Below are 72,089 nucleotides of genomic sequence, written 5' to 3' on the forward strand. Positions count from 1 at the left end.
TCATCTGGAATGTGTCAAGTTCCAATGGAAAAAATGTTTTTTAAACTTAAGAAAATGAACTAACCCTTACTCTTTGTTTCAGATTTTCAGCTGACATACATGACTTCCTGGCTGTTAGAAAACAGCTAATGGGAATTCTTAGCATTCTTCCCAGTAACTTCTAAAAAATCAGATCACAGCTTTTTCCTCAGAAGAAGTGAGAAGGAAAGCTAATAAATTACATGAAGTTTCTTACATTTAGTGACAAACATGAAAAAACTCACAGCCTCTTTTAAGTGATGATTTCTCCTCACCTGCCATCTACATTTATACTGTACATGTTTTTGCAAACCCAAGTCCTTGAACTGCTGCAGAAAGAAATAAGAAGTGTCTAACGTGTTTTATAGCTGAACAGTGAGACTCTTTCTTTAACCTTTCAATAAATAAAGGGGGAGAGGACTGGACATTTCCTGAAGATGAGAGGAAAAGATGCTCAATTGGGGATGACAAGTCTGCTATAAACTATGGGTACAGAAAAGTCACCCCACAGGTAACATGCAGGCAGCTTTGCTAACAGCCCAATTCACATAAAAAAGGGCATCCTTCAAGCCAGCTCTTCAAATAGGAAGAGATGATGCCTAAGTGTTACAGGCATCCTAAAGAGCCCAGCCAGAGAATGGAAAACACACTTTCAGAGATGACTACAATTACCCACAACTATTAGTAAAAAAATTAATCTGAATGACAATAAAGTTGTCAGCATTATGGTAGAAGATGCAAGTAAGGGCAGCAGATCGGGTATGAGCACAGTTGTGGCAATAGCCACTGCTATTCCCACTGGGCTGCCATGTGCTTCTGAGTGAATAAGCCACATGAAGGAGCTTGATCTCTCTTGCTTTATTCCTGCAGGTTGTGCTGCGCTGCTGACTGTCTCCATGGGGACACCACCTGTATCTGCTATTTGTCTGCATCTAGGCTGCTGCTAACCCACATCTTCCATTTATTTATCTGGAAGCAGAGTCTGCCTTTGTGCTGTGTTCTCATTTTGGAAAAGCTGTTATTGTTTATAAATCATAGAATCATAGAATCACTCAGATTGGAAAAGACCTTAAAGATCATCAAGTCCAACCACAGCCTAACTCCCTATCACATCATTTTTACCCAAGGAGGTTGTGGATGCCCCATCCCTGGAGGCATTCAAGGCCAGGATGGATGTAGCTCTGGGCAGACTGGGCTAGTGGTTGGTGACCCTGCATAGAAGGGGGGTTGAAAATAAATTATCATTGTGGCCCTTTTCAACCCAGGCCATTCTATGATTCTATGATTCTTTTTATTTCATTTTTACCAATCCCTCTAAGCAGTTCTAAGGTCAGTCAGCTCTTCTATAGCTTACAATCCTATTACTTCTTCAGTGATTCCTGCTGCTACATCTTTTTATTTTCTTCTTTAGGGAATTAGTGATGCTGTTTGCTAAAGATCTTGCTTTTTTACACTGCTCTAGAACCAGAGTTTGCACTGGGAGAAACTCTTTGTGATGCTGAATGAAAGCAGAGCACTGAGGAAAGTGAAAAGTTAGAGCATACATTTACTCTTTATAGACAGTGTGCTCACTTTACCCTCTTTTCTCATTAAAGCACCTCCATGTATTCAGTATTACAGTTTCTTGTTACAGCCTTACAGCTCAGAATGTTTAAAAATAGATTTGCACCCTAATCCAAATACAGAGTGCTAATCTATCTCCTGTGAGAAAGTCTTCAGGTTAACTGTCCTACAAAACAATTCTCTTCTAAAGCTCTAAGAACCTTTAAATACTCATAAATAAGTAGACCTTTATTAATCTCAGTATTAATGAAACCAGGTCCTTTAGTTATTACTGCCAAAGCCAGACTACCATTCTTTACCCCTGTGCAGAGTTGAGTCCAACTAAGTCAAAGAATACAGGGAAGCAGCAATCTGTCCAGAGCCTACCAAGCCATATTTCTGACTCATGTAAAACCACCAATGCCTATAAATAAATAGATAAACAAAAAGTAGTTCTAGAAAAGTGCTTGAATCATCTTTTAATTTTCTACCTAATTTCACCTTGCACGGTCTGACTGTGGTGCAAGATCCATGCTCCTGTGTGCTGCCACAGGATAAACAATGATTCCTTTAACAGTTAGAAAATGCAACTGAATCCAGAAGCACAACCTGCTGCTTCATAACTTAAATATATACATTTTATTACCACATATACAAGCATATATGCACACACAACTTGAGCTTCCTGACTTCAGATATTCTTTTATTACTGTCTATACTATTAATTATATAATTGCTTCTTATTTCTCTTCTATCTCCAAGAACATCACCACTTTTTTTTGTTATTCCTTATCAGTTTGATATATCAGTTTGATATTCAAATAGGAGAGAAAAAAAGTAACAACCACAAGCAACAGAGGTTTTGTGTACTTGTAAAGTTCTATTCTAGAGGGAAATTGAGGGAAATTAAACTTTTTCATGAATATTTCCACCTCTTCAAATGGAAAAATGCATTGTCAGGAAAAAAATGCTGACAAATGTTATAAAAAGTACTTTAAGCATGTCTCAGACATATTTATGACTCTGGAATATATGGTATCTCACTACTCCCTACACTATTACATAACTCAGCTGCCAACTACACTGAATTTCATATCCTTTATAGGCATTTAACATAAAGCATACTTTGCTCCGACTTTGAATTTTACTTTTTACCTTCAGATTGCCATATCATCTCTGTTCCTTCTATATTCATCTAGGCATTTGACTAATGTAAGTTACTATAACTTTTAGGAATGGAGCTCTATATGTCTGCCTTTTATCACCCTTCATTGCATTCACTGCTCACCAAGGTTTTGCTACACATTTTACACAGAAAGGCCCTCCCAGGCATTAGGAAGAATCAGTAGATATTCCAACTAACACTTCTCATTGACTGTTTGATATTTTTATTATTATCTGATTTTATTCTCTTTCTTTTTCCTCTGTTGTTTTCAAACCTCCTCCTACCATTTCCATCTCTACCTATCATGGCACTCACAGTCCTCATACCAACACACTAGTTTGGCAGGGCCAACATGCACATCCTAAGAGCTGTCATACACTTCTATAGGTAGCTAAAGCCAAGTAGGACGCAATCAAGAAAGCTATACTGGTCTATCTCAACATCCTAGAATCACTTACTGCTCTTTCATCTTCTCTTTCCTTATGCTTCAAGTCAGAAAGAAACCTTGTTACAGAATATTCAGAAATACTGTCACTTAAATTACACAAGAACACTGTCTAGCAATCTAGACAAATACTGTTTTCTGTACCAGACTTTGTTTATGGCATAAACACAGAGTGTCAAATCTGCAATTTTTATGGGGAAAGCCATTTTACATAGCACACAGATATACAGAAACTTACGGTATGAAATAAGTGGTGTAGCCATATGCAGCTATTTTCTTGAAGCAGAAAAATCTCCCAAAAGATTACATTCTCAAGTAGTGGTGATCTGAAATAAAAAAGTGTATATATTATTGAACAGAAGCATGGTAACATTCACTTCAGAAGTAACCAGTGTTAGAACAATAATAATTTCCAAGGTTGTTATTCAGAACTGTCCTGAAAGTGTTGAAACTGATTGACTGAATAACCTAAAAAATTACTCCTTTCTGTAGCCTTTTCTCTCTGCAAAAATCAAAGAATACACAGTATGGCTCATTCCTGCCTTTCTACTTTATGTCATAAAATCTACTTTATGTCTAAAAATTTAGTACAAATTTTACCAGAGGCTCACTTCAGAAATTCCTGAATGCTTATTTAAATAAATGCCAATTTATATGAGTTGCACTCAAGTCTTCCCCAGTTAAAGACTCTGTTATCGTTACTGGCACTGATAAAGGTAGAAAAATACCAACATGGAGAAATGGTGGGCTACAAATGTAGCAAAACAACTACAAGATCCTCCAGGAAAAAAGATGCAGAATTTAATTGTGAAAGAAATATCCAACCTAGTTATGCGAAAACTTCCAGTTAATTTCTACATAATTAGGAACATTGGTGTTTTACTGAAATTCAGGCTTAATGCTGGTATCAGATTCAGATTCCAGCCTGGGTACATGCAAAATCATTTATGATTTCTCCAGAAATTTGAAGTATACAGAACCTTGTTGTCAGTTGTATTTCTCATTGATACAAAATAAATTATTGGACCTGATGACTGTGACTTGATTATCTTTTCTTCATCATCTTCAACATTTTAGGAAAATTATGTTGTTGAATCCTATACTATTGTCCTTTTAAATGGATGCACTGAAAGAAAACTTTTAAGAGATCAGGCTGAATAACTTGGATTTCATAAATGGACCAAAATAAACCTCGTATTTAATCTGATTAGGATACAAGTATTGGGTTAGCTGCTCCTGAGATAGTGAGAAACAGCAATCTCAAACCTATCAGCAATGTAGTTCTAAAACCTGTAAGAAGGGGGAAAAAAAATTGAAATGAATCACATCTACAAAACCTACTTGGAACGAATATACTTGTTATTTTCAAGAATGTGAATTTTCAAGAACGCGCTTCTATTTTCCAAATAACGTATCTACAGTAGAGCCAGTTTCCACCTTCTGCCAGCAATTTACTTATTTTAACCTAGGAGGCAGCATTTGGGAAAAATACTGACATTTTACTGGAGAACTAAGATTCTAAAACTGTAATTAAGTTCATACTATTTCTGTTATTTTCAGTCCTAACTGGATGACAGCCCTAGCTAAAAGAAGAAAGCTGCTAGAACACTAAATTGTAGGATGTAAAAATGTGTAAAAATTCTATGATTCTATGATTCTAACACTACTAGCTTGGGCTGTAAGTTCAGCATTACTTCATATATCAAAATAAAGCTGCTATAAATAAGGAAATACTATACTGTTTAAGTGAAATATTTTCAAAATACATATATAGGAGATAACTTATCAACATTAAGTTCCTACTTTTTAACCAAGGTGTTCTTCCCTTAAATCTGTGCACAACTGTTTAGGAGAGTTCTTCAGACAATAGTAGTAGATCAAACAGTGACTTTGTTCCATTTGGCTCAAGTATCCTTATGAGTACTCATGTTTAAAACTGACCTACCAAGCCCTGCTCAGCAGCCATTTCTGTGAGCAACACTTGGGCTCATGAGATGTCCCCAGTGATACCACAAGGATCTTATTTCTCTCTACACCTTAAAGAGATTCAACAGATTCAAAAGGACTTAAATGATTTGGCTTTTAAAAAAATATTTTTTTTTTGTCCTTTTTTCCCTCTTTTTTTTGTTTTTAATCTTCAATCTACCTTTTTTTTTTTTTTTTTTTTTTTCCATAAGAAAACAGAAAGAGACCATGGTTACGGAACTGAAGTTTTTGTAACCTATGGCTTAGGATAACTTTGTTTTGTTTTCATACACCTAGAGTTTTCTCAGTTCAATGCTGGCTTTAATCATACCAACCTCAGTTTGAAAACATTAATAAATTATCAAGTTATTTAAATAGATTATTTATTCTGCAAGCTATCATAGGTATCTACATATTCAGATGATGCAACTTGTAGTTATATTATACGTATATTAAAATCAGTAATAACTGCATCCTGGAATGAGAGGTGGTGTTATTTATCCTAGAGAAGAGGTGGCTCTGGGGAGCCCTTATTGCAGCTTTCAATATTTAAAGGATCCTAAATAAAGATGAAGAGAGACTTTTTAGAAAGGCATGTAGTAATAGGACAAGGGGCTTTAAACTAAAATAAGGAAGATTTAAATTAAACACTAAGAAGATATTCTTGGCTTCAGTGGTGGTGAGATACTGAAATAGGCTGCCCAGAGAAGCTGTGGATGCTCCGTCCCTGGAGGTGTTCAGGGCCAGGCTGGATGGGGCTTTGGACATCTGGTCTAGTGGGATTTGTCCCTGCCCATGATAGAGGGGTCAGAACTAATTTGACTTTTAGGCCCGTTCTAACCCAGATCGTTCCAAGCAGCTCTTTTTCCACCAAATCAGAATCTAAGCTTCTACATCTTTGTTTTATTTCCTGACCCTAAATTCTTCCATTTCAAATTGAGAAAGACTAAAAGGAAAATCAAAAACCTCAGACTGTATTAGAGATAGAGTAAAATTAAGTATTTCCACCACAGCTGCTGAAAGCCTGGCAAGCAGCACATGGTTTAGGAGAAATAAAGGCAAAATTAGGCAGTCACAATAAGAATTTGTGAATTACATAGGATATCCTCACTGCCATCAGAGCAGTAGATTTTAGTAAACTGCACATTCAAACAGAGCAACTAAGAGTTTAATGGTATATCCCAAAGAAAACAAGATATAGCCCATTTTTACAGCTCCTTGCAATTCAGAGTCCTGAGCCCCACTTTATTCCCATTCTAACTGAAGTTTGTAACAGCTCTGAAGATGGATTTTGTTAACCTGATCTTTATTGCTTCTCTTCTTTCTAGGTCCTCCCCCCTCATTAGCTCCAAAAAGAGCAAGTGCAGGTTAATGGCAGAACAGTCATATGATAGATCAATAACTTAATTAAGGACAAAACTTTAAGTCGCAGAGGTGAAGGGAAGAAAAAAGAAAGAAAAAAAATCACCATTCTCTTTTTGATACCAGAATGGCAATTTACATATCTTGCTGCCCTGCTAACAGACATGAATCGAAGTCTGGTAGTATGAACTGAGATATTAGACAGTTCCTAAAGCCTACCCAAAAATCCAGCTGGATTATTTAGTTACTTCAGTTCTGAACCCTAATGCTCATTTTAACCCTGCTTGGCATCTGGTAGCAGTATTGGTATTTTCTATACTTGGATAAATTCAAGTTTCAGCAAAAATTTATTTCAAGGCTCTGGTCAATCACAAAGGATAACAGAGTACAATATCCTACTTTACTACTGACTGCTTTCACAAAGAAGCAACTCTGACAGATCCTGCTTTTCTTTTTTTTTTTTTTTTTTTTTTTCTTTCTTTCTTATTGCTCTTCAGTTCAGTGGGAATCACAGAATCAGAGAATTGTAGGGGTTGGAAGGGACCTCCAGAGATCATCAACTCCAACCCCCCTGCCAAAACAGGTTCCCTACAGCAGGTCGCACAAGTAGGTGTCCAGGCGGGTCTGGAATATCTCTAGAGAAGGAGACTCCACAACCTCCCTGGGCAGCCTGTTCCACTGCTCCGTCACCGTAAAGAAGTTCTTGTGCACATTTGTGTGGAACTTCCTATGCTGCAGTTTCTGGCTGTTTCCCCTTGTCCTGTTTCCTCACACTGCTGAAAACAGTCTGACCTCACCACTCTGCCCCCCATACCTCAGATATTTATAGAGCTGGTTCAGGTCCCCTCTCAGTCTTCTTTTCTCAAGGCTGAACAGACCCAGTTCACTCAGCCTTTCTTCATAGGGGAGATGCTCCAGGCCCTTCACCATCTTTGTGGCCCTCTGCTGGACTCTTTCCAAGAGATCCCTGTCTTTTTTGTACTGAGGAGCCCAGAACTGGACGCAGTACTCTAGATGAGGCCTTACCAGGGCAGAGTAGAGGATCACCTCCCTTGACCTACTGGCCACGCTCTTTTTAATGCACCCCAGAATGCCATTGGCCTTTTTGGCCACAAGGGCACACTGCTGACTGACTTATGGCCAACCTGTCGTCCACCAGGACACCCAGGTCCCTCTCTGCAGAGCTCCTCTCCAGCAGGTCATCCCCCAACCTGTACCGTTGCATGCAATTATTCCTCCCCAGATGCAAAACTCTACACTTGCTTTTGTTAAACCTCATCCGGTTTTTTTCTGCCCAGCTCTCCAGCCTGTTCAGGTCACACTGAATGGCAGCACAGACTTCAGGCATGTCAGCCAATTCTCCCAACTTCATATCATCAGCAAACTTGCTGAAGGTGGCCACTATCCCCTCATCAAGACCATTGATGAAGATGTTGAACAAGACTGGACCCAGCACTGACCCCTGAGGAACACCGCTAGTTACAGGCCTCCAACCGGACTCTGCACTAGCAATGACAACCCTCTGTGCTCTTCCAGTCAGCCAGTTCTCAACCCACCTCACTGTCCACTCATTTATCCCAGACTTCCTCAGTTTTGTTATAAGGATGTCATGGGAGACGGTACCAAATGCCTTACTGAAATCAAGATAGACTACATCCGTTGCTCTCTCCCCATCCACCCAGCCAGTGACAACATCATAGAAGGCTACCAGGTTGGTCAAGCATGACCTCCCCCTGGTGAACCCATGCTGACTACTCCTCCAGTTGTCTGGAGATGACATCCAGCACAAGCTGTTGCATCACCTTTCCAGAGGTGAGGCTGACTGGCCTGTAATTACCTGGATCTTCCTTCTTGCCCTTTTTGAAGACTGGAGTGACATTGGCTAACCTCCAGTCTTCAGGCACCTCCCCCATTCTCCAAGACCTCTCAAAGATGACAGAGTGGTTCAGCTATCACCTCAGCCAGCTCCCTCAGCACCCCTGGATGCCTCCCCTTGGGTCCCACGGGTTAATGAATATTGGTGTTGCCTAGGCACTCTTGGACCACCCTGACTAAAGGGAAGTCTTCCATTCCCCAGACTCTCTCACTAACCTCCAGGGTCCGGGATTTCCAAAGGAGAGCTTTTTCACTGAAGACAGAAGCAAAGAAGGCATTCAACATCTCCGCCTTCTCAGCATCCCCCGTTACCAGAACACCCCCTTCACTTAGTAGATGAGCCACATTCTCCCTAGTCTTCCTTTTACTGTTAGCATACTTTAAAAAGCCTTTTTTATTATCCTTTATCACCTTTGGCAGATTCAATTCCAGGTGGGCTTTAGCCTTCCTCATTGCATCCCTGCAGGCCCTGACAACATTCCTAAATTCTTCCCAAGTGGTCAGACCCTTTTTCCACATTTCATGGATCTTCTTCTTTCCATTGAGTTTGTGCACGAGCTCCTTGCTCATCCACGCAGGTTTCCCGCCACCCTTTCCTGATTTTTTTCTCACAGGGATGCACTGATCCTGAGCTTGGAAGAAGAGCTGCTTAAATGCCGACCAGATCTCACAGGCCCCATTAGATGTCCCAAATGATCTTACAGAGCCTGCATCATGATGCCTGCTAAGCTGCATGGTAATACTATGATTATAATGGTCTTGGATTATAATAGCAAACATCCGAATATTTTTCTGCTCTGATAGGCACATAGCAAGTAGCTATCATTCAGAAAAATCCTCAAATATCTATTAGATCAAGAAATTGTGTTCTTCCTACAATGCAAAAAGCTTCTGGTGGATGCAATTTTCAACTCACTGAGTTAGGTAATATACATGTGATTTGGGCACATTTGTTAAATTTGTCGTCCCTTACAGCCAAAAAATTAGAACCTGTATGAGAAGAAAGTCCAAGAGTTTCCAAGTAAATCTGTAAAAGCCTGCTGTAACAAGGTATCATAACACCAACCAACACATTTAAAATGCAAAAAATACCAATGGTTTTCTCAAAAACAACACATCCTCGCCAGTGCTAGTCTAACATGCATCAATGGGCTTTTATCTTTCTGTGGAAGGATACAGATTGACCTAAGCCACTGGAGATAAATTATTATGTGATCTAACAGTCACATTTGCTAAAAGCTTTGCCTATGCAGTCAATTTCACACCCACAGCAAACCCTTCCTGTATTCTCCTAAATACTAATCTTTCCAGGTATTGCATACATTCTCCCTGTTGTTTTTGACCTTTCTGTAAGAAAGATGCAATTTCAAAAAAATAAATACAGAATAAAATAATTAGAGATAAGCCATCCTGTTAGTGCAGGATTCTTCCCTGTTGCACAGTTAATTTCAGTTCAAATCCCTCACCCAGGCTAGGGAAATATCATTGATCCCTGTATAGAGGGACTGTTCCAGGTAAAGAGAACATTCTTTTATAACACACAGTAATTATACCCTCTTCAGATTCCTTCTCTTAACTTTGTGTTATTGTACTTACACATTGACCTGAGACCAGTAGCTTATACTCTGCTCGGGTCATTTTTTTGTCTTTTAATGGCCCTAAATTTGAATGGAATTTTTAAAGACAGTTGGATTTTGATCAGGAATAGTTAACAACAAATACTGTACTGTTTTGTTTTTGTTTTTTTTTTTGTTTGTTTGTTTGTTTTAATTTCATCTACTGAGTACTTAAACCACATCCAATTAAAAATATTTCTATTTTAAATACACACCAATGTTTTATCTTTCTTTTATTTCTGGAAGAAATTAATTCATAATTTTAAAATAAAACTGAGATCATTTTCCTACAAGTATCTTTACAAATAAATTCTGGGTACCTGTTTATCAAATATAACTTCAGTATTTTATTCACTTCCTTGGCTTGGTGGCAGTGAAATGTATGCAAATGATAAACATGTATTTTAATATCCACATAATTTTTCACTTTAAATTTATTACATATTTATGAACCCAAGTATATAAAACAAATAAAGCTTTTCATAAAACAAGATAAAATCTAATTGCACAGGCAAGGGAGTGATATTATTAGCCAATATGAAATCATTCAAATCTTACTCTTTCTACAAATTATTACATTTTAAAAATGAATTACCATGAGGCCTTTTCTATCCAACATGATTTTTTTCAGTGAAATTACATGCCACAGAACAGAGTAACACTGCAATGAATGGACACCTCTGTGTTTTGGGAGAAATAAAACTGACTTCTTGCTTTGTTTTGAGAGTCTTCAGGAATCTACCGTTTAAAATTCATATCCTATGCAATTCAGGTTCAGGCATGCAAAAAAAAAAAAAAAAAAAAAAAAAGGAAAAAAAGAAAAGAAAAAATATCCCTCTTGGAAGCACTTAACTTCAATTTGCTTTGCTTTTCTCCTCTCACTGTATGTCAGAGCAGAGCAGTTGCACATCACGTGCATAGGACTGTTTCAAAATAAAGTCACACTTTCTTTTGGACTGACAGTGCTCCAAGACCCCTTCCACACATAACTCTGCCTGTCTCCAAAACAGATATGCCAAAGTATAAAATTCTGAAACCTAGGATAAGTAAATACCTGTAAATTGGCAAATAGAATTGTCTTGCAAAGCAGATAAGGCCATTTATTGTCTTTCTGCCACAGTTGACCTATCCACAAAGTGAGGACACCAACAGCACTGCAAAGCTTTCAATTCATAGGCTTTCCCAAGGTCCCTAAATATACTTGTGAAAAACAGCACTCTTAACCCTTATTAAAGGTCAGTCTCCGAACATACAAAGAAATAACGGAGCAGTTGTGAATACCACTGTGTTTCTTAATAAAGAAAGCAAGCATTTTTCAAAATGCAACTTGTTATAATTTATCATTAATTGTCAAAAAAATGCCAGTGTGTTCCACAACTGCACTTATAATGCAATACTTTAAAAGCTAGCTGTGAGAAAGGAAGGTGGATTTAAATAGAAAAAATATTTATTTTCTTGGAAGTCACTGAAATCAACACACCATCTTTTCATGTGTCTGCTTGACAGTTCCTTTTGTTGTTTTTCCAATAAGCTTTGCCCAGCTACCATTTTTCTTAAAAAATTAAACTATAAGGGCAGGTGTGGAATTGCAGAATAGGTTCTGGTATCATGGGAAAGAAAGTGTTACAGGCTGTTGAACAGGGTTCTTCTTGGAGGAGAGAGGAGATGAAGCATGAATGGTGGGATCAGCTTGTTCAGGACTACTCTTTCAATGCATTTTTCTCAGCAAGAGAAGCAATTTGAAAAGCTAAAGAACATCCAGCAGTGACTCAGGTGGCCAACAAAATTTATGTTTTGTCCAAAAATTTAATTGAGGAGCTATTAATTATTAAGGAGCTTTTCATCACTCTTTGACCTCTAAATCTGGCCTCTGTTTCAAGTTACATGCATTTAACTTTCCTCCTCTCCTAAAGACACCTCATAAGTATTTTAATAAGTCTCAGCAAAATCTTGGAAGACACAACCTTCAGGAGAGAATCTGCAGTTTTCCAGTGAGCTACAGCCATACGCTTCTCTAAGCACTGCAAAACAGAAGCAGCAGGGAGTAAGGATAAAGAAGCAGAATTAGATTTGCACTATCTTTACCCATCTTGCTCTGCTCAAATGAAAATTGGAAGAATGAGACTTTGTCCAGATCAACTATAAAAATACCTTACCTCCATCCCAGCAGAATATTCTCATCTCTGTACAAACAAAGCATTTATGTTCACTATAAAAACATATAGATTCTCAGTATAAAAATTAGAAAATATCTCCACTAAATATAAATCAGCAGTTTAATCGTGGAGATAGAGAGAGATTAAAGGCAAAACAAAGGGGGAAGGAAAATATGAGAGACAAGCTAACATTCATTAAAATCATGAACAAAATATCATGTTTAGAATTTGCTATTTTTGCCCTTACTTGCGGGCAGCAGAGTTATGCCTGCACTCCATGAAGCCTCAGAAGATCATTTTGCTTAATAAGCTCAAAGATCCAGAGAAACAATTGGTGGGAAAAGTACCATAGGAGCTTGGCTTTCAAAGTGATTCAAACACATCTTTTTACTACAAAGTGTCTTTTCAATTAGGATGCTAGGAATCAGACGAGGCTAAGAAGTAAGGTAATGAGGGCAGGCATGACAAGGAGCCTCAGGGCTCCGTGGGATTTTCCTTCAGCATTTGATTCAGCCCCTTGGAGGAACTTAAGGTGAATGTAATAGCTAAGGCTTAATTCTCTTCCTTATTTCTCTGCTTCCAAGTTTCCTGTGCTGTCACATTCACATCTGTCATGTACATACAATAACAATTATAGAGCTTTTGTTTTCAGGAATTCACTAGTTTATTCTTTAGGAAATAAAATAACTTTAATAACAGAAGATGAGACTTGTTTCTTGCCACTGAGAGATTAAAAGGAGGAGGGAGGGATCATCTGAAAGTCTCAGTGTGCTGGAAACATCAAGTAACGACCTTTATTACTAATGACCTAGGCCCTCCAGCAATGAACCTAGACAACACTGATTAGGAGAGAAGCCTGCTGCTTTTTGCAGGCATATAAAATAAAAGAAGTCTTTGTGTTAATAGAGAGGGGTATGACACTGTAGGATATGTAAGAATGAATGAGCTGTACAAAGAAGGGATTTTTCCTCCCCTTGGAAGACAGTGAAAAATTAATCCATCAATACAAAAACCTGAATCATAGTTTGACACTGCTGTAGATCTGTACAAGATAACACTAACCAAACCTTGTACTGCATATTTGCAAAGCAATTTTAGCCTGGACGTTCTGCTTAGATCACCTCAAATTAACAGGAAGTAAAGTCTGAGATTCAGGGCTTAGAAGCATTTATGTATTAAGGAAGAATCAGAAGGAAGCTAGTAAAGATAGGCAGGATATATATTTTAAACAGAGAGAGGCTTATTACTTATGCTGCCTTAAATTTGAGGAGTAGCAGAAAAAAAACCCGAGATGGATAGATGAACAAATGCAAACCTTAGTTAAAAAGGCCACATATTTCTTTCGACTTCCTGCTTCAGTTCTACATTTGTACAGTTATTGTTCTCCTGGCCTTTTAGTCTTGGTCACACCATAATTCTAAAGCTGCTTTACACCTGGAAGTTAAATTGAATACCTCTCTCTTTGTGATATGTCCTGGGGCACTCAGGACAAGGCACTACTTCCAGCAAATCTCAAAGCAGTACAACAATAAAGACACCCATTTGTTGGCACACAAGGGTGATCGCATGCAGTTTTTTATCCATCTTCAGCATCCACAAGCTCATCAGATGCTTGTTACATCATTCTGTGATGTTGCCCAGCCACTTTCTCCTCAGATCACATCTTGGCCTGCTGTATTTCCCCAGCTGACCAAGTGCAGTCTGCAAGCAGGTGACTCATCCTCCTAAGGAAAGCACACCCCAACAGCTAAAGCTCCTTTTTCACTGATTCTTTTCACAGCGCTCTCATTCTCAGTGTTGGTTTGCCAGATGACCCCAGAGCAATGCATCAAAACTTCACAGATTCCTGTAGCTTCATCTCAACTGCCAGCAGAATTCACGGATCACCCTTCCTGAGGGTCCACAATTTTGTTACAAGATTGAACACTGTGTCAGAAGTTTGCACAACATCTGTAAGTCTTTCTACAAAGTATTTGTGCATGGCATGAAGATGAGTACCATTAACCTCCATGAATTTCATACTACATTTTTCAGAGCTAGTTCTGAACTTTCAGTTTTGAGCTGTGATTTCAATTACTCTCTGAGATTTTGATCCTCAAGAATAGCAGCTTTCATACATGACTAATGAATCCTATACAGAACATGGCACCGCGTTAAATTTATTTTCCAGATCACACAGATTACAACTATCTTTATGTTCTCCTCATTATCTCTCCAATTTTTTTGAAGTTTTTTTTAAGCCAGATTTGTCAAGAAATCAGCATTTGTGGAAATATCCTGACTAAGTCTTCCTGTTTGTCTAAATGACTGATGGTCCTTTTAAAAATTAATTTCTACTATATGTGTACCACTGAGCTCTGAGAATTATGTTCCATGTTTTCACTAATCTTCCTTAGCTCTTTCTTAAAGAACTACTTTTCTCCTTTCCAGCTCCTGGATCTACAGTGACTCAGAGACCTGTCATGGATGAGTTTTTTCACTATTGAATTGCTATTCACGAAAACTAAACAAGTTCAGAGGAATGGGATGACTTATGTTATATTCTTGGCTTAAAAGGCTCCTTTTTTATCAGATCTATTTACAGCAAATTACAACAAATTTGTATTTGCTTATTTAAGCTATCAACAGGTTGTAAATGGTCACGAAACAACATGTAGAGCAGTCAAGTGCCAGCCTGCACGCAGAACTCAGATAAAAGGGGCCAGGAAATCTTCAGCAGCTCCTGGCAACTAAAGGAAAAATCACCAAAGGGACAAAGGGAAGAATGAAAACAAGTACAAAGTGCCTGCAAGTTTAAATTCTCCAGAGAGAGGACAAAGTGGTAAGGGTACAAGCAAGCTGCCTGCTAAATTACTGGGAACAGAGCTCCAGTTCTCCCTGGCATACTACTGCTCTGAATGAGTACCACTGAGGTTAGAAAACATTATCATTGCCCAGCTCTCATTATCAGACAGAAACTGTTTGTGCCTCTCCATGTTCTAAATGGGACTGTCTCCACTGAATACAGTTATGTTACTTGGCAGCTGAGCAGTATGCCTGCCTTCTTGCAGAAATAAAAAGTTGGTTTACAAACAGAACCTCTCAAGCTTTCTCTCCATTAGATATCAGCCTAGACTGTCATGCTGCTGCAGGTAGCCAGCTCCCATTAACCACTTTGTCATGCAGAAACATTTGCTGAACTCAGCAATCACCTGAGCATGGGCTGCCTGGTCCAACCAAAAAAGTAGAATGGAGCTTGTGGCCAAGTTCATCCAGTTGATTACCTGCTCACTTCTGTTATTCACAGCAGGGACAGGCCTCTGTTACTCCTAAATATCCAGGGTAGACAGTTTTGAAAAATGCACAGCTTTTTGCAAAACAAAGGCTAAGATGCACCCAAGTAACTGCACCAGTGGAAGCAACACCAGTAGAGGTAATCCAGAGTAGCTGTATGACTTAGGACTGTCCTAATTGTTGTGCTCTGACTGCTTTGCTTTTCACCTGGGATAACTTCAACAAGCTGGAGAATAACTTTTAGGGATAAAAATAGATCATTTAGAGCACTTAAATGTGAATTCCTTAGAAATAAAATATTTGAATGGATGGCTTATTGAAGTCAACGCCACTTGCTGATAATCACTAGCACCCATTATTGTAAAAGTCTAATTGCATGGTTATTTTGAAGGATTGATTTTCAAATAATTAAGCCAGACTGACAATTGTGAAGCACAAATTTGACTTTAAAAGCATTTATTCCAAAATATAGCATCCAAGGCTGGATTAAGGAGTATAAATTTCTGGAGCAATAAAATACTATAGCTCAATGTATATAATATTTCTCCTCAGCTTTTATCCATGCCCACAAAATGCTGAGGTGGAGCAAATTTTCTTCTTTATTTTGCAGCTTCAAATTCAGTGTGCACCCAACTAGTGCTAACATATCTCTTTCCCAAAGAGAGAAACATTTCTACGCTTTGTATACATCAAGAAATTAAACCTATTTACAGCTGTGCACACAGATGCGTTTGTACCCAAGAAATGCAGAAAATGTGAATGTGAAACAAAAGCCAAGAAATGAAGAGATTAAGCTGCTAAAAAAAAAGTCAAATCTTCCATCAGAGGTGGTTTCACCACACTTAGTAACACTTGGGGACTTCACAGGTTTTAACATTAATACAATAGGTTCATTGTGGTGCACCATCTCGGCAGTACTAATAGCACATCTGAAAACACACATTGCAAAATAATAATAACCCTAATAAAAAGCAACATGTAGGATTCACTCTCCTCACTTTTTTTTCTTATTTTTCTTACTTCTTACTACAATGCTTACTTCTGCAATGTTATTTTTGAGTGTGGTTCATAGAAACATAGAATGGTTTCAGTCGGAAGGGACCATATGGATCACTTAGTTCCAACCCCTTTGCTATGGTTGGAATTGCCACTGTCTGGACCACGTGGCCCAAAACCCCATTCAACACTCCCAGGCATAGGGTATCCATAATTTCTCCAGAAGTTGTTTGCATCAAGCATTTGAGATTTGCTCTTCTGCAAAACATGTGATTTGGGATGAACTATCATACATTCCTCTGTATGTATAAACAGAGCAGCGTAAGACTATTTCTGACTAACAATCTAACTTGAAAACACCTGTCAAGTTTAATTTTAAAAGTATTTTACTTTAAAGTTGTCATAATTTAATAATGACAAGTAACAATCAAGTTATAATTTATAGGTATAAAGTTATGAAAACCCCATACTTGCACTTGCTGCAAGCTAGAAAACATGATGCACACAGAAAACATGGTGCTTGTCCCCAGCAAACAGTTCAAGAGCAGAGCCCATGCAAGTTTTAACAGAGATGTGACAGAGCAAGAGAAAACATCTCATAGGAACAGACTACTAGCTACCTGACTTCAGTTTACCTAAAATGCAATTTTTATTCACTGCATAAAGCTCTTCAAATGATTCTGCTAATAAGAATCTTTCCCAGGTACATCTTTTATAGGCTATTTGTTACTTCTCACCATTACAGTATCCAAGCAGGCTGTTTTGTTTCTTGCAAATTATGTGGTTATTTTGCAAAACAGATATCAGCTGCAAGTGTATCAGTATGTAAGTACATTGTAAAAAAAATGATCCTTTTATAATTCAAAAAGCTATTTTCTCTTTGTTGTCTTTGTTACATTTCATAATCATCAACAAAACCCAAAATTAGCAGTGTGCAGCTGGTGTAGCTGCCTGCAGGATCATTTTCTCAGAGGATGGAGGATTTATGTGTTCCGGTTTCTGAAAAGACAAAGTTTGCTTTTACTGGATGGGTGAAAAGAGGACTGATGTTTTAGCAATGATTTGATGTGAAATCTTCATTTCAACCCTCCTATAGATAATCTGAGTTATCCCTTACCAACACCTACCATTTTTCTCTGCCTGTCATCTTTCTCAATGCTGACAGCTTGGAACATACATTAAAGCCAACCTTCACAGCACTGAGTATTTCACCCTTCACTTACACACAGAACACTTTTCCCAAAGGTCCAAATCTGCTGTCAGCGTCATGGTCCAGTCTGTGGGCTGGTTAGCTGAAGCCCACACAGTCAAGAACTACTATCACAGGTTAAAAACCCTAGCTGTAATTCTGATTAACAGTGATGAAGCCTAATTTTGCTCAGCTCTTGAGGTACAAACACATTGTTTGGTAGCCAGAGGCATTACTGTCAGATGAGATGACTGGCTTTGCCTCAGTGATGTTGCATTACTCAGCTGGCTAAAACATGCTGATGCAGATCAGAAAATGCCACACACAGAGATCAAAGCCTTCAGCATCCTCAGCATTGAACATCTGCAAAGTCATCCCAAAGCAGGGCATCATGTTGCACAGCACCCTCTTGTTCACACTGTCACATTTCTGCTAGGCCTACCCTTTCCCCTTAGGGTCAAACTCTTATCTATTCCAACACCCCACTTATCCTGCCACCGGTATCGCTTTCGGAAAGGAGGGTGATTGTTCTACAGGGGAAAAACATGATAACCATCATGATAGGGTAATGATAACCATAAAGGTGGAAAATCTTCTGCCCATGTAGCTGGCAGGAGACACTGACAGTTCCTTGGTCAGTGTGAAAACACTGACAGGCTGAAGAGATCAGTAGCAGACAGGAAAAAGATTTCTGTCCTGTAACATTGAGAAAAGGGCATTTTGTCTCAGGAATATCTTCTGTGTTGAACAATTCTCTGCTCCATCCTACCACAATATATCCAGTGGTGGACAGCCTTCAAACCCCACTAATCAAATCTGAAGATTCTCCCTTGAGTGCAGATTAGCAAGACACTGCTCTTCCATATTATTCATTTACTTGGGAGATGTAACAGTGCCAAGGAAACAAGAACTACTGTAACATAATTATTTTTTCCATAGACTGTATTTTGTGCTGTATACAATACTGTATAAATCCTCCACGGAAATAACTAAAATAACAAATTGATTTTCTTTCTCAATGAAACGAGATTAACCAAGAAGAATATACAGGAAGAATCAAGGATGAAGTCCTGTAAAAATCACAGCGGGCAGATAAGAGGTTATGCACCTTACAGACTGAATAATGCAGAGTTCAGACTCACTGAAATTTAAATGAACACTCCACTCCTTTTTTATAAGGTCTTCAAGGTTGCAATAATTTATACCTAGAATCATGGTTTTACGTGTCATAACAGATCGTTCTGGAATAAGATCCTTCCTCAATGAGTAGAAACTGATATCACCTTCAGAAATTCAGGAGATATACTTTGATTATACTTCCCGTTACTGACAAGGGTATACTTGGCCCTACGGCCTCTCTTACTAAAAAGTCTGATTTTCAAGTCAAGTCAGTAAGACCAGTTGGAAGCCTAGTAATATTTACTTGATAGAGCCCTTCCAATTATTTGGGTTCTCCTGGTTGAAAATGCTCATCCTCTCCTCCTCTTGTATCCCTACCAGGAGGCTGACCAGACATTATTTTCCTGCAAACAAATCACTGCTCCTTAGACCTGCAAGACTAGGTGGGAACTGTAAGGAAGAGCAGCATATGTTATTGTATTACTACCATCTCTTAATCAAATCCCAGCAGAAACCACAAGCATAACATCAACTATAAAAAGTTTGAGTAAAAGTTTTCAACAGAGATTCAGGAGCACACTGTCCTTAGTGGTTCCACTTTCTTTCAACTGTTTCACACATCCTCGTCCAAATTTATTTGAACCACTTGATAATTTTCTTCTGAAACTCTTCTCTCTTCATGAGAGCAATAAAATCAAATGTTCTCAGTAAATGTCTGCTTTGCTTTTTAATTTCACATATTAGAAAAATGAGAAGTAACTTTTCAACATTTTAGACTTTTTAAACACAAAGTATTTGGCTGTTACCAAAAATGCAAATAGAACTGGGATTTCTCTTTTCTGACAAAATGTTAACTTTAACATATCAAAATATGATATCAATATATCATTTAACATATCAAAAGAAATGCTTGGTTGTTTTAAGTGTCACAAAAAAATAAACAATGTCACTATTTTTCAATACAATTCACTTTTTTTTTTTTTTTCCAAAAGCTAATAACCTTGAAAAACTGATAGAAATAACCCAAATGCCTATTTTTATTAGTACAGAATCATAGAACCACAGAATCATAGAATTATCTTAACAGTATCAAGATTTTAAGGTAAAATAGACTAAACACAACTACATTTTCAGGATGCTTTTGTCTTTCGCTGTTCCCTTTTTGCTCTATATCTGTTAAACACAGACCTACTACAACTACTTCCATACATATTTTGCTATATAAAAAAGGAAACAGTAACATTCATGTTTGTTTCAGCTAATGAACAACCCAAAATAGACCTCATCACTCCTTTTTAATCTCTGCCAAGCTGAAACAGAATATGCTGAAAAGTAAGAAGGAATCAGAGAAGAATATTGTATCTATTTTTTTATTCTGGGTTTAAGAGCAAATATATCATACAGTACTAATAAAAATGCTACAAGTTCTAGATGTTCTAGATACAGACTTTTCAGCTCCAGGTCAGATACTATATTCATGCCATTTTCACTTCCAAGTCTTGAATGTGATATTACCAAGGCAAAATTACACAGTACCAATCATTTAAGAATTGGTCAAAACTATGTAATGAACATAAAACTGGAGTAAAAAAGAAAACAGAATGAGTACATCTAAGAAGAAAGAAAGGCTGAACAGTGGGGGCGCGGGGGCCGAAAAAAAAAAAAAAAAAGCAGACACAAAGCAGGTAAGCATCTTCCTGTTTAAGAGATAAAATTAAAGGTATGAATCCCACTGAAAACTAAACTCATGAAAAAAAAAGAACAACCTATACTATGATCCATCCAGAAGATACAATGTAGTTGTAGGTTGTAGTGAGCTGGGGGTCGGCCTCTTCTCTCATGTAACTGGTGATAAGACTAGAGGGAACAGCTTCAAGCTGCACCAGGGGAGATTCAGGCTGGACATTAGAAAATACTACTTCTCTGAAAGAGTGGCCAGGCACTGGAATTGGCTGCCCAGGGACCTGGTGGAGTTACCAACCCTGGAGGTATTCAAGCAACATTTGGATGTTGTGTTGAGGAACATGGTTTAGTGAGAACTGTTGGTGACAGGTGGATGGTTGGATTGGATGATCGTGTAGGTCTTTTCTAACCTCGGTGATTTTGTGACTCTGTGATTTGGCTTATATGAAGTCAGTGCTATCTAAGACAAATCACTTCCTATACTTGCTAGTACATATTTGTAAAACTTCCAAGATGTGAAAAAGACTTTGAAGAAATGGATGTGATTAATTCTTATTCATTTTTATTTTTGGTAACAAACACGAAGTAGCTCAGAAAACTGAATTTCTTTCACACAAAACATTTCACAACTTGGAAGAAATAAAATAAATCTTTCTCAGTCAAAAGCTGTGTTTATACATCCTTTTTTATTATTTTTATTTTTATTTTCTGGCTTATTCTTAAGCAACCACTCTCCTCCTCTTCCCTTCCCTAGAGTTTGCCTTTCAAGGTTGCCTGACTCCACGGCTGGCCAGCTCTGGGAGCATGCAAGACAGCTTGTGTTGACAGAAACAGGGACAGCTGGGCAGACTAGCTTGAAAAAAAAAATTTAAGAAGTCCAATAGTCTGTTGGCACCTCAGGTGGCTGAGGTTCAATATGTGTACCCAGTAGCAGACTCAAAAGCTCTCAGAGATGGAGGTGGCCATGACACACAATTTTTCTTTACGCTGATCCTGAGAAAGCTTGTGCATGTGCATCTGCCTAATTCTGCTTGCTAGTGTTAGCTTTGCTGATTTCACTGTACTTCACAGCACTGTATTTCACAACATGGGAAACTAAATAGAGTCATAAGCATATTTCATTGCTATTATTAAGACTGGAGAGTTAATAATAATTATCTCACAGTACTCACAGCATTCAATACTTACCTGCAATATAAAAATGCAAACTAGAAATCTGCTTGTACTATGATAGATCAGTTGTTCTGATACTAATCCCAATCCCACTTTCTGCCTTATTGAGATGGTTGTTTTCAAAGCATTACAGAAAGAGAAATTGTACTATGCGCTACTTAAGAGATTCAAAATCCGTGCAGACTTGAAACAAAAATGGTAAAATATTTCATGCAATTTTCTAAAAAAAAAAAAATCTGGAAGAAACAGATTATTTTCATCATTCCTTAAATACTGTCCAAATTTTATCTTGGCTATGTTGGACAATTGCACTGCGTTGGCAGCAAATACTGCACTCTCAAAATCCTCATCCTTTAGAAATACAACTCCAGTTGCTTAACAACTGACACATGAAAATCCATAGAGGTTCCCTTAAGATGAGGCTGTCATAGCTTGTAACACTTTACCTGATGGCTGCTAAAGTTCATCGTGATTGTTCAAAAAGAGAAGGGACATTTGATCAATGTCTTTCTCAGCAGATTTTAATGACAGAACATATACGCAAAGTACAGTGGAGACATTTCCAACGCAAAATGTGCAAGAACTCTCAACATTAATTAGCACTCCTCTGACTTTGTTTTGCAAATTAGGCAGGAAAGCAGAGAGCTATATATTTCCCACTTTCCTGTTCTTCTCTTTCTTCCTTTCCCTAGGGCAGCAGAACTATTTCACTGAGTAATCACAACTCATTCATTGTAGTTATAAGCAGGGAATCAAATTCAAAACCTCAGGGTAACACTTAGGATTTTCCTGTTGCCTATCATTATTATTAATATTTCTAATAAGACAGGTGAGATCATGACAACACCTCTCCCCAGTGCATAGATTAAGAAAGTGTTGAACAAACAATCAAAGAAAGGAAAATAAAGAACACAGCAGGTCAATTCATTTCCAGCCTCTCTGCCACTGAAATTGATTCTAGCCGTGCCAATGTTTGTCACATTCAGCACCAGAATATAAATTGTGCACAGAAAGGATTGAATCAGTTAAAAAGAAAAATGTTTTCTCTGTGAGGACATCTAAGCATTGGCACAAGATGCCCAGGCAGGCCGTGCCATCCCCATCCTCACAGGTTTTAGAACCCAAGAGGATCAAGCTCTGAGCAACCTGGCCTGACCCTGCAGCCTACCCTGCTTTGAAGTTGGATCAGAATCTTCCAAAGGTCCCGCCTAATCTGAGAGACCCTTTGATCCTTGTGGTCAGAGGACACTCACAAAAATCTGCAGAGGGTAGACTGAAATTAAAGAAGCTTTAAGTCAGTGACTTTACACTGTTACACATTTTGTAACACTGGACACAGCTGTTGTGATTCTTCCCAAATATATTTTTGCTACTATTTGCTACTAGGGATGGATTTGTGCAGGTCTACATGCGAACTACTATTAATTCATGAGCCAACAGTCCTAAGCACTCATATTTGAGAAACTGTCACCTCTTGAGCACTTATCCTCAGAGCACTTGCAAAATTAAAAACAAACAAAAATATATATATATTCATATAAAAACTAAAAAAGAATAGAATTAGTGTGCTCCACAGAACAAAAGAAAGGAAAAAAAAAAAAAAAAGAACAATATATATCTCCTTAAAAATGCTGAATGAGACTATTACTTTTTCTGCCTCTTTTCTTAATATATTCCATGGTTGTATTTTATAACTACTTTTAAATAGCATTCTGTATGAAATAACAGACAATGAAAAGGTATTCTCAAATAATAGATGTTTCTTTTTTGTGGTTATTCTGAGAAAGGCAATGACAACAATATGTTATTAAAGGAAAACTACCAAAGAATAGGGTACAGGAGTTGGAATTAAATTCACTGTCTCTGCCAAAACCCAGAGAACACAGAAAGAAAGATTTTTGATATTTACTTTTCATTTGAAAATCAGATAATCTGGTCACCTCAAACACACTCCCTTTGAACTCCAGTACAAGAATTGCTATCAGAACTGCTACTTCCATTTCTAGATTGCGACCATTTTAGAGATGAAGGGAAATAATGTCTCAGCTTCTGCTGGCATGCCAGGTCCCAGTGAGAGGATTCACTTCAGCTTCCATCCACCAAGGGTGTGCCTATAAGGGCAGGGTACCAACTGAAACCACTATTTCTCAAGAAATAATTTATTCCTGTTTTCAATTTATTTTCACTCACCATGTGTCTTGCCTCTTAAACTAAGCAGTTTAGATCAGAAGCTTTCTTATATTATGTGGTAATGTACTGCAGAGCACAGCAAGATTCCACTGAAATTTAGGACAAATATCTGCCACAGATAGACAAATACATGCACACACACATGCACAAAAAGCAAGACTATCAGACCGATAGAAAAAAAACACAGACAGATTAAAAGGAAATGTTTTTGCAATACAATTGTTTTTACTATGTTAAGCATAGCAATTCCTATCAGATTATAAGCCATTTATGCCTTGATTGCTTAGACAGCATTAATAAATCTCATCTTTGATGTTGCATGATAAACAGAAGTCTTCATGCAATTTACCATTTTTAGACACATTGCTTAGGACTTTAAAAGGGTATTTATTTATCAGAGGTGCTGGAAAGTCAGTATTCAGGTAGTACTTACAGGCGACCATATCCTGGGGTGCATTAGGCGGGGCAGGAAGAGGGATTATCCCACTCTGCTCTGCACTGTGCACCCTCACCTCAACCATGGGGTGCAGTTTTGGGCATTGCATAAGATATTAGAGAGCATTCCAAGAAATGTTCGAAGGATGGTAAAGGGTCTAAGAAGGCAAGTTGTGCAAGAACAATTGAGGTCCTTGTTTTGTTCAGCCCAGAGCAGAGGAGACTGAGAGGAGGCCTCGTGGCTGCCTGCAGCTCCTAATAAGGGGAGGGGAGATGAGCTTTGCTCTCTGGTGACAGCAACAGGACCTGAGAGAATGACATGGAGGTGTGGTCAGGGGACAGTCAGGTGGAGGTTAAGGAAAGGTTCTGAACTGGAGGGATGTGGCATGGAACAGGCTGCCCTGGGCAGTGGGCGCAGCCCCAAGCTGCCAGAGTTCAAGAAGCACTCAGACAATGATCCCAGCCACAGGATTTGAATTTTGGGTGATCCTGTGTGAAGGCAGGAGTTGAACTTGAAAATCCTTGTGGATCCCTTCCAGTCTGGGGTATTCTATGGTTCTACTTGCAAATATTTTACTGAAAATGGATCACTTGATATTTTGCAAAAAAATACACCACTGTGGTGTCTGATATCAAGTTGTTCTGTGCATACACAGGAAATAAGTAACTACAGGCCTTACTTGAATGGTAACAGTCTGGGCTCAGATTTCTGCAGTCAACCTACTTTAGTGGACACAAGAGAATGCTCTGTGTTTTGGAGATCTTTGCTGTGTTTCCAAAGATCATGAACTTATTCACAGTTGGAATGTGTTCAGCAAAGGACGAGCAAAATGGTCCAGGGGCTAGAGTACCTACCCTATGAGGAAAGTCTAAGTAACGCAGAATTGTGCAGACTAGAGGAGAGAAGGCTTTGGAGGGATATAACAGCAGTTTTCTTATACCCGAATTGTGCAATGATAGGTTTTGCTAATCTCTTTTCCAGCCCCATCAAGTTAAAACCTATTTCTCTCCTAATTTTCAGAAGCAATAAATCACAAAGGAATAAAGAGATACTGTTTCATGTAAGAAGAAACCAGCTACATAAGTCTCTTCAACTGCTTAATAAGACAAGACATTGCATCTTAACATCTAATGAGGGGAAGGGAGGTGCTTGCCTTGATCAATCTCTTCATAACGTCAAAAAGAGGTGGAAACAGAGAATAAACAAACAAGGTCTCTCACCAAACTTCAGTCTCACACCTAATACTGAGCACCAGACAAAGACTCCTTAAGTATGAGGAAGGGGGTTTCTTGTCATGTTCCTGCTTGTATCATACAGACATCAAAAGAAACTCATTCTTATGATTTGCTACAGAAAATTTACTTCATAGACTCCTGGCAAACATCTCCACAGTTGGGGAAAAAAAAATAGAATTCTTTCTTTAAGTCATCAGCTTTCACACATCTTATTATAGCAGCTTCCCTGCTGAAATTCATGCATGCTGATTACAATGCTGGTACACACACATGTCATCTGAGCTGTTTATAGCCACTCTTTTATTTAATGCATCTCATCTGCCAGGTTTTTTTGCAGGTTCTGTCTGCTTTATCATGTTATCGTTTAAGTCTTTACCTATAAATCAAACTGATATATAAACCACTTTGTCATCTTTTGTTTCACAACAGATGTACAGTAAGCAGAGACTGCCTCTGAATAGGAAAAAATGGGAATGAAAGCACTCGCTGAAGTATGCACAGAAGTTTTAAAAAAATGGGTTTTGTTACTAATAACCAATAACACAGAAGGATGGATGTTTATGCACAGAATATGAGTAGAAAAAAAAATAAGATGATACTCTTCATATGAAAATGTGATTTCTTCATCTCTGTAATCAGGCCAAGGAAAGCAATCTGAGGGATAGCCATTTAGAAGAACTAAGGCAGAGTTACTTGCAGGAGTTTCCTAGGACACATATGTTGAAACGCAAAATTCAGTTGCACAAAAAAAGAACTTGACATTTCCACTATGCTACTGAGTTTTTCATTGACAAACTGATCTTTGCCAGAACACACTGACAACTCCAAAATCCTCTCATAACTCCTGTGACATTATCATTGCTGAGAAGACCATAGGTTATAGCTATATAGCTACAGTTGTACTATAGTCAGTGGAAGAAAATGTACTACTAACAACTGCTTCAGAGAATCTGAGTCAGTGCTGATAGAAATGTTTCTCTGCAGTGTGTGAGATGTCATTTAGCAACACACTGTTGACACTATTAAGAGCCTTACTGGCACCCTTTTGGATACTTCTTTTACCCTGGAGAGTCAAAAGTGATCCAAAACACAAAACTCTGATTTCTTCCAGTGAATAAAAAGGAATTTAGGTTAACTGTTACAGGTGAAGACCTGTTGTCCAATCTGTTTTACCTTGGTACTGATAAAAATCAAAGGAAAAGTAAGAAATCTCAGTAGACAGCTTAGGTGAGCCAATATATGCCATGCATCCTTATCTCTAAACCAGCTTAAGCATTGAACATGATATTTTAACCACATATTCAGCATTTCTTTTAGCTTGGAGTACAGTTCTCGTTGTTCTTATTATCCACATGAAACTTTGACCTCCTGAACTAGGCCTAATCTCTCGGTCACAAGCACTTTTATTTGTGTAATCTTCTCCTACCTAAGCAGTTACTTTCACATAGAAGTAGATTTTTTTTGGAAACTCACAAGATGAAATTCCTTTATATGTAAAATTAAATCGTTATATCACAATATTGGTTAAAGACCAAGAACAGACTGAATATTTTGAGGAAAATGAAAACATGGAAATAAAAAGAAAAATGTCATCTGAGGCAAAAATCAAATTGTATTGTGGAAATTCTCTCTAAAGAACACTATTCAAATCTTTAAGAATCAATGCAAAACGTTGGAAATTTCTAGAAGATCCTTAAAAAGGCATCAGCATGGCAGATTTGAGCTACATATAAGACATCACATATAATAAAATCTTTAACATTCACAAATTTTAATAATGCCACAAGGCCACATGAAAACTTTTACACAAATTCTATTATAAAAATTCATTTAAAAAAGCCATGGTGACCATAAGATTCAGCAGGCTTCAAGACTCCAACCTCTAATAAATTCTGAGTGTCTGAAGATCATCAAACAATGTTACCAAGATTTGCTATTCCCATCTTGTATAAATTTGTACTGAAGCCATAAGATTGCTAGAAGATTGCCTAATTCCTCACTATCTCCATCTGACTGTATCTATTATAACATTTTAAGACATGATAGGCTATGTACTTAACTCATCTGATGAGAATTTTTACTCCTTGATACAGGGAATGATTTACTTACAGAACTCCACAAGAAAATGAAACACCTCAAAATTTTCCTCAAAGCAAGGCAAACAGAAGTAGAAGTATTTGTTTTAGGTGATTTTACTCTTCCTTAATTCGTGTTAAAATCATTAGCGTGTAATAGAAAATGATTCATTTAAGATTCTTTATGTTAATATTTGTAAAATTTTGTAAAGCATTGCAAAATTATTCATTTCTATCACTTAATACAATGTACCTGAAGTAAAAGATACTTAAGTGCTGCGTATAGATTGGCTTTTGTTTGATTGGTTTTAATATTATTATTACTATTTGCAAAAGTATACAACATCAGCACCACAGGAAGCAGAAGCGTATTTGACACAGCACAACTAGGAATGAAGATCTACTTTTGAAATATGCAATGCAAATGTTTTTCATCCCCAACAATAGAGGGAAAAAAATCATTATTTTAAATCTATTTCTCTGAAAAAAGTATTATACATACAAAATTCCCAGTATAGTGCAAAATTCTGTGATATGGTATTTTGCAAAGCAAGAAGCCCGTGACTGTAACCTTTCAGTTAGACTGATTTCTGAATAGTTATCAGCAGTTTTGGGGACTTGTATATACTGGTCACGTTACAACTGTTCTAACACCTTTTGCCTCGTATTAATTGAGCCCCGAAGTAATATTTCCAGACAGTTCATGCATGATTCAGATTTTGAATAAAAACCTCTATCTCTGATAGTCCAATTCAATAGACAATCATGCCCATAATTTTGCCCTGAGTATTAATTTGTGTTCTCCTGAGTAATTTAAGCACAAAACACTTGCTTCCTAAAATGGAGGTCAAGTTGAATATTCAGTGCTTGGGTCACATTTCAGGATTTAGTGTAGAGCTAGTCGTGAGCAGGCACAGATGGGAGAAATAGGCAGCACAGCAGGAAATAGTACTTTAGTTCCTGCAGCTATTTGAGCCCAGTATGCAGCAGTCATCGTGGCTATACCAACTACCAGCATGGATCTGAATGAAAAAATATGGTCACTCAGGAAATGGGGGGGGAGTGGGGAGAGAGAAGAGCAAATAGCCTAGTAATTTTTTTATTAAAGAAAGGAAAAGTATCACTTAAGAAACATGATGTTTTCACTGAACTGAGAAACAGAAGCCTACCAATCTCTGTAGGATTCAATTAAAAAGCTTTAAATTTTGCTTTTGGATGCAGTGAGATGACTGCTGGTAAAAGGCTCTGGCTCAACTTTGCTATGTCTGGAGGTTCTGCATCCAAGCCATGCAAGACCTGATACGTTTTTTGAGAAGAATATTTTATTATCTTAAATCTCCAGAGCACAAGTCAATTAAGACAGAAAAACATGCTACCCAGACTGAGAGGACGCACTGCAGGGCAACCTACTCCACAGCTGAACAGGTAACAGTCTTTAGGACTTTGCAAAGCCCCAGCACACACAGTTACCTGAAGATCAAAACTAATAAGCCCACCATTCAGAAAAGTTAAGTGTGATTCACTAGAATATGCTTTTACCGTGTGAAAATGAAAGGAAAACTTTGTTTTTAGGCTGGAAGGCTTCATTTAGGAACGCAGATTTCACAGAGGTATGAACAAAGGACAGAAATACTACCGTGCGTACATCTCCTTGATAGTATTTAACCTCTTTCAAAACTGTATCTATTGGCATTTTTAATAAGATGTTCGCAGAGGAATTGAGGTTTCTGTGTTTCTTCCCATGGTCTGATTTACTTTTATAGGCATGACAGCCAATTTTGGTCTTGATTGCTTATACATAACTCTCACTGAAATCAATCAAGAGATTTTTGCATAAATATATGTGGCCAAAAGCAAGACGGACAGCATTAATGCTGGATTTTCAGAACTATGCAGAAGAAACACTTTTTCTTCCAAGTCAAAAGGAATTTTACCACTGCCTTTTGATAAAGAGCATAGATTAATCAGTTGGGAATGTTTAGAAGAGCCTCACTCCAGTTTGCACATACTACTGGTACTCAGTATCACAAGGCAGTGCTCACAGAAGGTGTGGGCCTGTTTTCCACACAGGATGCAGCTTTTGAACAATGCTATAATATCAGTAAAGAAAGCCAGCAAGTGAACGCAAGTGTTTGATGTGCAGAGATGAGGGATAAACCCGAGTTCACACAAATTTTGCAGCACTGACAATTCATTTTTTAGAGGAATATTAATTTGCACTATATGTCTCAATATCCAGCCTTTTCCTCAAAAGAGGGATTCTGCACCTCTGACCTTCCAAGAGCCACATGTCTCAGTTCAAGGACATAATTACTGTGCCTCTTTAAACCCTAAAACAATCACAGTAATAAAACAGGCAGTGATCTAGTTTCACATTTCATCTTCTGCAGTTCTTAGTATTTCCTGGAGTAAATGCTCTGCAACCTTTTAAATCTGTAAGTTACACAATCATTAAGAACTACAAAGTGCTGAACACTTCTAATATTCCAGCTAAAATGTTATCTTTAAACATAACCTTTAGTTCCAATGCAACTTGCATCCTGAAATTATTCGAAGAAACATTTGCTTTTATTTCTCTTAGAAGGAGAGGAGAGGAGAGGACATTTTCCATTCATTCATAATTCATTACATTAGCAAAATAAGCTGCTTTGTAGCTAGACAGTAATTTACCTAGGGCCCTTTAGCTGATGAAAATTGTCTAGGCTAAAATTATTGTTTACTACAAGTGCTAACGCTTCATTTTCTGCTCTGCTTATAGTTTGCTTCTTTGTACTGAAAACTGACCCAGAGTCTGGACACCAATTCTGTAGTTGTTCATTCATCACTTCTTGTTAACCAGTGAATAGCAATCTGCTGCTCACTGCGATCCAAGCTCCTTTGTATCCAGTGAAAAATTCTACTATCAGATCCAGACTGACTAATGAAATGTACTTGCCTTTTGGGTGGTTTTGTGTCTCAAAGCCTTTCTGAAGTCATAATACATTACATCTTTTTCTTTACCCTTGTCAAGTCTCACTGACCATCTCTCCTCAGAGACGTTAATTGGATATGTGAAACATGGCTTCCCTTTCATTAACCACACCGTCTTTCTGACCAGTCTGTATCTGTCCAGTTTTCTCCCAACTTGATTTTAATCAGTGGCTCAAATCTTTCCAAATTCAAAGGTTACATGTGCGCATATGCATTTTTCTCATTTATCCTTTTACCCTCCACTAGCCGTATTACATCCCAGTGAATTCACATTCAGCTAATAACAGTTTAAGATTAAAGGAATCTCTCTTTTTCCTGCACTTACACACAGAAAAGTACACTTCCCAAAGAAAACAGAAAAAAATAAATGAATCACCCTTTCCTTAAGCTCTGATAGTAGAACCATAGAAATCTTATTTGTCTTGAATTAGCAGATTATCAATCTGTTTTTCTCATGGGTCATCGTTATGATTACAAAGCTACCAGTTAAATTATCTGTCTGAGGAATCTCTCAGTCAAGAATGGAAGGTTTTCAAGAATTCAAATACTATAGTAAATCAGTCCCCCAAGTTGAGATAGTCAAAGCTTTCAGGATTAAAAAGCAACTTGGGAGAACCAACTTCATATATTTTGATTAAAACACATTTAACAAAAGTCCGTTATTACATCAAAATTAAACTGTTTCATAAAATCAAGATAATGTCAAAATGCTATAGGAAAAAAAAGGATGGAACAGGAAGAAAAATAGGAAATGTGCAGTCACAAATACTGTGAAATTATTCTACCAGAAAAAAAAAGTCAAAAATTTAAATGATATTTTTATTAAACACAGCAGTCAAAATAAAGCTGAATTCAAAATTGTTCAGCCTGCAACAGAACATTTTAAATAATTCCATGTTTCACAGAACCACTGAGTGATTGACAGGGACCTCTGGGTCCAGCTGGCCCGACTCCTGCTCAACCAAGGCCAGACAGAGCAGGTTGCCCCAGGACCACATAAAAGTGGCTTTCAGAGATCTCCAAAGAAGAGACACCACGATCTCTGTTGGTTGTGCTCTGCAACTCACATAGTAGTTCACTTCAGAGAAAATTCAGTGAGCTGAAATATTTTGATATAGAAACATTCTAAGTTTTTATATTTCAAAATACTTCAGACAACAAAACATCAATGCCATAATCAAACAGAGGCACTATTAGCAACAGAAAAAGCTAGCGAAGAGCAAAGAGTATGAACACCAGCTATTTAATTGCTTGTACATCTTCACAGACCAACTAGAAAGTGGTCTCTGTTCCAATATTGAAGTTATTTAAATAATGTGGCTTCATTTACTTTCCTGTAGTACAATCAGCAGCTCTAAGAAGTTTTTGCATCTAGTAATAGTGGAAGGCATATATAAAATTTAATCTGAAACTTCAGTGCTGGAATGATCAAGTTAGGTGCCTAATTATAAGCTTATTAGGTACCTAATTGAAAGCTTCAGCTTTCAACATACAGGGGCACTGTATCTGCACAAGTTTAATTGAGGTATTTTTTGTTCTATATGATCAATAGTGAAACATAATTCTAGGCTTTTGTGGCTGATGGAGAAACACAGCAAATTCTGGCAGTTTTAAATCAAATCTCTCTTTATTCCCAGTGCTGATATCCCACAGAATCATGTTCTTGATTCATTCTCTCTCTCTTCCAAGCCTCCCTGCCAATCTGCCTAGTGAACATAGATTTAAAGAAGTCATTCTATTTCAGAGAAAAATCTACATCTTCTGTCATAAGTTTCCTTTCAGTATTCCCCCACAGGGCCTGCAGTCTATCTCATCAACCTCTTACTCCTTCCACTTTACATTTGTATAACCATATATTATTCATATTCACGTCCCATGTAATTTTCCTTTCATTTTCAATCTCAGATTTCTTGATCATTTCTGTTTTCCTTTTTTCTTTTGCCTTCTATATCCTCTCTTTCAAAACTAACACATCTGACTTGCCCTAAGGGATTTCTTGGAAATGAGATGTTAGCCCTCAGTGGGATTTTCTTGGCAAAATATTTAAAAATAAATAAATTAGAGACATCTTGGCTGCATTTCTCCTGGCCTTGATTTCCTCCTGTATTTCCCTGGTCATCCATATTGATCATTTCTGCCACTTCTTGAATATTTATTTCTTGACTAGATACACACTGTATTTGCTGAGCTCATGGTAATTTCCCTTTAGTAGTTTGTACTCATTTCACTTCCAGGTGCATTCTGCTCAGAGGTGCACACAACTACATTACTACAGAGATTCATATCACAGTATTGGACTAGAGAGGTAGGATGACTACAGTTATCACACAGCAGCTGAAAGTTTTCAGTTTTGTGCAGGGAATGTTGTATTGCATATGACAAGAAATTCTCCTACTATTGCTGTATTTCACAAAACATCAAAGTAAATGAAATCTATATTATTCAGGTCAATGTGAAGTAGATTATTTCTGATTCCTTGACATGAAACTGTGTCAGAAGATCAACTCTCCATTATTTAATCTATTGCAATGTCTGCTTCAGTAGAAAATGTTCTCTGCATACTCTCCCCTACTGAGGTACAGAATTTTATCAACAGGCACTGTGAATTTTTATCTTGTTCACAGCATGTAAAATAATATTTTTCCTCCAGAAAAACAAAAATAAAATTCTCTGTAGTGTATTACACCTCACTAGTTCAAAATATTTTCACATGACATAATTGTATTGTTGCTCTATGAGAAAGTATTATTTGACCTTTATCTACTCAAAGAGGAGAAACATCTCTGCAACTTCACATTCTTTCTTAATTCTCCCAGGTGTAATATAAACGCGAAGAAACTCCTCGGTGTTTCAGGGCTGGAACAAGTTATCACTGTAATACAAACTCTGCATTCTACTGTGTTATGTAGAAATCTAGAAAAAGAGTATTCATCTCTATTTTGGAATTTAATTCTCTTCCCTTGAGCATATCAACTCAGATTCTTATATTAACCACTATATATAATATAATATATGCATGTATTATATTTTATATATATATAATTTTTATATTAGCCACTATATATATAGCTATATATATTATATAGAGAGAAAATATATATTATATATAGTGGTTAATATAAGAATCTGAGTTGATATTTTCATATAAATTACAACTTATGGGAAAAAAAGCATGTCTCTCTAGTCATGGAAATGGTTCCGTTATTCATTTTTATTGAGTATTTTTAAAAGAAAACCCTTCAGAGCAAGATTTTCCAGAATTGATTTTAACAAATCTGACATGTAACAGTAAGGGATGTCATGGCAATCACACCAGTCATCCCAACAACTAGAGGCAGCCAGAAATTCACATCTTGATACAATTTTAAATTCTTGAATGTTTGGAAGCTTGTTAGTATCAAAATCATATTAGGATTGATGTTTGCCATCACCTTCATGCCCTCTCCATTCACTTCTGATCATAAACACTCTGAAGAATTTTTCAAGTCTGCAGTTCTGTACTGAATTTTAATTTGCCAAAAATAAAATAATTTCTAAAGTAATTGTCTCGTTCACCTCATCTAATTCATAATTTCCACTAACCTGATGCTAACCATTCACTCCCACATACAATGAGTTGAATTAATAACATTGCACAAGAGCTGAGCTCATCAGTGTTAGCTCATTGCACACCTCAACAGGAGGCATCTTGGCTCATCAAGCGCTCTCATATTTCTCATGCACGCACATGTTATCCTCCAATGTACTTTTTTTTACAGAGGAACCAATTTCAGACTGCTCTTTGGGCTGTTGCACTAATTCCTACAACTGTGCCCATTTGTGCAACAGTGCTGGGTGTCTGTCACATGCTGTAACTGGTAGCATGGAAAATATCATCTGTGGGCCCATGGCAGCCCTCCTATCTCACCATACTCCCACACCCTGGCCAGCTGCCGGCCCAGTCACAGCTGCCCCTTGCCGTGATGCCATATGCCTGCCTGGCACAGGGATGGAAATGGGGTGCTGAGCTACCCGGGACAGGCAGCATGGTGGGGCCGGGTGGCTGTCAGACCCTGAGGCAGCTCTCTAGTGATGTGATCAGACAGACTCTCCAAGCGCCTTGTCTGCATCCTGCTAATTGATTGTGGCACCAATGAGGGACCTGCGCTTGCACCACTGTATCTGATCCGAATGAAACAACTGCACCAAAGTAATTGCTCTGGCAGACAGATCATGGCAGGAATGCTGCAGTCTGTTGTGCTCAGCCTTCATACCCGCTGCAGTCCTTCCTCCAGCTCCGCCAGCAGGGAACACCACTGTGCTACTCTGTTTGGCTTTTCTCATTGCATCAAATGATACTTAGGATGCTTTTTGTAGTATTTCATATTTGGTCAAAGGCTCTTTATTGTTGCTCTTAAATAGTGTTTTTAAACAAAGCCCAAGAGATCTGCAAATATTTAAATTAATTGAAGTGTAGAAACTCTGGGGCAAGAGCTCAGTATTTGTCCACAGTACCCCTACCACACACACACGCACACACACACACACAAAACCCACAAACAAACCTGAACCTACAGGCAAGCACAGGAGCACCATCAACTTGTCCATCCTCTCCTGACTTATGCTGGAGTGAGTGTCCCATTTGCTTTGCTCCATGAATCTTTGAGAAGATCAGAGCTCCCTATCAACTCTACCTCTCTGCCACTGCAACAGAAAAGACAACAGAATCAACTCTCAAGAAGTTATTCCTGCCTACAAACCATTCAGGTAAAAACTTCCAACAACACTGGCTGACAGGACAGTATTGACAGAGCACATCAGAAACTTCAGAGATTAGAGGCTGGACAGGAGAAACTGCTGTAAGGACAAATGCTCTCTCTTGGAACTTTAAAATATATACACATATACTTAGAGTATACTTACACACAGAGAGAGGTATGGAGTGTGAGACATGAGTCCCCTGCAGGAAGCTTGCATTGAGCCAGAGAAGATCATTGCATGCTACTGGGAGCTTGATGAGAAAGGAGATGATCTCCCACAGAAAAGAGCCCATATTGCCAGAATACAAGGCAAGAGACTCTCACACCTCAGCACTGTTTTTTTCTGTAGCTTCTGAAGAAAGACACTGGCCTCGTGAAATGCAGATTCTCAAGCCCTGAATCCTGTTCTCAAAGGTACTTTTGATATTGCTTCAAGAAGTTATCATGTTAAACAATGCAGAAGTGTATCTGAAGATTTTGTTTTTTAATATAAGTTTCCATCAATAATTTAAGTTTTATTATTATCGCTGTTGTTTGGTTTTCTTTGTTCCAACTACTCCTCATTGCAATATGAGGCTTTTAGAGCCTCAAGTTATATTTTCTTAACATCAAAACTCAAAAATAAAAACAACAATAAACACATAAATTAAAAATATTGCAACCAATAAAATTAAACATTGTTGTGTTGTTTTTTTTTTAAAAAAAAAAAAGTAAAGAAAATGCAAAACATCAACATTGGAAGCTTTCTTATGCCATATTACAGACTATAACACATATCCTGTGGTTCCAGAAAAAAAGGATTTAAAAAAATATTTTATTTCATCAAGCTCTTAGTACAGTAACTTATATGCTCACTTCCCTAGGCCAAAATAAAACCAGGTATGCTGCCCAGAAATGACAATTATCACTCTAGTTGACTTATCAAGTAAGACACCTTTTTAAGTATTTATCTATCATCATCTTGGTCCAAGATAATAAATACTCTTTGAACCAACAGGTATACATATTTTGGTGGACTGGATATGAGCTGCAGCACTTTGTAGGATGGAGTGTGTGAAATGATTTTATTCTTGAACAGTTCTACATAGATGCAGCTGTTTGCTGAAGTAATTAGCTTTCACTGTGTGAATGCAGAAAAAGACAGAATTGTTTTCCTTCATGCAGTTCCTGACTAACTGATGTGCATCAAGATCAATGTCAAGATCAATGCAGGTTCACAAAAGACAGAAGAGAAGAGAATCCCTTCTGGATTCAGGTTTGATGCCAGAAGAGCATGGGCTGGATTCTGGGTTTCATTTTGAGAAGTTCTAGCAGCTCCAAGAGAAAGGTAGGGGGAAGTGGCTGGTGGGTGATGCATGAGAATGAAAACAAGAGTTGCAGCTATGAAAAAAATTCACTAAGCTTTCCTACAAGATGTGAGCAGGCTTATCTCACCATTCTTTGAGGTGTGTGACTCAGACACGAAGTTCTGCCTGTAGGTCTGAACAAGGAGTAGAATAAGGTTGATGCACATGCTCACACATCAGTTTCTTTATCCCCAAGGAAATACCATCAGAGCTCTAAAGGAGTGGTAGTTTGCTTTCTTGTTTACAACTGTCTTTCACACAGAATCTGTAATTCATGCTTTTGCACAGTTGCCTACTACACTGGAGTTTTAACAGGAGACTCCTTATGGAAAAATCCTCCAGCAGTCCTTTTCTATCCCCTCTCCAACAGCAGTAGCACTTCATTTTTCTTCAACCATAATCTTACCCAGCTCTCATCAGAGCACCCTGCAGTGACTGCAGAAGATAATGCAGTGTTGCATTCTAAAATAAATGAATAAATCTAAAATAGTTTTTAATGTCTTTAAAATACCTGTCAGCTAGTATAGGGAAATAGGAAGATATATTGCCATTACCTTATCTTCCTTTTATATTAGTTTTCCCCTAGTTGTTTGGTTTTTTTTCATTGGCATCTGGTTAGCCCTCATGGCACAGCCCTATTAAAATTATATATTATCACAGGTGCCATTTCTCTAGTGCTGGTGCTCCCACTGGACAGGAGATTTTTCTGATAACACTTTGATGTCCTCTATTCAGTGCTTTAATTTCCTGACAAATTCATCATGTGTAATTTATCACTGGGGGTTTTCAATCTCACAGTAATAAAAGCACAGGGCTTGAGGCTTTCTGTAGCACTTGATATATAGATTTTTTTTCCAGGAATTGTGGATTCCCCTAACAAGTGCACGTCGGGGAAGGAGCACACCTTTGTATTTGGTCACGTTCAGAAGTTGTTATGGGTCTGTTTGGTTGCACAAACCTAAGAAAATGTAATTAAATTTAAATTATTGTTTCAGCGCCAAAAATCCAATGTGTCTAGTCCCTAGTGTGCTACAACTACACACTGAAAGAAAACACTCATCTTAAACTCAAAGAAGATAGACAAGTGTCATAGAAGTAACATTTTCCCCACTAAAGTACAGCTCCATACTTTCACCACAAAGCTCATCTGTCCTTTCATAAGCATCAAATAGTGTTAGAAAAAGCAGGTGACTTGCAAGGTACTTTTATTTCCTTATGACAATCATCTACTGCCAAAATACTGAATTCAGTCCCAGGGAATACCTTAGAGAATTTGAAGAATTTCCATTCTTTAGAATTTCTTCAGAACCATTACCCAAAGCTCCAAATGTTTTTTGTTCTTTTTTTTTTCTGGAGTTCTAACTGCTAGCAGCATTGCTGCTTCTCTTTAACTGAAAAGGATCCTTAACATGCAGCATAATGCACATTTTGAAACTAGACAAGGCAAAAGACAGTAACAAATGAGAAAGAATCACTGTGTGCTGCCGGGACAGTGATTCACAAAGGAAGGAGATGAAAGCTGGTGATTACTGTTTTGTGCATTGTTCTTCTTCCAGCATGTTTAAATCTAATTTAAAGGCTCTCAAGCAAGAATTTTCTGAACTTGCAAAAGCTATCTACACGCCAAGAGGATCTTTTCTTACAGCTTCTGAGCCTTAAGTTTCACCTGAAACATAAAGTCAGTATACCTGAGATCAGTTCCAAAAAAACCTGAAGCTGAATTTTGTTTATCTACAGAGAAATACATCGACACATACATGCTTGTTCATATTTTTATATTAACAGAAGAGACATCTACATAATGTGTATTTCATTATTCCAGAAATTTAATCTAAAGATATCAGATCATGATACATATGCATTTCATTCAGCACCACAGATTATACCATCTGATTTGAGAAACACACTTGTTCCACAGCACTCCCTTTTCTACTCTTCAAAAAGTGATTTTAAACTTCTGTGCCCGTGACTATGTGCAACAAACATTCTTGTTAAGCCTTTTGCATTCTTCTGTTCCCAGGAAATGAATATAAAAGTTAAACACATCTGGCTGAACAAAAATTGTTTTAAAATCTTTGGTTTCCTGTTTTGAGGAGGAGTACTTTGTCATTCGACTGGTTTAAGCGTTACCCACTTTTAGAAGACACAAAGATACGCAAAGACATGTGCAACCCCAAGGGAATGCCTACAAGCATTTGCATCCCTTCAGTTGATGTGCATTCTTTGTTTACACTGGATGACCAGATACAGAACGGAATCTATCACCTTGCTGCACATCAGGTATCAAACATCATCCACTTTCAGTTATTACCAACTTCTTTTCAAAAACAGAGAGTAAGGAATACATAAGCCCTTAACTGAACTTCTCAGGTAGTCTTCATCTTCATCATAATCTCACCTACAGACCTAGGAAAGACTTAGCAAAGCCCCACAAAACCATGTTTTATCTCTCTTAGAGAAAGAATTTTGTGATCAAGGTGAAAAACAACTTTAAGTAGCATTTTTACATATTTTCCATTATGATTTTATGATGTTTATAAATCTATAATTCCATAGACAAAATTATTAATGTTGAAGGCCTGTAGGAGTTGCTTTTTATGAGCAATATCTTTTTCTCTTCAACCCTGACTGAAACGATTATGAAGGATCCCAAGACATATAATTCCTATGTGATAGCAGTTGAGGCTGTCAACGAAGTTTGGTTTTTGAAAGCATTCTAATGATAAAATTCATACTTCTGAGGGCACCCATTTCCAGCTGCTGAAAAATAAATCCCACTGATAAATCCATGAATTTCCTCCTCAGCAATGTGAGTTCAAGGCCTGATTCTTCTCTGCTATACATGCATTACGCACATTATTTATATCACAATTCAAAAGCTCAGAGTCAGGCTGTCCCCAGACAGTGGCTACTACTCTTTAATGCTTGTATATCCTGGACATAGGATTTCCTGATGGCTGCCTAATCAACTTGATAACACATCTTCAGTTCCTCTATGTGCCTGTACCTGCAAATATCCTTCTAGTAACAATGGGTGCAAGCAAGAGAACAACAATGGTATCCTCCTCTGGCTCAGAAGTGTTTTTCAATTCATTGCATTCACTTCTTGCCCATGCAACTGCTCAAAGTCTGAAACCCACTTTCCCACACACCTGTTATTCTGTCAGCCACAGGATAAGCACCTTGCTTCCAGATCTCCAAAACTCACAAGGCTTGTTCTCACCAATTGAAACCAAACCAAAAAACTGGGCAAGGACTTAAGCCAGAGCTGCCACATAAAACAAGTCCTTTAAAGTAGCCAAGGTGCAGGTACTCACCAGCTGCCTGTATTTCATTTCCTCACAGCAGACAGCAAAAGTCAAAAAGACACCTGATTAAACATTTAGGAGCAGCAGGGTTGGAGAAAAGGGAAGGGTTAACAAAGGGACTAAGCGTATAAAACATAAACAGCAGAGAGTTAACAACCACTATAAGAAGGTTCTGTTACACTGATAAATTAGTCAATAAGAAAAGGGATTTCCAGACCTCCCAGAAGATGCTTGAGATACAAGCAGAGAGCAGACAGCTGTAATATGAGTTGGGAAGTGATTTGAAGAAAGAAAACCCTAGCAATCAAGAGATCTGTGAGACCTCTGACAGAACATGCAGTGAGGGTGGAAGATGATGAAAGTTGAAGAAAAAGCAGCATAAACTTCTAAAAGCAAAGAAACAAATTTGAAAAACTAACTTGGGAATTACTATTTTGCCTTCCCATTATTAACTCTTTCCAAAGCTCCTACAGCTAGTTACTTTCATCTTTTCAAGTACTTATATTTAGAGAATCTTCTATTACAGTTTGTTCCTTTGAGACAGCTGAAATGAGAGCTAAAAAACAACATGCCTTGCTTAAATAATTGCCTTCATTCAATTTGTTCTGTTTCTTTATCTCTCATTCATTCCTTTTACATACTAGCTTATCCTTTTCCCCTCTCTCCCACATTGTCTTCTATGTTAGGAATTAGAATTAAATCAGCAGCTCCAAGAGATCCGATGGGACTCAACTGAGCAGGAAAGCAAGAATATACTAGGCAGCAAGCTGGCTGGGCTGATCACCAGAGCTTTAAACTAGATTTAATAATAGATGGAGGTGTACTTCTAAGTGACAGAGAAGGAACACTGTCACTTTAGTAAGAAGCAGGGGAAAACTCTGATTTGTCCCAGAGGAATTTAGGAGGGCTACACCAAGAAGGTAACATGTTTGATGGCCCAGCTGGAGTGTCTCTACACCAATGCATGCAGAATAGGAAATAGCAGGAGAAGAAGGAAATTGTGATGAAATTAGAAAATTATTACCTGTTATCACAGAAATATGGTGGGATGAATCACAAAAATTGAATGATACAATTGAGGACTACAAGCTTTTTAGAAAGAATAGGCAGGGCAGGACAGGAGTGTTGCTGTCTACGTTGAGAGATGGACAGATTTTGTAGAGTTGCCTCTGATAAATAGTCACGACATATTGAGAGCTTATGGGTTAAATTTAGTGACCAGACCAATTAAGACCATCTAGTGGTCAGGCTGCCAGATCATGGGGAGCTTATTGACAAGGCCTTCTTGCTTCAGCTACAAGACGTGTTGTGTTCACAGGCTCATCCTGATGGGGACTTCAACTGCTGAAAAAGCAACACAATCAGCTGCAAACAAGCCAGGAAATCCCTGGAGTCTGCTGAAGACAACTTCCTGGTCAAGGTACAGAACATAACCAGAGGTGAAGCATTCCTGGACCTGGTGCTCACCAATGCAGATCATTGGAAGAGATCATTAAAAAGGTTAAGACTGGAGGCAGTTCAGGCTGTAGTGTCCATACCCTGATTGAGTTTGTGATCTCAAAGAATATAGGCCTGGTAAAGCGCAGAATCAAGTCCCTGAACTTCAGGAGAGCAAGCTTCAGGCTGTATAAGGAAGTGTTGGATAAAATCCCCTGGGAAACTATCCTTAGGGACATAGGAATGGAAAATTACTGGTAGCTCTTTTAGGACACCCATCTGACAGCACAAGAGTTCTCTGTCCTGCAGCATAAGAAATCAAGCAGAGGAGAAAGGAAGCTTGTATGACTAAACAAGGGCTTGCTGGCCAAACTGATGGAAAAATGAAGGAAACATACAGGGAGCAGAAACAGGGATGAGTGCCCTGGGAAGAATATGGGTATGCCATACAGATGTGTGGAGATGGGATGAGGAAAACCAAGGTGCAGATGGTACCAAACTTGTTGAGAGATCTGAAAAACAATAAGAAGAGGTTCTACAAGTACCCTGGTCAGAAGAGAGAGGCAAAGGAAAGTGTTGCAGCTGATACCATAGCAGGAAAGGATGCCATCCAGGGGGACCTAAAAAGTCTTGAAAAGTGGGTCCACATGAACCTAATGAAGTTCAACAAGGCCAAGCACAAGGTGTTGCAGTTGGTTCAATATTACATCCTGCCTGATAATTTTTGTCACTCCACAGTCTTTCTCCTTCCTTGAAGTCTACAATACAAACACACAGAACCTTTGCTGCCTATGTGTCTCTGTCCCTCTACCACCAGAGACACCATCTCCATTTCCATTATTTCATCCCCATCCCCTTCCATTGTGAATTTAGACCTACTTCCCTTGAACAGCTTTATCCACAGAGGGAGTTACCCTCTGCTTTGGATGCCTTACCTGAGCATCACCCCCTGCTTTACATGACACAAACAATACACACTGAGAGGAATGAGTAACTGGAACTGATCAGCCTCCTGCTGGTTGCTTAATCATAGCTTCCACCCAATCATATACGAAACAAACAGGCTCAGTAATGGTGGCTCATCCATTAACAGTAACTGAGATTCTTAGTTTATTTTCAGAAAGTAAGAGTTTTCTTATATATGATTTTAGCTCAAAGAAAAAGAAAAGATCACCTTGGAAAACCAAGTTTGGTACCATCTGCACCTTGGTTTTCCAAGGAAAAGATCAATTTATTTTTATTCAGATGTAGAAAGAGAACAAAAAAAAAAAACAACAACAAAAAAAAAAACAATAGAAACTTATTCATATTTAGAGGTTCAGGAACAGACTGCTCTACTCTGCCGCAAGATGAGCTGGTAAGCAAAAGACCAGTGTAGAGGAATAGAGAACTTTTCTGAGACTCAAGGAGAAAAAGAGTCTATCCCTTTGGGAGAAGGGACAGGCAACTTGGGGAGCATACAAAGTAACTCTTAGGATATGCAGAAAGAAATTTAGAAAAGCAAAAACCAAGCTTGAATTCTACCTGACCAATACAGTATAAGAAAAAAAAAAATTTACAAATATATTAACAGTAAGAGGAGGGCTAAGAAGAATCTCCATCTGGATTCTTCTTTACTGGATGCAGAGGGGAACTGAGCACTGAGAATAAGGAAAAGGCTCGGGTTCTCAATGCTTTCTTCGCATATGTCTTTAAAAGTCCAGTTATCCCCTGGGTACTGCACCCCCTGACCTGGAAATCTTGAATGGGGAGTAGATAAACCCCCCACAGTTCAGGTAGAAACAGTTGGAGACCAAGTATTCCACCTGGACTGTCACAATTCCATGGGCCATCTGAGAATGATGAGGGAGTTGGCAGAGGTGATAGCCAAGCCACTTTCCACCATCTATGAACATTCCTGGTCAAGTAATCTAGAGAAGAAGATAGTTAGGGGAAAGCTTTTAGCGCTCTACAAATACGTGAAAGGAAACTGTTGTGAGGTGGTAGTTGGCCTCTTCTCCTGTGTAACCACAGAATCACAGAATGCCCAGGGTTGGAAGAGACCTCAAAGATCATGAATCTCCAATCCCCCTGCCACATGCAGGGCCACCAACCTCCCTATTTAGTACTAGACCAGGCTGCCCAGGGCCCCATCCAATCTGGCCTTAAACACCTCTAGGGGGCATCCACAACCTCTCTCTGGGCAGCCTATTCCAGCACTTCACCATTCTCTCTGTAAAGAACTTCTCTCTGACATCCAACCTATCCTCCCTCCCTTAACTTAAAATCATTTCCAGTGATAGGACTAGAGGGAATGGCCACAAGTTGCATCTGGGAAGGTTCACATTGGATATTAAGAAAAATTTCTTCTCTGAAAGAGTGGTCAGGCACTGGAATGGGCTGCCCAGAGAGGAAGTTGGGTCACTTACCCTGAAATTGTCCAATAAATGCTTAGATCTTATATTATGGAACATGGCTTAGGGGTTGAAAGAGTGGTGGTAGGTGGACAGTTGGACTGGATGAACTGGGCATCTTTTCCAACACTGGTGATCCTATGATTCTACATTTCTACATCATTATGAATTCAGATGAATACCACTGCTTTCAATGAAGTTGCTCCAGTAAGTGTCCAAAAATATCCTTCTCATTAATTGTACATTATATATACATTATATAATATGTTATAATATATATTATATATACTATATATACAATAACATACATTAGTTGTACTGAAGAAATCTCCACATGCTTTGAGACAAGAGGGTTTGAGCATGCAAGACAGCAACAACTGAAACAATTAACATTCAAGAATTGACTTCTGAAATATGGGAACAAAAAGAAGAAAAAAAAGAAACACAAGAACACAAACTTCTCAGCAACTTCCTGACAGGCTTCTCCATAGTCATGTGGTTATGCATAGAAAAAATATGTAATATTAGCATTTCGCTTTTTTCAGCATTATCAGAAATTTGATATACCCCACTATCTACATAACAGTTAGAAAGAGCTAATTCCTGCACTACAGAGATAACTTATTGATAACCTACTGTGAAAAAATATATGGTGGTTGTGACAGCTGGTTGCTTCCCCACCTTCTCCATCTACACACACAATGTAAGATCAATTTTCCTTCTCCTTGCAGCTCAGTGCTGCATGTAATTCAAATGGCATTCACATCAGTCATGTAAGAAAAATTGGTGTAATAAGACCAGTTAGCTAGACCTCCTGTGAGATTTACCCAGTACTGCACCTAGTTCCTCCAAACCTGATGACCTCCCTCACTCCCTTCACAGTGTGGTGCAGTTGGCAAGCTCAGTGTAGCACTAGGAACGAGACCTGGCGCTGGTGCCTAAATTCCTGCTGGGAATTACAGGCAGAGAAAAGACGGAGTTTAAATGAATCTGATTTGAACAGATTCTTCTCCTCCTCCCCAATAATGCTTTAGTCTCTCCAAACGTCTGGCTGTTAAATGTCACCTTATTAATTTCCTCTTTTGCAAACTTGAAAGTCAAAACAGATAGCAGAATAGAAAAGAAATATGAGGCTATAGCCACGCTGTCCTTGTTCTAGTACACAGTAATATTTTCTTCTGTCCAGGTCCTACTTAAAACTGCTTACATTAGGCAAAATCTACTTACAGGAGTGGAAGAGAAAATGTCCTTCTGCCTTCAAAAAGCATTTACTAAAATTCAACCAGTGCCAGAAAAGAGGAGGGAGTAGAAAAACAAAAACAAAACAACAACAAAAATTAATTATTTTTTAGAGAGAACTTTGATTATTTTTTTTTTTAATGTCGAGAAACCTGTTTTTTCCTTTTTTTTTTTTTTTAGTTATAATATATGGGTTGTGTTTAATTAAATGCCACATTGAATTGCTGATATTCAAACTCATTTCACAAGGCCATGCTACTTGTTAGATCATCTGTGAACACACTATATTAATCACATTACCTAGTGCCACAGACTAAGCAGTGAGATTCCAAAACAAATATGATGGATTTGGGCATGTATTTTCACTGGCAGTGAGCAAACAGCATATGCCTGCATCTCCAACAATGCTCCAAAAATCTCTGCAAACCATTCTAAAGCCCAGCTACAAACACTATATATAGGTTGCTAGATAGATGGAAAATGAATCAAATCTGATTAGAAATAATAAGCAAAGACAAAGTAATGGAGCAGAATGGCTTATAGCTCCACCAGGAGCTGCCCAGGAACAAGAAACATAGTACTGGTGTGAGGCAGAGACACAATAAAATTGTTCTATTTAGCACCGGTACCCTTCACCTGGATAAGAAGGCAAAAAACTGCAAATAAGAAAAGACATCAGAATAACAAATATCTCCAGATAGTCACTTCGGACCTATTCCGAAACAACAGAATACACTTTAAAAAGCAGTAAAACCAATAAAAATCCAGTCATCTTGAAAAAGGAGAGTCTTAGCTGCAATAAAGGCAGTCAATAAAGAAGCTCTCTCATTTAAACATCAAATGCACATTGTTTTGCAACACCTGTTATTCAGCCATAATAGCTTTCTTAACCTGTCAAAGTGTTTAAGCTGAGGAAAAGAAATGGGCCTCCAGCTGTGCGCTTCGGTGGAGAAAGCCTGTGCGAAACGATATTAGTTTAATGAAATGTGTACAGATTGTAATTGTGGTAATAAGAGGGCAATTCCCTCAGGGGCAGTAGAAAGGCGGTGAGCGCAGCCAAGCAGAAAACAGAAGCTACAGACTGAAGAAAGACTGATATCCTGCATGCAATCTCTCACTCCCCAGCCATTGCAGAGCCCTAGCTGGCCTTTTCCCTATCAGGGTCAGGACAGACCCTCCTTGGCAGTCATCTCTAGAGAAGAGGTCCTAGAGTCTGGTTCAAAACAGGGCAGCCTGACGGGATCTGCAGCACTGGTTCATAAACACATGTTGAGATAGAAAAGCAGAAAAGCTGCGTTCTGAAAACAAGCAAAAACAACAACAACCAAAAAAAAGACAAGCAGACCATTTGTAGGAGGGGAGGAAAGAGTAATCTTGGACTGCTTACAGACCTTTCCCTCTGTTTCTTATAAGAATGAACACTGTAGTTTTATCTTGCTTGACCACACAAACACAGCATACCCAGACATGCCAGGCAAATTCTTGCAGAAAACCTACAAGTGTGTCACATTGCAGCAAATACTGTTTAGAAGAGCTTCTGATCTCATAAAATCTTTGTCAATTGAGTCTACTGCAATAGTTTGACAGCACAGTTCAATAAATCCATCCTCATGGCAGTTCGGTCACAGAGATCCATCAATTCCCAGCAGTATTTTCTTAAGGAAACCTGACTCCAGGCTGTGAATAGCTCAGCAACCAGCAAGGCAGAGATGCTGAAGCAAAACCAAGACTTTCTCTTCATAGATGTGCAGCTATTCACACAATTGTAGACTTCCTTGGGTTGGAAGCCATAAACTGCTCCTGTTCACACCACAGGTTCATAAATGCACATATATATAAGCAGAAAAATGAAAAAGGCAATGCTTCAGAGTACTCTAAGGTGACTTTCATGTTGGAGGACAGTATCAGATAACCTTTAGAGGGCCCTTCCAAATTCCTTATTTTATATTCTATACTTCCATGCTAATAGTAGATAGTAAATAAAAAAGAGAATATATTCAGAGTCAGAGACAGAAAAAGACAGCAATGAAATCAAGGAAGACTGAAATAGTCAAAATAAAGGAAAAATTAATAAGGTGGTAAAATGAAAGTATGAGGGAAAAGGGAAAAATTTACAGTAAGTCTTAGACTGAGAAATAAATGCACAAGAATCATGTTGTGGCCTCACTATGGCCTGCCAGTATTTGAAGGTGGCGCATAAACAGAAGGAAGAATGACTGTTTATGAGGATGGATAGTGATAAGACCTGGGGGAATAGTTTTAAACTGAGGGGAGGCTTAGGTTAGACATTAGGAGGAAGTTTTTCACACAGAGGATGGTGACAAACTGGAACAGGTTGCCCAAGGAAGTTGTGGATGCCCCATCCCTGGAGGCATGCAAGGACAGGCTGGAAGTGGCTATGGGTAGCTTGGTCTAGTAGTTGATGGCCCTGTACATAGCAGAGGGAATGAAACTAGATGATCACTGTGGTCCTTTTCAACCCAGGTCATTCTATGATTCTACGTTCCAGAAAAGCATCAAAGTAAATGAAGAAGTGGAGAATCAGAAGTATTTTATCTTAAGGACAAAAAAAATGAAGAAGCTGAAAGAGGGGCAAGTTAATAAAAAATAGATGTCAATCCAAGTTAAATCCTGTGTTTGGAGTTGAAGGAAAGGAAACTTTTTGGTCAGGGTCAGAATTCAGGAATGGAAATATATGGCAATTCATCCAGACTGTTACTAGCAGTAATAAATACCATGCTGCTTAATTTCCAGTTGTCTTATTTACTAGTGAAATGCCAGAAAAAAAATACATAACTGTAGTGGTTTGCAGAATGATGTTTTTTGGTCTTTTTTTTTTTTTCCCTCCAGTGTGGGTAACTCACCTTGTACCACTGTCAATCAGAAAAGCAACTGAAAAATGTCATTTGGAATCAAGCAGCCATTCACCTGAAAAGGATCACATGGAGGTGCTCAAAGCATTAAATGGCAGGCTTGGTGACCAAGCAGCGAAAGTCATCCTGCCTAACACTGCTCGGAACACTACTGACATCTCACTATAGAAAAAGCATCTGCAACATACAGTAAGGAGAGTAGTGCCTACATCTGTTGCAGGCAAGTGTAAAGAGATATCGCAGGTAGGGTGGGAGGTCTTAGCTGTTTATTTTAGGGACTACTAGAAGATTAACAAAGGCTATCAATGTTTCAAACATTCATGTTCAGCACAAACCTATTTCTGCTCCTTTTACACAGGAGCAAGCTGAAGCTGCCTGTTGCCATTTAGAGATTTCATCAAGCTGCAGACTTGTACTTCAGCTCTCCTGTAGAACTTAAGGGAATATCATATTGCTTTGAATTCATTTCCCTAATTGTAAAGAATAGCTTGCAACATGATGGCTGTAATTAGTTAGAAAAATGTTGAGAGCACAGTGACAAAGTTCATCAGACTCAGAGAAACTGTTTCCCTGTGGGTAAATCTGTGCCACTGGTACAGACATCTCGGAGCTCTTCCCTATGTTCCTTTAAAACTACTTCAGCTGCAGCAGCTTCGAATCCAGGATAACTTGGATGATACCACTAACAAAACATTTGGTGCAAAAGGGAGTGAAGGACAAGGGAGGAATGAAAGGCAGCACTCTGCTTCACCATACTATGTGTCTTTTAATGAAGGTCGAGAGAATTGCTCAGACTTCTCCAGCTGAGGCCTCAGTTGCAATGTGACACCATCACCTCTCATCAGTCACATCTCCTTCTGAGCAGGGATGTCACAGAGAACAATGTGACTGATGCAACCTGACACACATGTCACCATGCCAGACCTGCCAGCTGGGAAACTGAGAAGAAGAAAAAAAAAAAAAAGGAAATAAAAACAAAAAGAAGGAAAAGGGCTTCAGAAAAAAAGCAACTGATAAAAAACACATGTTCAGGGGGTTATTTTTGTTTTGTGTTGCCTGCAGAAGTCAAAAAGAAAAATACAGTGCAGAAAAAGACAACAGATCAGGGACAAATCAGTGAGCCAATAGGTCCAATGGAGGCTTAGGCAGACCTTCCAGAGCAGAGAAAGATACAAAGCAAGTCAGAGATGCATCTTTCTATTTCAATCCTTCTGAAACACTGCACCAGGAAACTAAGCCTTTCCACAGAGGGTAAATTTGCATCCCTGTGGACTAGGCTAACACATGTTCAAGTCCCTCTTACTGCATGAGGTATGTTCTGATTTTCTCAGATGAGAAAGCAGAGAGATATTTGCTTAGGAAATGAAAAAAATTAACATCATTTTAATTGAAGACCAGAGGTAATGATGAAAGAAGTATACACTCATTAATATATGTATTGCAGAAGTGTTTATCTGCTTGAGGAGTACAGAGACATGTGAGAGTGAGGACTCCCACAGTTGGAGACAACCCATTGCTTCTTCACTGCAAGTTGGTGAGTCTTCTGAGTCACAGAAAACTCAGATAATGGCATCTCAGCCAAAGACACTTCTGACACAAATGTACAGTTGGCCTCAGTGAGAAATTAATATATCTAAGATGGCTATAAGAAAACAAATTTAGCAAAGTAATTGCTCACGAACATTGAATTAACGTTGTCAAGGCCATTTAGAACAACTTAATGCTTTTATTTTCTTATTTATTTTTTCATCCAACTCCAAGCCTTTCTTCCAAAGAGTGACCATAGAAATACCTGGACACTTGCATATGAACAATTGCAGCACTGCATAGCTACAGAGGTGAAAAAAAGAAGTGGTAGAGTATTCCTATTTGTCTCCCTTCCAACACTAGCTAAGCTACATTTTACATATTGACCCAGATTCTACTAAATTCAGTTCCTGTTTTTGAACAAGCGCCTCTCTGACAGAAAATGCTGTCACTGGGATGCCAAAGTAATTGTCTGCAGAGGCAATATTTCTTGTTACTTCTTTTGTTATTTTCTTAGCTAACTGCTAATTTGAATATGGAGAAAATACAGTTCAGTTGCCATTGCATATTCTAGAAATCCCTATCCTCTCAAGTACCAGTCTTAAGAATGAGTACCCAATTTTCTAATGCTTGAATTTTGAGACTTAATTACCAATATTCCTTATATAAAAAGAGTAGCAAGTGAAATGCCACATCAGAAAATTTCTCTTCCTTTTTCCTCCCTAAAAAGTTTTCAAATGTGCTGCCAACCTAAACTGTTCTCACTGAGCAGCTCCATACTTGCTTGCAGGTACTGCCATCTAGTTCTCCTCACTTATCAATTGTCTCTGGGCACTTTCACTGCTAATGTCAATCACTGAGTGAGAGGTTTACATTTGCCTGTCAGTGGGTCTGTGTTCATCTTCCAGGGCAATTTTTCTTCTCCTTAAATGTCAGTTTGTTTAACCATAGTCTGGTCACAGCTGCCAACTGTGTGCCATGGTAGCATTTCCAGTAGAAAACAAGAAAACTACTGAACACAAAAACATTTAGTTCTGGCTTAGCCTCAGGCTGTACCCTCCTCAGGGAATAACCCAAGCCGACCGCTAGTTGCTGATATCAACAAATTCTTTTTATTGCCTTGTTGATTTTTCCTCTAATTGATTTTGTCATTAACACCACTTTGCCTGTAAGTTGTGGATGATCTAGAGCTAGCAAGGGTGGGCCAGCGAGCCTACCATTTGAGCAACAGTACAGTTCCCTTCCCTTTCACTAACAGGCTTACATACAGAAGACATGCAGTAACCCACCTTCAGAGCTGAGTCTTGACAGCACTTGGAAATTAGCCATCTCTATTCTAGCACTTCTCATTAAATGAAAAAAAAAGAAACAACACACCGTTGTGGCATATTAATGAAGTACTTAAAAGTTTAACTACCTGAACAGCATTGCTGATCTCAATATTATCTGCAATCTAAATCAAATCCACACATTTATTTTGCTGATTTCTTTCTTTTTATATTTGTGGAAGGACTAAAAAAAATTAGCTCAAAGAAGTAACTGCATATTAACAAAATTACTGGAGGGAAAGAAAAGGCAGAAAAAGGAATGAGAAGGGCAGATTTGAAATGAGCCAGTATCTTTCAGACTGTGTAAAGGATCTCTAGAACCACAATCCCTAGCAGAGGCATGAAGAGCCAAGGGATGAACCCTCTTCGTGGTGGAGAGAAGAACCTCTTACACAGTCCCATTCTAGTCCTGCCGCAAAGAAGAGAGTGGCTATCCAGTCCTTCAACACTGCAGGGACACTACCACTGCCACTGACAGTGTCTTGTGCTGAGACATGGAGTAACAGCTAATTATATGCACCATCACATCCCAACTCATACACAGGTGACAGTGGTCACATGGGCCACAGATTTCAGCCAGAAACTGAAAGATAAAGAAGTATTCAGCAGGAATTTCAAATCAATACGAGTGGCAAGTCCGTACATTCAGAGTTATGTACTGTTACTTTTGTAATTTATTTATTTCAAATAAATGTATTAACAAACCCATTACCAAAATCAATCAGTAACCAGAATGTTTTAAAATATACCAAAATTCATATTCACAAGCTATTGGTTACCAATACTTCAATTCCATTTGAAGACTAAATATACATTAACTTCCATATCTTTAATAGAATGAATTGAAAAACTGAATGGTCACAATGATTTGTTCATAATAAAGTCAGGGAAATAAAAAAATAGAGACAAGAACAAAAACAATCGTGTATATGATGTCTATATACCACTACTTCCTCCAGTTCCTTGTAGGATGCATGAGGCATACCATGAAGGATGATGATTAGAGATAGTTTGCTTTAAAGAAAATGAAATTCAGATCAGGTTCCAGTGACCACATATCAGGTCCATCAACACTGTCATCTTACTCCTTTATCTTTACCACCACATTTGAAGGAGACTGAAGCCAGCAGCCTGGATATGAAATGGTGCCTCTGCACAGCATTCAGATTTGTGTTTCAGATTCATTTTTTCTTCTTTCTTTACTGTTCATGCCTCTCTTATTTTTTAATTTCCTCCTCTGTAAAAACCCACACTTATCTCAAGCTTCTAACCAGTCAGATAATTTTCTGTGTTTTGGGGTATTTAGTACTGGAATGAAATGATCCATCAATATCCATTCAAAAAATATCGATGTACCTGTCCATGCTACTGAGAGGCAGATTCTATTGGTAGTGTGGCCTAACAGGGTGAGTCAATAATTAAACTATGTTCCTTAAGCAGCATTACTTTTATCAGCCCAATTCAAAGACTCGCACTGTTCAAATCCCAATCCAGATCCACAGCTGAGAGCAAAATAATAAGTGAGGATATAGAGTGCTGTCTACCACCATATCTGCCCCTCTACCTTCTTTCTAATTAATCCTCCTTTCTTCTCTCATTTCTGCCACTTCCCAGATTTTCTTACTTTTTTCCTTCTGGAACTTGGGTAAGTCTTCCTTTCCCCGTGCTCCATTTCTTTATTCTCTTATACCAACAAATACTCCATAGCAGACAGATTCATTCATCTCTAGCACCTTATCTGGTGGAGCATATGTTTCTTTTCTTTGAGGTCAGATTAACTATTCCTTATAAATGGTACAAAGGAGAAATATGCATTGGCAGCAAGTTCTGCTACTCTTAGCCATCATTTCTGTCCACTGCATTAAGCCAATTTAACATGCTTAAACACGCCTTTTGTCAACAGCAACAAAAGCAAAAAGCAGCTGAACTCTAGTTAATAAATCATTTTCTGGAGGTAGAAAAAAATAAGATGACAAGCAGTTACTGCTATATGCAATTCTTAAACAGAGGAAAAATGAGAAGTTTGTGATCGTAAAAGGTATATCACACATACATTTCTGTACATATTCACACTGCAATAATTAAAAAAAAAAATCACACTGGATTCCAGTATGCCTCTTCAAATGTGAATTAATCCGTCTGTAGCTGGTCATGTTTCCTAAATACAAATCCACTGGTGTTTAAATTTGGGATGCAAGTCTACATCATAATGCCAACTCCTTCAGCTTTCATGCATGTGTGCATTTATTAAAAATATCAAAAACATGAAATATAAAACCACTGATTTCATGAGAGCCATAACATTTTCCATCCATTTATATCTTCCTCTGTCCAAGGATAAGATCCAAAAATCATAATAACAATGAAGTAGCTAAGAAGAGGTCAAGATGCTTTAAAAGCTAGTATTTTAAAACCATACAAATCATTATTTAAATGTCTGAGATGCATCAAGCTTGAGTACAAAGCAAGAGAAAACAATAAAAGCTGATTAAACATCATCATGAGCTGTCATTAATCCATGCTGGTTATCCAAAAAAAATCAGAAAGAATAGGCAGCATATATATGCAAAGAAGAACGTGCTTTTCATTGTCTTTCCTAGTGACCTTACCTTTCTTCCAGGTGGTCAGTATAAGCAGTGAAGTACAGAAGGTAGGTTTCATATCAGATCTACTATATTAATACTATGCAGGGCTGTATTAATACCTGTGCAAGTCTAGTCAAACAGGAATTACAACCTCCTGTGAGCTTTGCCCAATAAAAAGGACCTTAAAACAATGAACAAGCTTTTTTTAAAAAAAAATTAAATTATTAGCACTTTTAAATTGTTGTCTTATTTTCAGTTGGGAATTGTTTTCTTCAGTGTTTCTGGTACGATGCTATGTTCTGGCTCTAGATAAAAAGGTTGATAACACCAACATTTACACTTGCTGCTAAGCAGGGTTGTACAGAGCCAAGGCCATTTTCAGTGAAGGACCCAAGGAGCTTGCAGGGAACAGAATTAGTGCATCTGACTTACACTGGCCAAAGTGATAGCCCATTCCATATTATATCCCATAGAAGGAGTTTTGAAAGAGGTGGGAGTTCATCTCTCTCTTCCTCTGCTCAGGGGCTAGCTGAGCTTCAGTTGGGGTGGTGAGCAATTGCTTGTGCATCACTTAGTTATTTACATATTTTTATATATTTATCATAACTATTATGATAATAATTATTATTTTTATATTTCTCTATCTTAGTAAATACTTTCAACCCACAAGCTCAACTTTGTTTTTTTCATTTCTCTTTCTTATCCCACCAGGAAGGGGGAGAAGTGAGTGAATGACCTCACAGTGCTTAGCCACTTACTGGGTTAAACCACTACAATTATCTGTTTTATCTGCTTTCTGCCAAATATACCAGCCATGTCCTGTCTTCAGGGAGAGCTTCCAATTTTTACTTCATCCTTAGAATGCATCTCAACCACATACCAGTTTCTGAACAAGTCCTCCAAAACAGAAGCTAATTCGCTCACTACAGAGGAAGAAATAGCCTTGACGTATTTGTTTTTATATAGCTTGCACAGTACTGAGCAAAAGACAACTGAAAATAAACTGGGATTCCCAAAATGCTGTTAATTTAGAAAATTCTATTCTTGCTGGGGAGTACCAGCAAGAAATAATTAGTATTAAGAAGCAGAAGAAATACTTAAAGTTGTTCTGGCAGTGCTATATTACTTGTATGGAGAACTTTCCTGGTTCCCACACAGGTTGACAAAGTTGAAAATCCAAGGCTGTAAGTACATTATATGGAAACAACACATGAAGGATTTTCAATGTTTACAACATTTTAATTATTTTTTTCCCCCACGTATTTTGATGCAATGCTAAGCTTTCTTTTCCTTCTTTCTCTCCACTGCCATTGCAGTGGATTTAATCTTTCAAGAGCACTTTGAAGAGAAATTGAAAGGTTGTCTGTGTTCAGGGTTAAACTACTACATCAGAAAAGCAGGCTCTAATAAGTTTTTGATAAATATCAAGTTAAATATATACAAAAATAGTTGTTAGTTTGTCTCACATATGAAATTTCATAGAAGAGTGTGTACTCAGTACTTTCAAAAAGAAAAAAAAAAAATCTTTCCACATGCAAGTTAATTTGTTTTTAACTGCAATTGTTTCCACTCCCCCACCATGGCTGATTCCTTCAGAATGTGGAAGAAAATTAAAAGGTAATGTGAACAATTATTTAGAAAAAAAAGTGAGAGAGAAGGCATAGTAAGGATTCCATGCAAAAGGATTACTAAGTTACTAATTAGAGAAGTGTCATGCTTGCAGAAGAACACTAGAGTTTTAAGAGTGACCAAATGAAGTTTTTCATTTTCTCTTCTGTAAACATAAGAGGAAAATAAAGCAATGTGTTATTCCTCTCCCCAAATGTACAGTCTGAAAAAAGTTTGACATTCTGAACCGTTAAGAATATGGTATTATCCTAGACACCACCAGCTTGTTCCCTCTCATAAATTCAATATTAGGCCTGAACAAAATCTAAAGTCTAAAGTTTACTCTCTCTTACTTTTTAACCCCTCACAGAAGCTGAATATTCATCCTTACACAGCCATGAAATTTAGGCTTACTCTACGCTAGAGCTAAGTTGAAGGACAACCAGACATTTCAGCTGGCACAGCATCCTGCAGGCAAGGAAGGAGGATACACATTTCATTACTCTCACCCCCAAGCACTTTCTTCTGTGCCTACAGTTACTAGAGCCATGGGCACTAATCAGCAGGCTGCCTGCCTAGAATAAAGGCCACTATTGCAATGATAGTCTTTTGGTCTTTTCCATCATTTTCCGGTAGAAGAGATGGGTTTAGGTAAAAAAAAAACATCACATTTATGGCACATTTCTTGGAGAAAGTTCTCTCTGGCACAGAGCATTCATGCAGCACATTCTCTGGTTTCCCCAGACTTCTGTAAATGAACAAGGATGAAGCTGTCCAAAGCCTTTACCTCTGCCAATTGCAGTAGTTCTACTGTAGACACAAGCTGACAAACCTTCAAAAAGATCACAGAGATGACAGACTGATTGCCATGGGAATGCATTCAAGAAAATGACTAACAATAGGAAAGAAGGAGGAGGGTGTGCTGAACTCTCCATGCTGTCTTTCCAAACACAAAGGGCACAGGTCAGAGTAAGACAGATTACCTTCCCCATAAACCACAGCCAAGTTTATCAACATTATGTCACAACCCCGGTGATTCAGAGACCCTTAACAGAGCCCTGAGAGGAAGGCACAGAAAATAAATGTTTCCTCCAGTGACTAATGGACACAGTTGCTGGTCTTTTCTGCTTAGGCAAATTTGGAAATTTCAGAGTATACCTGAGCAGCACATCATTGCTCCATGAGCAGAAGCAGAGAAGACTGACAAGCTAAAACCCAGCCACCAGCTCAGAGCAGAGATTTGCCAGAAAATACTCTGTTTGCATATGATGGATAATTTCTGCTGGGAATAAAAGCATTTTTCAGATTACATCATTCTGTAAACATCCCTACCAATTACAAATAAAGGAGACAGTGGGGATTTTACTGCCTCTTACTCATCCACACTCCATGGAATAATTCTTCGTTAAACTTAATCCTTCTTTTAAAGCATCATGTAGTGTCCCTCATCCTATTCTGCTAATGCATACATGTTTGTAGAGAATGTCAAGTTCCTTTGATAGCACAGATAACAGAACAGCTCATTCTAAAGAATGAGCCCTTGTCATAACAATAATAATATTATAGCTGTACTATATTTTTCACTCCAATCAGGTTGTTTATCTTTTAAATGAAAAACCTTGGAATAGTCATCAAGAGATTCACCAAGTTTTTATCTATATCTAACTACACAATTTATTAAAAATAAAAATAAAAGAGCATTTGTTTCTTTCAGGTCTACCATTTAAAACCTCAAAGGAAAAATCTGAAATCCAACAACTGTGGAATAAGGGACAATAAATGTAGAAACATCTCATTTTTTGACATCAAGCCAAACAGAATTTCCTTGTTCACTGTACCTTGTGTCTCTGTACCATAGCTAGCATGCATCTTGACTATGAAGAAAGCCTCATAATAATACTAACTCTTTATTTTTAATGCTTGATATCAAAATGATTGTGTTAAGTTTCACAGACATTCTTGGACAATTATTTTAGCATTCAATAAAAAATAGAGCTTGGTCTTTTTTTGTCTCATTGTTTTTGTTGTTTTTGTTGTTTTTTTCTAGTGCCCAGAACCTATATTTGCACAGAAACTAGCGTTAACCATACAGTTACTGTATTTGCACTTGATTATCAAAATAAGGCAAAATGAATATAACAGATCTTACTAAAATGTTGGCTTTTTTCTTCTCCTGTAAGGTGATCTATAATATGCTGGAGAGTATTATTCTCCTTGCCACTCTTACTGCTCAACAGGGACACTGCTGGATGCTATACAAGACCAAAACAAATGTACCTTCATTGCCAGATTTACTAAATAGAAAAAACGAAATGCAGTGGCAGGCCTGAAACCTGAAGTTCAAAACATGAACCTTCCAACCCCTTCTCCCCTTCCCTATTCCAAATATTGCTGTTGCAGTGATTGTTAGGAGAGAGAGAGAGAGAGAGAGAGAGAGAGAGAGAGAGAGAGAGTAAGGATTCATACCTCAGGACCTGTGATTAGACTGTTTGTGAGTTGCCCTTTTATCTCAAATTGCAGTTTTTCCCTCTTTTCACATCAACTCCAACATTACTTCCATCGCCAGATCTGCAAAATCATCCTGACCAATCACTCTAATGAATTTCTAAGCCTAATCCCTACTCTCTGCACCAGCTAAAAAAAAAATATAGGTCCATACCTACTAGGTCCATCTACTTCAGCATTTCATGCTAAAACACAAACAACAACATAAAACACCTGTCTTCTGTCATCCCCAAGAGAACTGGAGAGTAAATCAGTGTTCAAACAGCTTTGGAGCCGTAAGCAACATTCCCTTGAATTCTGTATGGTCCTGATCTTTATCAGAAATTATAACTTCAATTCTTATAACCAATCACAAACTCTCATCTCTACCCCATGAAAACCAGTTGGTAAAAAATTACTGTCTGTTGACAGGCTTAATAAAGTTATCTATTTTTGAATGAGGAAATGCGGAAGAAAAAAAAAAGAAAAAGAAAACACTATAATCTCCTGACTAAAAGACAAGCTTTGGACACAAGAAACTATTTTGAAGTAACAGGTACTTAAATTCCCCTTAAGTAATTCCACGTAAGTTTTGCTCAATGATCTGGACAAAGATGACCTGATCTGCAGCTGAGGTAGTGAAAGCTTTCTGTCTCAGAGGAAAGTGTTGCCACTTTCCTGCAGAGACCAGAAAAATCATTCCACTTCTGATTCTAAAATGCAGAATCCAGGACTGCAAAGTATCACCACATCTATGCCTTGATACAAGCTGTCAAACTATCTTGGAGATATGGGAATTTAAACAAAATAATGTTGCCTTTGATTAAAAAAAATCTTTATTGTGCTTTGAATTCAACACTACCCTATCTCCCCTCCTTTCCCCTGTAATGAATCTTTAAAACTTCGTATTGATTTGCTTTGGATTCTGTTGCTTTTTGCAAAAAAGTTGAACATTATGCTACCGCAAGGCAAGCATCAGGAAAAACAAAAACCAAGAAAAAAAAAAAAAATTAAAAAGTTAACTCAGGAAAAAAAAAAGTGGAAATCCTAAGAGTTTCAGCAAGGTCTCAATCATATTTTGACTTTTGAAATAAGTGGGAACTATCTTCTAGAACTACAGTAATGAAAGGAAAAAAAAGATTACACAGTCTTTTGTAGCTCTAGACAACAAAAAACATTTAACCCATAACTTCTTACATAGAGTTCTGTACTTGTTCTGTCTCTCAGAATCATTGACAAGAGCCTGGTTCCATCCACTTGACTCCCACCACCCATTCGGTACTTATAAGCATTTATAATATTCCCTATCAAGCCAAGGAAAACAAAAATCAGCATATAAGAACTTCTTTTTATGTGAGATGCATTTTTAAATCCAATATATAAACAATTGCATAATCTACTACAAGATAGACTCTTCAAAGAGACATTTCCTAGATAAAAAAAAGCCATTGTAGACTTAATGGTAATATATTTGCAATGAAAGCATGCACTGTATTTCAAAGCCTACATCAAATAATTTCCCTTTTGTACATTCAACCATATTTAAAATATTAGCAGGGGAAATGTGACTAGAGACAAGTATAGAGAGGCCATTCTTGAAAGGGGGAAAAAAAAAAAAAAGAGAGACTTGAATAAAGATGGGGAAAATAACCTCACTTATTTTACTCTCTCATGTTAAAATCTGCAAGTCTAGCACAGCTCACCTTGTTTAATTAATTTATCACTGCAGTGTACATGAGAAAACTAAAGTGGAATCAAAAGGTATTCTGTTGGGGTTTTTTTTGTTTGTTTTTTTTTTTAAGAGATGAACTTGGCACTCAGCTTTTGAAATTCATTTTGCTTAGCAGGCTTCACTTTATGTTTCTCATGGCTGTAACTGCTCCCATTTACATTTTTACTGCATTTCAGTTCAATTCAATTTGAACTCTAAGCAAGATCTTCCATATGGTGAAAAATCCAGACGTGATTCTGAGGACAGCATACAAACACAAATGGCACAAATGTTTTTTTCCTATCCATCTACCTTATTTTCAAACAAATGGGCTCACACATAACAGACTCCTTCATGTGGAATGTTGGTAAAATATGCCTTTCACATCAGAAAACAGATTTGTGCATGACAGACATGCTCCAGGAGAATACGTGTATAAGCAGAGACAGCTGACTGAAAAACAACAAGGCCACAGCAAACACTGCCAGGCTCTATGAAAATTAGCCAGCATATGAAGGGACAATGACTGTGATATTTAAGCACTGAATACTCTCCTGCCTCCTGCGGGTCAGCTGATGTGACGTCAGCCCAACAGTGCCAGCAATCACAGTTCCTATTCAATAAATGTAGTTGTGTCACAACAGACCCAGAAGATCGTTCTCATACTGCAGTTATTAGTTTTTATCCGCTACACTCAGTGGTTATTTTTCCACATAGGAATTTTTCAGTATGAGTAGGAGAGCATCTTTCTGAGATAAAAGGAAGGGAGAATCCAATATAATCTGTGTTGGCAGGAGAAAGATGCTAAGAGGTACACAGAACCCTTTGACCATTATCTCAGCTTTTGTCTTCATAGTCCTTTGTAGATGACATGAAAAGTTCTCTCCTAAAAATACTTTTCCTAAATATCTCTCCTAAATACTTTTAAAAGCAGGGCATGTCATTCTTCCACTGTGGTAGGCAACAGCACCGCAGTAATTGGGAAAGGAGGGAAAGAGAGAAGAGGGAAATGCTCTGCTGATCTTCACTGAGCAAATTGATGCTGGCTCTCACACAGTCCTGAGAGGGCAGCTCATGGCTCCTGAGATTTTTACATAGGGACTGAGAAGCTGACACAGTCAATCTGACACAATTACTAATTACAATCAACAAGTGAGAGACCACTGCATGAGCAACCACACCTCAGAGCTCTGTCCCACATAGCATATAGGGTCTGGACTCTCAGAAGGGCCTACAACAGCACAGAATTATGTCTCCTCATAGTCCCATCCAACTGCATTCTAAAATGCTCTGTTCACAGTACAGCCTCTACTCATCAACCAGATCATGAGCTGATATTCACAAATCTCATTATTTTCCCCCAAATTTTATGTCTTCCTCATGAGAAAAGATCTGAAATGAGGCTCTACAGATAAATGGTGTTTAGCTCTGAAGGGAAATCATCTGATGTGGCTGTTCAAGGGTTTCAGCTAATTACGCTGATTAACCAGATTGATAAAAATTCAGAGCACACTTATACATTCACTGAGGTGTACATGTATAAATGCAAAAAAATAAAAAGACAACACACAAGAGAGCTGTCAAAGTCTCTAGACAAATACATTCTTGGATCTTTTTCTTAACCCTGATAACCTAGGCTTGTGTTAGGATCTCTCTCCCAATTCACAAAGAAACAATTCATAGTTTTCTGAAGACAGAAGTTCCTACTTACACAGGTGGAAAGTCATGAGATGATTTTCCCCACTGTGGCAATAAAATTATAAGGATTAACAACAGAAATACAAAAAAATCAATTTGAAGATAAGCAATCTAATTAGCTAATTTCAATGTTAGCATTTGCATTGCATTTGGGCCTTCCCTTGAAATCTTTGTTCCACTGTTAGAGGATCAACTTTGTAATCATGTTAAACTAAAACACACGTGATGGCATTTAGGCACCTAAATGCCTGTACAACAGCAGAGTTCCATAGCCAGAAACATAACGCTAGCACTTACATCCTCAAAAATCACTGCTATGTTTACTGATAACCAGTACTATGTATAGCTATGATGTTGTAAATGAAGTTCATCTGATTAGCAAGTAAAAAAAGCCATTAAGGAAAGGAAGGCTTTCATAAGGTAGCACCACTCAAAGCAACTTTAATCTGAAAGGACATGCAAGAGCACAGCACATCCCCAGTGTATGGGAACTGCTGAGTCATGGCCTGAACCACTAGTCAAGCCCTGAGAGGACAGGTGAAAGCAATTCACCTATGCAACCGCAAGGGATGGAGCCTGGCTCCACCCCTCTTGGACCTCATTTAAGGGCTGAATGCCAACAAGTAAAGATCTCTTGTTGGAGATCCCTCCTCTGCGTTACTTCTGTGAGCCTAGGTATTCAGAGACAGGTGAGCATTTCTCTTCTTTCTTTTTTAAGACCTTCCCATCATGCTGGTCCCTCTGCTGTTGCACATAGGTTCCTTGAAAATCCCACATAAATTTAAAACATTTGTAAAACAAATGTAAGAGAAGTTCAAGTAGCTGCAGGATTCATAGTGTAATGTGTAGTTTGCTCAAAGGATCCTGCACTATACATCTCTCATGGAGTTAACTAGATCAATCTATGCCTGTGATGGGGGGCAGTAGGCCCCTGGACCCCCTCAGCTCCACAAAACGGGAAGGAAAAGGGATAGGGAGATGGGGTCTGGGCTCAAGGAAGGAAAAAAAAATACAGCAGCAACGATCTATGGAGGAAAACTTATTTTACTAATTATGATTTCGGAACGCAAGATAACACAATATAACACAACCTCATTGAAATTGAGATTAATAAAGCAAATAAGATAGGAGAGAGAGAGAGAGAGGTCCTGAGACAGAGTCAAACCTGAAAAAAACATGACAACATCCCAGACACGAAAAGAAAACTGCTGAGCTATGGTACTCAAGCCAATACCACCTAGAGTGAGGTTCAAGTGGCCTCAATTCCTTCATCTTCCAAATATCCTTAGGAAAATACCTGCCCAGGTGATGCAGATCACCACCCCTTAAGACTAGGCTAGCAATACTGCTTGCTGTCACAGGTTTGTCTCTACAACTCCAAGTACTAAATATTAGTTTGTAAACATAGCTGTCTGTTTAAGATTGCAAAATTTCACCTGTCCCTTGTACAAACCAACAAGCCAAAGGAGCACTCTTTTACAACATCCTCCTAAGCCATTCATACCCAGAAATCTTGGAAATCCTTCCACAGACTGATGTAAACATTTTTTCCTGAAACTTGATGATCCCAAAAGGCTTATAATATTAATGAGAGGCCGTTAATGTTTAATTTTCCTTGTAAGGCATAGGCGAACAGGTACACTTTAAAGTATAACATGAAATATTAGAGACAAAGTATTTCTTATTATCAAAGGGTTTACCAGATTTAAAAGATTTAAAAGATTTTTAGTTCCACATTAGTGGGTATTTTGTTGCTCTCCCTAGAGAGCTAGTAACATTTAGCCAGGCTCTAGGAGTAACCTTTACGACGTTGCTTATAAAGGCACCACAAGGGATATTTCAAGATACACAGGCTGGGAACTTTTCTTTGTGATGAGGGAGGAATGACAGAGAGAGGGATAAGAATGTCCAAGAAGTACTGTTATTTATTTGTGTTGTATTACATGCAAAAGACTAGTTAATCTAAGGAAAGACATACCATAGATAAACATTTCAATTATGTCTCTTAGCTGTTCCTCTCCAGGTTCTCAGAGCTAATATAAGACACAGTCAGAAGCACCATTTAGAAACCAAAATAATCATTAACTGAAGCTAGACAGACGAGTTTATTCAGATTAAGTGTTTCCCAAAGAATTTTCAAGCACACAGTGCTGAAGATTACACAGAAAAACACTTGTGTCAGTAAATCATAGAATCATAGAATCATTAAGGTTGGAAAATACCTGTAAGATCATCAAATACAACAAGCAACTCTTCATCACCATGCCCCACTAAACCATGATCCAAAGTTCCACATCTACCAATTTCTTTAATACCTCCAGGGAAAGTTATACCACTTCTTCCCTGGGCAGTCTATTCCAATGCTTTACTACTCTTTCAGATATTTATTTCCCTCATATCCAACCTGAACCTCTCCTGCTCCATTACCTTCATCCTGTCTTTAGCCACCTGACATAAGAGGCCAATCCTCATCATCCCACACTCTCCTTTTTCAAGTAGTTGAAAAAAAGCAATAAAGTCTCCCTTGGGTTTTCTATTCTCCAGATTAAACAATGCCAGCTCCCTCAGCTAATCTCCATAATACCTGTGCTCTAGACTATCCAGCTTATAGCCCATCTATGGACAAGCTCACAGGGGCCTCAATGTCTTACTCACAGGGAGGGGCCCAAAACTGAACACACTACTCAAGATGCAGCGACAAGTACAGAGGGACAATCACCTCCCTTAGTTACTACACTATTTCTGACATAATCCAGAATGACAGAGTCTTTTTGGCCACCTGAACCAAGTGTCCGTAAGGAGGAAACGTCCATCAGTCAACTTTCATATGGGGTGCAAAAAGTATTCATTACAGCTTTAGGGGGCTCAACTTGTATTTGCAATTCCAACCATCTTGCCTAATCTCACACAACAAAATCTGTCCCTGCAAATGTGGCATTGGAGCTAATTTTCACACAGAAAGGTGATAAGCAGAAGCCATGTTAAGTTAGATGAGGGGAGATTTAGATTAGGATAAAAAAATATTACGAGGATATTTTTTACTCAGAGGGTGGCAAGGCACAGGAACAGGTTTTCCAGAGAATCTGTGGATGCTCTTAGAGGTAATCAAGGCCAGGTAGGCTGGATGGGGTCCTGGGCACAGCCTGCTCTAGTGGGTAGAAACTCTGCCCATGGCAAGGAGGCTGGAACTAGGTCCCTTTAACCTAAGCCATTCTACAAGTCTATGTATGACAGAAAGGCTTCACTTTCCCTTAAGAAAAGGTTTGGAAGGCAGTGTGGAGTTGTGTATTAAATAAAAGATATTAACATACCTCTTAGGGCTGGTGGAAGACTTGACCTTTTAATGTCACAGTTTACATGGACAGCATACCTTACTTTTGAGTAGGTTATTTAAAAGGGAATGAAGTCTAAGTGAAGTCCAACTCCCACAGAGAAAAAAAAAAAAAAAAAAATCACAGCTGCTTGCATATCGGTATTTGTTCAAGAATTGATAGACCATTTATTGATTTGGAGGTTCTAATAACAAGGCTATATCAAGGAAAACTCCAAATTAAATGCTAATATTCTGGAAGTTCTGTTTATCAAAAAAATAGAACAAATTTTAAGATATACCTGTGCAGCAATCCTCTGAATAACATGATCACAAGGACAATATGAAGCATGAGTTGCAACTGATGCTAAACTCTAGTGCATGTCAAGTCTTTTTAAATTCTGTCAGAAAATAGAAATCATAGGATAATCAACATTCATGTACAAACAAACAAAATCTGATTGATTCTGGCTATTCTAAGCCACCTACCAGTGGCTTAGCCCATCTTTGCTGCCAATGTCTTCAGATTTTTCTTGCAGGTGAATTTGTTTTATAAGATGCTATGAAAGTTTTAAAGACACTGACAACAGTGGAAGGTAGCATCAGTTACCCAAACCAGTCCACAAGCTTCAAAATGACATAGATTTTTATCGTTCAAAAATGATACCAGAATTCATCTATATGAATGTACAGCAGAAAACATTTGGACAAGTTGGACACACTGGGCATAGCCAGCAGCACACCGATTACTACTAGAACTGCTACAAAAACGTGATCTACTACGCTGCTTTGGTGGTACTTATGAAACCTCCTAAGCCCACTGTTTTCTTTTGACAGGAGTAGAAAGGATATGAGCATTCATCAGATTTTGAACACAAACATCCATCACAGTTAACAAAAACAGTGATATAACATAAAGGCACTCCCCCCCAAAAAATCTCAGTTTTAGCCTTTCCCTAAGTAAGGTAACGGACTAGAGATCCACTTCAGAACGACACTTTTCCCTCATATTCCATTGCCTTCCACGTAACTCAGAAAGCAGTGTTACTTGCTTCAGACTTCAAGACAAATGACACCCATGCTCAGCACATTCATTTGTGTTTTCTGGTCATCATTTTGCACAGGACATAAATTGTTTTTTCATTAACTCCCAGTAAAACAACATAGCAGACGTAGCAGATGTTAGCTAATGAAAATACTTCTTTAAAAATCTTTACAAATGGATTTAGATTAGATCAAATGTATAATTGGAAGAACTTAGAGCATACATCAGTCCCTTGACACGTATATGTTCATATGCCACTGTCACTAAACATCATACTGCAGTATTTCAATTACAAACGGGTTTTGGTCACTGTCTTTTTAAAGAATTTGTGATACTGATATTTCACATAGGCTCTCCTGACTGGAGTTATCTACATCATTTTATAAAGCTCTCAAAGGTTTACTACTGAACAAAGCATTCAGAGCTCCAATGTCGTTCTTTCCAAGTTACAGCCACATCTTATAAAATCAGTGCTCTTAGAAGACATTCATCAAGCAGACACTCAAGGAAAAAAAGAAGTCCAATGATACATTTCTTGCACAAGTGTTAGCTGCAGAAATCATTTTACACGTACTCTTTTCTTTGGCACAAAGAAAGTATCAGGGCAGGTCACTTTGAGCTTTCCTACTCTTTATCAATTGATGGTAATTGTCCAAGAAGGCAAGATAAAAAGCAGAAGAGAACACGTGGAATTACTGCCACAAATACAGGCAGAACAGAATCCAGGCACAAACTATGGCTTAAGTACTTACCGCACAGACCAGACATCGTTCAAAACAATGATCTAATTTTTAAGGCAAAGAATGAGAAAATACTCCTTATAATTAAAATACACAGAACAGAGTAGAATGTGAAGAAGAGCAAGGTGGCTATATATAATTCATGAAAGATTGAACTTTGAAAACAAATAAGGGTAGTAACTATACCCTTTCATAGCATCAGTATCTGAAATCTTACTGGCAACCAGACTACAAAAAATCAGTTTGAAGTACTCAAGATGTTTATGTGCAACTTGCTAGTGTTTTTTCTTCTGTAAAATATGCTTAAACACTTATTTGGCTAGTATGACCCAGAGCAATTGTTTTGCCTATGTTGGATACCAGCCAGAATGGGAAGAGAGCTGCTAAAAACACAGCCTGAGTTTTGCTACCGAAGGATTCCATTTGTCAGAGTTTCTCAAGCAATCTAGGCACAACATATAGCATACTTGTATTCTGGCAGGTTCCTCCACTACATGGAGAAAGCCTTGAGAAATCCAAACCCACCTCCCAGAGTGGGGGTTTCACGTTATACCAAAGCCAATCATGCCTGCTCCTCTCTGTAAAATGAAAATTCTTAGGCTGCTTTCCTACAAAGGGTATAATTTTTACCCCCTCAGATACAAGGTCATTCTTAGTCCTTCCTGGTTAGAACACCCACAGCTAGAATCTGTGAATTCCTGTGTCTTCCTTTGGCCTATTTGCTGGATTCTGTCTCAATAGCTATTTTGAAATTCACACTCCAGATACATATAAGCTACCCTGAACTACTACCAAGGCATCAAGATACAGCAAAGGACAAGTCAGTAGTATGAGAAGAGGCAGTCTTATTAGGCTAGCTGTAAAGCTGCAAGCAAAGGATTGTTGTGCTCTATTGCCAGTTCTAACACTGTTTCTTCCTCTTTGATCAACACACTGTCTCTGCTTTGGACTTCTCAATCAGATTCACTGAGAAAGCCCAGAAAGGCAAAACAGACCTCAGCCGGGTTATGCTGTGGAAAGCACATGTAACTTTTCCTTGGCCATCAACATATTTTCAAAAATACGCAGAGCTGACTAAAGACTGACTGGAATCTGAGCACTATTCAACCTCCTACCACAGCTCTTGTGAAGTGGCTTCAAGCAGTAGCAATTACTTTGTGTACGCCTTGCATACTGATCTGTCAAGGCTTTGCCTTATGGTCATACATGGATTGCTCTGCATTAATATTACCAGCTTGCAAGATGTAGCAACAACAACAAGTAAAAAGAAGGCAGTCCTATGCTTTCAGACTCCCCAGGGAATAGGGCTCGTCTGAGTGCAGAAAAGAAAGTTGTCAACATCATTTAGGAACTTAAGAGCTCTGAATATGTTTCTCAGACTGCTCAAAGTGTCTTTAATGTCCAAGAAAGTCAATACTGGCTGGCCAAACAGGAAAGAAAACAAGCAAGCAAAACCCTGGAGAGTATAATAGAAATGACTTAGATTTAAAAACAGAACAACAACAAAAAAAAAGCAGCAAACAAAAGATGTTTCTATGAAGGAACATCACACACTAAGGACAATGCTCAGAGAGAAGACAGGGAAAGCATATAGCAACAGAACACAGAGCAGGATAAGAAAAGGAGCAAAGCACATTTACTTACAAGGGCTGCATGAAAGTAATGCCTCATATTTTATTATTACTTTGGCCAACAACATCAGAGGTGGGTACTGGTGGTATGATAGTAGAGACTGAACTTTCCCACCAATATTACCTTGCATCTTGTTGCTATGTGACAGAAGCAAAAGGGCAGTCTGACAAAATGGTGCCTGACATGAAAGTGTGTATGAAGAAAAGGTGTGTCACTGAATTCCTCCATGTAGAAAAAAACTGCACCCACTGACATTCATCAATGCTTGCTGAATGTTTTTGAAAAGTGAAGAGTGGACGTGAGTGCAGTGAGACTGTGGGATGTGTTTCGTCAGTGAAAATGAGTCACCTTCTGGTACAAATTTTTAATGAGAGCTACAAGCAGGCTCTTTGCTGACAAAAATGCATAGCTAATAGTGGTGACTGTGTTGAAAGAGTGTTTTGTACCTCCACCTGAGTTTTAATGTGTTCTTTATATCTGCTGTATTTTCAATGGAAATAAATGGGAGACATTACTTTTGGAACAACCTACATAGAACAGCACATGAAAAGAGAACTTATTGTGACCAGGTAACCAGCCAAAAGGCCACATCAATACAGCAGAGCTAAGTCTTTGCTTGTTCTGAACACTGTCTAGCACACAGGATATGATGTACAGGACACACATCTGTCCAATTAGGTGGGTCACACTTATTCTGAACTGAGAAGAGACACAATGTCATAGATGTGCTCCAAAAAGGAAACACAAAGCAAACAATAGTAATGTGTATTATTATAAGAATTACAATGCTGATTAGTTCATTAGCAGCAATGTACAGAAATAGACATACTTTTTCCTTAATGCAGGCAACAAGCACATGTTGTGCTACTCCATTAGGTACTGCACAGCATCAGTGAGATCTAGCACACAAGACAGCATTGAAGGAGACAAAGCAAACAGAAAAGACTCATTCATCTATTTATTTTCCTATTCAATGATAACTGGCTGTTCGAGCTAAATTTCTTTATCGTTTTTCAAAGGTTTGCAGTGGCAAGAATTATTACTACAGAGTATCTCCAAAAATGATTAAATATTATTGCTCCCTAAACTCAAATCAACTCTTCTACATCTCCATCCCATGTATACGCTCACATCTGCCAGTATCCTTTCTAGATGCAGGCTACAGCACATCCTCACATTACAACAATCTCTTTACAACTTACAATTTTTAGGCAAGAGCAGCACAATAAGGTATAATTTATTTAAAGTATTGACAAAATAAGAGCAGAAAAAAAAAAAATCATTTTCCTGTAAACATCAGACAGAAAATTCTGCGAGACCAGTGAAATCTATGTTTTTCTTCCATCAATTAAACTGCCTTTTACTCTTTTTTCCTCCACATTGGCTTGTAGCCCCTCACAGAAAAAAAGATTAGGCCACAATAATGGGACAGATTGTTCTTTTTGCAGAAAGCTTCTGAGTTGGATTGCATTTGCATTGCAAATGCTGATGATCCTAAAGAAAATGCAGGGGAAAAAAAAAAAAAATAGTTTCCCCATGAGCAACAGCCATTCATTAGCAAGCAATTAGCTCAGTAATAAGTTCTCCTTTCTCAGTTTGGGATATTTCAACAAATATTGGTAATATTTTTATGATGAATGTTGAAGACACAGTACAGTATTCAACTACTAACAGTACACAGACCATTTGTCTTCTCATGTCAGATATGAGAGGCTCTAATTACACTGAACGTTTCAAGGAAAGATTGAATGTTTGCTAGACAACTCTCCATTGATTGCCTTTAAAGCATAGTACTGGACTGCTGAAGGGAAAACACAGATTCTTAACTTCAGGAAATTAACTTCCATGTTGTTTTTTTCTTAAACCCTAATGAAGCCTCCTTGATGTCTTCATTACCAAAGGGTATTTGTTAATAAAAAAAAAAAAAAAAAAAAGCCAGCAGTCCTATTTCCCCCTTCTTTTCTATGAAATTCCCTCTGCTATACATTTCTCAGGTAAAGTCTTTGAAGTGAGTAATAATGGTCTGAGAAGTGCAAAGGGTGAGGGATACCTAATGGGACAGGACAAAACGTTAATGAGGGAAAAGCTGGAACAGAAGAGATACTCAAGCAGAGACAGTAAGAGTGCTTGACAGAGATATAAGCAAAAGAAAAAGGCAGGCAGAACTGTATTATTAGCCTATGAGAAAGCAGTATCATGAAGTTAAACTGATAAAGGAAAAGAAAGAATCTTCAGAAACGCAGTAATTTGGCAGCCGAATCTCAGGGACATACAACATTTCTCAGAGACAGTAAATAAACTGTCTAGATTTCATAAGGTAAGAAATAAGATTCCCAGCTGACACCAGCAGCAGAGTATCCACGATGCATCTGCTCAGATATTTAACATACTTAGTGTATTTGGCAGGGCTCACACAATGGAGACTCCAGTCCAACAGCAGCAAATCCTCTTGTTTCAGCTACAGATATGCATTGTTGAAACAGCTGAGATATACTTGCCACCTAAGAGAATGTGATCTGTTGGCTCCACAGATGACAGCGGACTACAGTGAAGCAGATGCAATATTTCAATATATTCCAGCACTAGACCACTTTTTTAACAAAGTTTCTGTGGAGTCATGTAATTCTGATCTCTTAATCCCTGAATAAATAAACAAGTATTTGCCTCAAAAATTTCTACAATGTTACATTTGTAGACTGTTGGCCTGCACCTGGGTACAGAAGGAGGGTCAGGATAGGAGGTCTGTTTCTTCTGTCATATCTAGCAAGCCGAATCCAAGCCTGGAACCACTCACAGAATGTAACAAACTTCATTACGATTTCATTTTCATCTATTTTGTATGCTACTATGTCTTTTCAAGATATTAATCCAATCCTTTCTGTATCCAAAGCTTACATCAAAAACAGGAGCTAATAGCTATCTTTCCTTCTTGCTTTGGCAAGAGAGTTTGGCATAGGAAGAGCTTCACTACCATTTGCTAGAAAGCCTGCACCCATGTGGAAGATCTTCCTAGAGTTTCAAAGTTTCTCAGTGTTTCTGTTGACTTTCTATTAGCCCATGCCCCCACTGCAATTTTGAAGGAGCAACTGTCACATTATAATCTGAACAGTAAATCTTAAATACTGCATCCAGGCAATTTATGAAAGGACTCAGATAATGCTCTCACTAACCCTATTGGAGAAGTGATGTCTTTTGGAACACCAAAAATTTGAAGAGATGCGAATTCTTTCAAGTCCACGAACAAAATTTCCATCTTCCAAATCAATAAGCATTGCTGCCAAAAGCTTTTGTTGTTTTGTTTAGTTTATTTAAGATTTTTGTTTGGGTTGGCTTCAGTTGGCATTGGGGGGCATTTTTCTTTGGCAGATGGATGGGGAGGAGGTGAGAGTGCGAGGGGGAAATTACAGTTTTGTTATTCCAAACATGGTTCCTACTTGAGCAATTTATTTAGCTTTTGGGAGACCGTCTGAATGATATGTACTGAGCATCTTAGATTTCCTGAGGTTCCCTGTCCTATTAAGACATAAGAAAGAAAACACTTACTGATTTTCTATGTAAAGTTTATGCCAATGGTTTCTGTAGCTTACCATGCCTGCTAAATCTTTCTGAAAATAGGGTTTACTTTTCTAATTTCAGGATATTTTGCAGCCCAAGCTGTAGCTTTCTTTAATCAGTATCTACAAGAGATGTTTACTCACAATAAATGTTTATTTGGAGCAGGACAGAAACTAGTATAAACCTCTTTCTTTTTAAAAATACCTACTGAAAGTATAGTCAAACTATGTACTAAACAGAACAGAAAGTGTAGAAGCTAAGGCTGCCTGAAATACAATAACAGTAGTATGCAGAAATCCAAACAATTAGAGGTGGCATCTACATCCAAACCACTTTCAAAAGAGTATCAAACAGGCATGGAACACACAGATTTTTCAGTTCAGGACTATTTGTAGCAACTGATACAAATTATGAATTATCACAGAACTAGTCTTTGTATCCAAAGCCCATTATTACTTTTTATCACTTCATTTGGCAGAGGAAATTGAGTTCCCTTCAGAACTGCCTAACCACCAATGATAAGCCAAAGTATCCATTCCAGATCTTTGACATTACAGATAGTAGAAGCAGCTGATCTGATTACAGAGGAGAAAAACCTGACCCACAGTGCAAAATGTTACAGCATTTTGTAGCTTCCTGTTAAGTTGGATTGGAAACAACCGCTGACTAAGTTACAAACAAATCATTTCAAATCACTCTGAACTGCATTGTTTGTAGCTTTCATTTTGAATAAGATGCCATAAATTTTACCTTTACATAGATGCTGCAAGCAAGCCAGATACATTATTCACCTGTCACCAGCTCCAAGATAAAACTACAGTTTTCATAGTGATGCTGAAGATTAAGGAGGCAAAAGGAAGCAAAATGGCAACAACTGTTTTTGTTTGCTTTCTTCCTCACTAATCTATTAAAACAAAGGTGCAAGACAGCACCACTGGCAGCTAATGAAAAACTTTCTCCGGCAACAGAGAGACTTGCAGTGTAGCAGAAGTCCTTGCACTCAGAGTCCTAAGTCTTGATATCCTAATTTGCATTGTGATCTAGATGC

The sequence above is a fragment of the Lagopus leucura genome, unplaced genomic scaffold (assembly GCF_019238085.1).
Source record: "Lagopus leucura isolate 7727_CA_CO unplaced genomic scaffold, USGS_WTPT01 Super-Scaffold_100004, whole genome shotgun sequence".
Taxonomy (NCBI): domain Eukaryota; kingdom Metazoa; phylum Chordata; class Aves; order Galliformes; family Phasianidae; genus Lagopus; species Lagopus leucura.